At 36.6% G+C, this 72089-nt stretch overlaps 2 protein-coding genes across 2 annotated transcripts; one reads left to right on the forward strand and one right to left on the reverse strand.

Moving 5' to 3' along the window:
* Positions 1–8149: 8149 nt before the first annotated feature.
* LOC129282968 (34 kDa spicule matrix protein) lies at positions 8150–9578 on the forward strand. The gene has a single exon (XM_064114991.1). The coding sequence runs from the start codon at positions 8165–8167 to the stop codon at positions 9116–9118; it is 954 nt and encodes a 317-aa protein (XP_063971061.1). The 5' UTR covers positions 8150–8164; the 3' UTR covers positions 9119–9578.
* A 22995-nt stretch (positions 9579–32573) lies between these two features.
* LOC129282967 (allene oxide synthase-lipoxygenase protein-like) lies at positions 32574–44604 on the reverse strand. Its single transcript, XM_064114761.1, has 12 exons — positions 44093–44604; positions 43587–43631; positions 42328–42456; positions 41990–42087; positions 39633–39771; positions 39328–39368; positions 37147–37398; positions 36558–36817; positions 35981–36105; positions 34860–35033; positions 34109–34272; positions 32574–33024 (listed from the first exon to the last, which is right to left on the reverse strand). Exons 1-12 carry the CDS (start codon positions 44504–44506, stop codon positions 32910–32912), a joined length of 1956 nt encoding a protein of 651 aa, XP_063970831.1. The 5' UTR covers positions 44507–44604; the 3' UTR covers positions 32574–32909.
* Positions 44605–72089: the final 27485 nt, after the last annotated feature.

Consider the following 72089-nt stretch of genomic DNA (forward strand, 5'->3'; position numbering starts at 1 on the left):
ATACATATCATACCATTCCTGAGTTATACCGGTAATTGTATTTTTATGGATTTGTATACTGTTCTGTTGGAAATGAGATAAAATAAAATCTGAAACTGAAAACTTGAGTAACATCCACAGAATAACCCCATTGGATAATAATGGGGTATAACCATGATAACTGAAGGCACTAAAACTAATTTGATGGCCGAACGCCATCAGTTTGACCATATAGTTAACACATAGTAGCATCCCAACATTGCTAAACCAGCAATGCATGCCGCACTGAGGTACTGCCATTTTCTTGTTGCCCCATTTGCCATTTATAACAGTGCATGATTTAACCCTATATGCACAAATACAATTCAATCGCAGACAATCGATCAATTAAATCCAACCACAGCATTTAGTTAGTTACCTCACACTTAATTCCAACAAATACATAATTATACCATTCCTGAGTTATAATGGATTTTGTAAATTGTTCTGTTGAAATGAGATAAAATAAAAACTGAAAGCTTGCGTAACACCCATAGAATAACCCCATATAACCCATGGAGTATAATCATGATAATTGAAGGCTCTAAAACTAATTTGAATATGAAACCTTCCCGATCAGGACTATTCGGTTAGAGCTACACTCCTCAATTAAATATGCTGTTAAACTAAAAACCAGTTAACATAAACTGGAATTTTACCCGGGATGAATAATTTCGATAATGTTTTCACATATCAACGTAAAACATGAGTGCCTTTTTATTGTTTAATCATCCTCACCACATCCATGAAATAATTATTTATTTCAAAAATTAAATAACATCCGAACGAGTAGTCCTTCAAACGATAATGAATAAAATTTGAAGTGCCCTATACATTGATACATTCATATATGCTTATCCTGAATAATATGTTCCATTCTTGTTGGCAAAAGCATACGTACAAAGGGCTTTCTTCATATGTTCCACATGTTCAAGTTCCAATCCCATCCAAGTGAACAATATGGGGGACCTCATAAAAAGTCTGAAACTGAAATCATGTCGAATTCATCCTCATATTATATGAACTCATCATTCAAGACAGCCCACTGTATCATGATGTTTCAAATATGATCTTTCCCTGTTGCTTGAAGGCTAAAATGTTTGTTCACCAGTTTTTTGACTGAAGAAAAACCTCTATTCCTTGAATACGTGTTAAAACCACCTTGTCGGTAAATTAGTTCTATGAAGATGAAGACGTTGACCACTGCTCCAATTAGTGTCATTGCTGGCAGCAATACCCAGTCAGTTCTATTTATTATAAGAGCGTATTAACGCCCCAAACGACATCCTTTACTATGGACTCTAAGCTAACTGGTCAGGAAATAGATCCAACCAAAGAGGAACTCTTTGGCAGCCAGACTTGGAGCGTTCTAGATCATACTATACAGTAGTAGGTCTAATTGTCATCAGACTTTCCTGTCAGCCTACAGTGCCTCGCAGTAGCCCACTTGAATCCCTTTCATCCAAGGATCCGGCACTGCAAAAGAAAAGAAGAAAAAAGCCTGGGCAGAACACCAAATTCTATATCCAGAAACATTTCTTCATCTACTGCAAACACACAAGCACTAGTGAAAATCCTATTAAATAATTTGGAAGATTACAATCCTCACCAGTATTGGGGGGGGGGGGGGGGGGGCTCAATTGAACCCCCTAAATGCCTATGGGGTTGTACCATTTATTCAGAAACAACTTGTAAAATATATATATCCTTCGCCCTCTTTATCGTAGCCTGCAATATACGCGTACTTAAATTTTGAGCTTTATACGAAACGAGCAGCTTCCCGAAACATCTGAAACCGCCTTCACAGAGTAATCATTAGTCCCGCTCCTTATGTTTCATTTATAACTGCTATTTTCCAATTCCTTACATTATAACCCCAACCAGCGATGCAATATCATCTGCATATATGTGCGTGTTGCAACTTCGACAATATTTCAAAACCAGATTCAATAAGCTTCAAATAATCTGTTTAAGTTTAGACTATAACTTCTCTTATCATTTGTATTATTTATTATTCTTATTTAAGTATTCGGTTTTACCTCTAGACCACTGCAGAAATAATCAAGCCAAATTACTGCATCCAGCCCATTAGATACATTTTCATAATCAACGGGCCACCGACACGAATATTTCACACGCTGTCCAATTCCAAGAAGAAGATATACTTTTTGGAACCTGGTTTCTGATTGAGCAATCGGTAAATTTCGTTTGATTGGCCAGTATACCTATATGGCTTATTGCATTATTAAGGCATCCGTATATTGTGTCCCCCGAAGCAACCAAGGGGAAATGACAGTATGGTACAAGATTTCAGACACTTTCCAACACAGGCCCATGCAACACAGGCCCATGTCAATCGACTACATCAATTTCCCCTGAATGCCTTCAAGGAATTAGCTCATAATTATAAGCTCATCATCATTATTTATTATTTTATTTGCCGCCTTGATCATGTATACCGGTACCAAATCTATAATATATTATCATTATTTTGAATGATACTATCGATATTATCTCAGTTCAAATCATTGACCAGTCAAATAGGCCTATTTATATTGAACCATGAGGTGTAAGGTTCAATTCTGAAGCGCTTTGAGCGGTAGCGCTATATAAAAACAAGTAATTCAATTCCAATAGGGCCTAAGCATTTATATTCTTTCATTTCCACAAGATATAAACCATACAAAATCATAAAAATCAAGGTATCTTTTTAGGAGGCCCATACTATTATAACAACTGCTCGTTGAACCCCTTGACTTCAATCTAAACTATAAATTGGGGATTCCAAGCTAATTCGAAATTACATCCGATTTGTGCATGGTAAGTTTACTTTTACATGTACCATGTTTCCTCGAAACTTCGAGCTCACAGTTTTACCAAGCATCGGCATTTAATTCATGCAAAGTGAATTCCCAAAACCAACCTCCTTTCAAGGCGTACATGTTTAAACAGAACTGCTTGGTGCAAGTGGAGGTATTTATATTTATAATGATTATCAAAGTGTATTATTACAAAATGCTAATCACATAATCATAATGATAAGCATCATCTGCTACTTTCCAAAATAATGACTGATTCAACAATAACATTTGAAAGCTGAGTAGAATCTATAATTATTACCACTACCGGTCTATCCACATAATTTTGCGACGAAGAACACAGCTCTCGCTGGCCCATAATCCAGAGAATGTCATAAAGGTCAAATACTACTTTTATAGGCCTAACTGAACCATCTGATAATAGGGTCTATCCCCAAACAGACATGTAAAACAGCGTCTACTGTAAGTAGCTCTAACGTTAGGCCGAGCCTAGTTTCACTCTGTGGTGTCGCCATGCACTGCTGCAGTGCAGTAGACTACTTGTAAATTTATAACAAAATGAAATTTCCCACTCAATTATTTATCAATAATACCGAAAAGTTTGAACTTTTCGCCAATCACTAGTAGACCCTCTATTATTCTCACAATTTTTCAAAAAAACGGTGGCTCAAAATTAATCATGGTATTAAATAGATCTTAGCCTAGACCATAACTAGGCCTTAAAATAAGCTATTAGTGTTACTGTTAGCACCAATATAGACTACAATTTCCTTTTGATTTTCCATCGTATATACATATTATCGATACTACTTTTTATTTTAGAACCGCAATGTTGGCATTCACTGGGCCAAATCCAAACCACCGGCTTCGAAATTGTATTAACCATAGGCCTAGATCTAGTCATGCAGATGCACTAGGGCCTACGCCTAAGCTACGGTAACCAACGTTAAAATTGTTGAACTCATTCTCAAAACCTCCAATCTCCATCATGACACACCTGGTTCAGACACCAAAACAAGTAGCCTAGCCCTAGTCAAGTAGGACCAGGTCTAGGCCAGGCTAGGCCTGTGCTTGAATTTTGAAGCTGACCCCTCCCTTTTCCATCATGATCGTAATTAAAACACTTGGACCAAGTTTAAAATTAATTCCAGGCCAAGTCCAAGTTATGTCTAGCCTAGGATCTATGGCTTGACATTTGACCTACATGTAAATCCCCAATTGCGTTAGCAAGCCAAATGGCAAATGCACCCCCCCCCCCTGTTTGCCTAACTACATTAACTAGGCCCTAGCCTAGGCATTTGACTTGCCTAGCACAAACCTGGTAATGGGATCTTCGCGTGCTAACGTAAAAACCGGGGGGGGGGTATTGAAGGGCCATGAAATTGAAAGATATTTGTGTCAGACTCAGAGCGTAACTAATCGACTTCTGACCAATAAATAAGAACATGATTTTTTATTTTATTCTTTATTTATTTTTTTAAATCTCAGACTAGGATCTAGGCAGGCCTACCTGCGCTAGTCTAAAGAAAGCTCCACAAGTTTAAAAGTTACAAATCACCCCGATACTAGTACTACTTGTACTACTAGCACTGTACTCTGTAGCAGGCCTCGATCATTCAACAAGCCTAACTAACAATAGGTTTAAGTTAGGCCTAGGCCCTGGCCTAGGCCTACTACTACTAGTACATGTACTAACACTAATCCAGACTGAGTCTAGCCTAGAATAGATCTAGATCTATTCCTGCTTCCGTACTCACCGGATAGGCTAGGTCTTGCAGAGACTTGAACTTGTAAATTATCTGGTACCGACCCCGTTCCGTCTGCTAATCCAGACCGTTGCCTCGGCTCAGCCTCAGCCAGCCCACATGCTTCACATCATACCCGGGTAGTAGTAGTAGGACCTCTGACTACCGTAACATTCAATACACATAATCATGATGAATCCCAGTCGACCGTATGTCGTTGAACGGAATTCCATCTAGCAGCTCGAGTCAATTTCTCATCGTTGCTGAAACCAAAAAGTTCTAGGACCCAGCCGATCTGCTAGTGTTATAGCGACAACACGTATCGTAGCCGTAGCTCCTCGTACCGTCGTATAAAACTCGGTTCAAAGCAGACGGTTAATAAAAAGACGTTAGGCCAGGCAAGAAATAGAGAATCCTCAAGTAATTCGGACAGCATTTACAGCTGCATTAAGCAAAATTAAGATGATTCCCGATCGATGATGGTTTCAACAAAAATTCTTGTAGATCTCGTATTACTTTATAGATTACGACGTCTCCAAAAACGCAAGGTCGTAAGAAAAATTACAAGCGAATATTTTGGACGTTCATCTCCGTTGAAAGCCAAGACTAAAATGAAGGATTTTTCGCGCCTTCACCTAGGCGCGCGCGCCAAAATATCGCGCTCCTTGCGCCCAGTATAAATTATTGTCATTGGGCGCATAAACAATACCGTCTGGCGCGCCATTGTGACGTATCACCTCGTCAACCGCGCCATTCCAAATTACAAACACCTTCATGACCTGGCTTTGTTCGCCGACCTATAAATCATTTTAAATCGCCGAGTCGTCTTTAAAATACATTAAGTGTAAACACGGTATGTATTGGTGAAATCATGCTTAGAGGACGCGCGGTACTGCGTATCTAGCAAGCGGATAGCGAAATACGTGCGCGTCGGCATATTCTAACAAGGCAAGGATTTTGGGGGAGATCCTAGTGGCCAAGATGGGGGTGCACGCAGTCTTCGGCCGTCGGCCTCGTGATCGCGCAGAAAATTGCTACGCACTTTGACTGGGACATAATAAAAAAAAAAGAGTCATTATTTCATAAAAATTGCTTCTAATTAATTATGATAATATACGCGTAAATGATATACAAAATTATACTTTTTGCTCTAACTCCCTAAATGGCAGGCCTCCTCCGAATGTCCTAATTTTTGTGTAGAAACTCTTTATAAGCATATCAACTTAAAAATGTGTTATATCAGATTAATATCGTATACTTTATATTATTTTGGTTATTTCTTAATATGTATTCGTTTCTCGAGTTTTGTTCTTTCATTGTTTTATCGAAGATATTTGTGGGCGATCACAAACAGCATAGCATCAAGTAAACGCAAAAATGTCCATACGTTTGCGGCAAAGACAATTTGTATTGAATTTATACACAAATTCAGGGGGGCGGGGTGAGAATTTTTCATGACATGCGATTTCAATATTATGTGTGTCCTTGGAACGGCGTACCCGGGCATCACAAATTATGTGTTAAAAGGTGCGGGAGACTCAAAACAAAGTCACAAGTCGTCGCAGCGAGTAGTTGCGAAAATATCGCTCGAAATGTCAAGCCCCCCCCCCCCCCCCTCCACCGGCATAGTAGGGATGAAGCAAAAATAAAGAAAATATTCATCAAAGAATTTAAGAGCAATGAACTATTAGAGGTTTTAATGTGTAACTTAATATCATGCGGGCAGCTCCCAATTATATCAGGTAAAATAAATTTTATAACTTAACAAATTTTACTGGAACATGATGAACAAAATATCTTTTCTTATAATTGGGTTTACGAGATAATGTGCTTGATTATATATCTCCCGACAAAATAATATTGCTTGCATTTTTTCTTCATTAAATTGCCTTTTTTTATAAGACACCTATGGAGGAGCTGCCCACCTGTGAGGTCACAAAATCTAAACTTTAACATTCTGTCATAACTTTTAATTAACGGATTTCGTCCCCCAAATCACCAACGTTCGTCAATTTTTCTGCTTTTCCTAAACCCAAATTCTCATCAGGCAGAACTTCGTTTCTTTATCATTCCAAGCACCGCTCCATGAGAAGAAATATAGATATGTCAAAAAAGCGAATTCATAGGCATTAGGAGGAGGGCGCTAATGAGCTTTAATGTCGTCAGAAGTCGATACAATAAATTCATTGATTAGAGATTTGTGTAAATGTAGCATATTATCAGATATTTTGAAGGTCTTGCAAGTTTAGCCATTAAGAATGTGCACAAAGACAAGCTTACTGGAAGTGTGACCTTAAAAAGTAGATAAATAAAATCGATTAATCGTGTGTGCGTTCCCCTAACACTCTTAAAGGTCGAATCCACCTTAGTAAAATGTTGATTTGAATCAATAGAGAAAAATCAGACAAGCATAACGCTGAACATTTCATCAAAATCGGATGTAGATAAGAAAGTTGACATTTTAAAGTTTCACTTATTTTTCACAAAATAGTTATATGCACAATTTAGTCACATGCAAATGAGAGAATTGATGAGGTCCCTCACTCACTATTTTTTTATTTTTTATTATACAATATTTCATTTTTTACATTTTTTTGGCAATAAGGACCAACTTGACTTAACCATAAAATGTTAATCAATGATAATTTCACATGTTCAGGGAGAAATAAAACTTTTTTTCACCGGACAATTAGGAGAAAATTTGAATATTTCTTATAGGAAAATACAAAGAAATATTGAGTGATGTCATCAGTTCCCTCAATTGCATACGGACCGGGATGTGACTATAACTATTTTGTGAAATTAAGCCAAACTTAAAAATGTCATAACTTTCTTATTTTAAATCCGATTTTGATTACATTTTCAGTGTTATGCTTGTTTAATTTTTCTCGTTTTATTCAAATCTACTTTTTCTTGGGGTGGACTTGTCCTTTAATAACCCCTAGTATAAATCGATTAGTGGTTTTACTTACCAAGGATTATCATGTAGAAACAGCAACCACTACAAAAATATTTGAATGACAGTCTGCAACTCGCTAACATAATTTGTCAAGATCTGCATGAATAAGATTCCCTTTTTGAAAGCCGCTACTTTGGGCGGTCAGTCGGTGATATTTCAATAAACTAATTCAATATATACATCAGCATGGTCAAAATAAAATGGCGATTGGATAACAGCAAATAGAAATGTTGCACTTCATATAGGCCTATAGCATTTATTGGTTTGGGGGCAAGAAAATCAGGAAAATGCCTAAGTATGAGAGTAGCAACCATGATGACATCTCTGACCTTATCAAAGGTAACAATAGAATTTAATTTCCTATCCTAGTAAAGTTTTGTGCATTATATGTTTCATAACAAAAGTTGATGTGATTCCTTATTATTGGATAAGGCATCCCCACAATGACGGTGCAATGTAATATGCATTAATGCGGCTTGTACCAGTCATTTGAAATATTTCCATGTTAGCGAAAATAAATTCCTTATTACGTGATAAATTGCAGTCAATCATTGATATTAAGGAACCATAATATGTGTCAATACTGTTATGTTCATGACTTTTATTCATATTAAAAAAAAATAATGCAATCATATTCCTTATCTTTATTCAGATACTTCAACATTCGCGTCCCTTACCGTATGGCATCTGAGTTTTGTGAAATGGTTACTCCTTGTGGAAACGGTCCCTCTAGAATGGGTGCTCTAGCTTCAATATCGTCCCCTATCGAGAACCATGAAGTCTACCGAATGGTGGCAAGCTTCTCGCAAGACAACCAGATGGAAAACGAAGTCTGGCTTGGATGGAACACTCAAAACCCTAGATTCTGGGAAGATGGTACCCCAGCTTATCCAAATGGATTCGCTGCTTTCACCAGTCAGGGAGTTATACCTCCTGGCCGTCGTGGTAGACCTGGTATGCCTACAAGTGGATGGCCCGTTAACCCTGCAAACCCATGGACACCACCTCCAGGTAGGGCTCCCGTCATGAAGCGTCAGCACGTAACCCCGCAACAACCAGGTCAACGACCAAATCTTGGACCAGAGTGGGACCTAGTGGAGGCAACTGCCATGCGTGCTTTTGTCTGTGAGGTAGCTGCAGGCCAAAACATCCCCCCTGGTCAACAACCTGGCTTCGGTGGGCAACAACCTGGCTTCGGCGGACGACAACCTGGCTTCGGTGGGCAACAACCTGGCTTCGGCGGGCAACAACCTGGCTTCGGCGGGCGACAACCTGGCTTCGGCGGGCGACAACCTGGCTTCGGCGGGCGACAACCTGGCTTCGGCGGGCAACAACCTGGCTTTGGGGGACAACAACCTGGCTTCGGCGGGCAACAACCTGGCTTCGGCGGGCAACAGCCTGGCTTTGGGGGGCAACAACCTGGCTTTGGCGGGCAACAGCCTGGCTTTGGGGGACAACAACCGGGTTTTGGTGGGGGACCACAACGACCTGGCATGGGGGGACAGCCAAACAGTCCAAACCCGAGGTTCAACAGACCCCGTATGCTCCAGGAAGCTGAAACTGATGTTACAGCATAAGACTCGAACTCAGATTGAACTTACTACTCTCACATTGTTATTTTTAATTTCTCTTCAACTATGTGTTTATATTCCTACATCATAAACCGGATTTTGATGACTCTGTGAACACCAAATTGTTTTAGGGTGCCCTCAACGCAATGTTCCATGTTCAATCTGCGAAAGCACTTCATGGTATTTTTTGCAACCGTGTTAAAGGAGCGATGTGGTTTGTGCAGGTACGCTATCGGAGAACAGTTACAGAATACAAGCCTAGAAGGATAACATACGTTTGAACAATCTGTTTGAATTATTAATACTAAAGGGTCTATGCCTTAGCCGGTCTATTCATTTTGTGGCATAGGCCTATTTAAATTTGTTTTCTTTTTTGAAAAGGACATTGGATATGATTGTAAAGATTTAAATTTTGAATCACGATGAAGTTAATAAAATTAATATGTAATATATCATAGTAAAACAATTTCGATTCGTTTTCTTCTTACCCCTAAATGTTGATTGGAATAGACCCTAGGCATTGACATCATTGCACTGCCATCTTAGAGGCAGAAGCCATTGCCTCGCTTGCGTTGGTCATCTCATGAACCCATTAGACATATAAGAGATGGACATTCAACGCGATTCACTCTTTTATTGAACGATCGAGATCCACCGCCAAATGAATATGAGCATCCTAATTAAAATATACAGGTGTTCTGACAATTGCGATTACCCAGCGGCCGCCAGATGGTACAACGGTCTTTCTCGAAAATCGCTGTTCTGAAAAAAGTGACTTTAAAGTTTAGAGGTTAAAGATTTTTTATGAGACGGAAATAATGCACTTTTTGCAATGGGAAAATAAGAAGCACCATTAACACTAATAACTGAAGAATTTTGAGCTTATTTGGCAGTTTGGAGTTTTAATTATGAAATAAATGACACTTTTGTGTGGATAGACTGTTTAACCACGGCACGGCACACTCATGCATAAGATGGTAAAATGGTTTATCTTCTAGATAGACCATTTTACCATCTTACCTCAAATAAGCACAACATTCTTCATCGATTTTCGAGATAGACCGTTTTACCATCTGAAAGGCCGTGCGACGTGGCGGTTAACTGGTCTAACTCGAAGAAAGACCATTTTACCATCTGAAAGCGATGATTCAAAAATCTCAATTAAGAATGTTAGAAGGTTCATGTAAAAGATAGCTCGTTTTACCTCCAAACGATATTACCGACAATGGGCTAACTCAAAGATAGTCAATTTTACCATCAAATCTGAAGGAAAAAAAAAAAGTACCAAGATAGCGGAAATTATCTCTAAATCAAGACATGATGGGATTTTCTCGATAGAACCATTGGAAAGAGCGCCCTCACATTACCAGGAAAGTGAATTTACCTCAAAAAGTAAAATTTTCGAGTTTGACCGTTTTACCATCTGCGATTCCCCAGGCATATCTGATTATTAACAATGGGACAGATTCCCTCTTCTTGTTTTTGTTGGCTGGTGTCCTACATCAGAATATGCCTTTTAATCAGCATGCTGCAGATTTGTCAACATGTTTCAGATTTGGAGCAGCACCGTAAATTGAGAAGTAGACGATTTTGTGATATAAATTATGATATCGGAGCGTTTTCGCATTTACTACGGAGCCGCTCTGTACAACGCACCAATTCATTTGGACATGCAAATCAAATCACAATGGAGAGCCGAGAGGATTTTGTCGAAAGTTTGTGGACCAGGGACAGCAGCGTAGTGTCAAAGTAGGACAACGACATATTCATAATTGTTCGTCCGGTGCAAATCTTCGGATGATCTGCTATCCCGGTCCACCAACTTTGGACAAAAGCTTCTAAGCTTTCCATTGTGATTTGACTTGCATTTTCAAAGCAGTAAATGCGGGAACTCTCTATTATTATCACACACATAATGACCTCGATAACAATGAGAGATACACGATCTCTACACTGTAAAAAATGAAGTGCTAATTTAGCACTTCCAGTGCTTATATAGTGACTGCACTACGAGTGCTGATTTTTTTAGTTCAAATTTAAACTAGAAAATCAGCACTCGTAGTGTAGTCACTATACAAGCACTTTAAGTGCTAAAATAGCAATTCAATTTTTACAGTGTACATGCTATGTGCTATGTATCTCGGGAATATTGTGGAAACTTGAAAACAAAGGAATTATAAAAAAATAAACAATCAATCTTAAACCATGCATACATTTTCCCAAATAAAGCACATGGAGCTAAGATAACCAAAGGTAAACTAGAATTGCAAATCGAATTTCCAGGCTTTAAGTGATTTATCATCTCCTGCGCATACAGTTTGTGTCTGATCACGAACTGCTTCTTTCATCTCACGGCCTAACTGACGGCGGAACACAGTAGGATCAACGTAGATAAATATTTGAAGAGAATGTTATTCAGAGCACAATGACAGTCATATGTTAATGAATTCATTTAATAATCGATGAGTGTCCATCTCTAATAGGTCTATGGTAATTTGCATCTCTGACAACACTCCATGTAGCCATATTAGATCCTCCGAAGAAGGGCGTAATGAAGTCATATCCATGAGATCGATTCAAGACGAAGGGGCTTATGATTGATGATGATAATACAAGCTTTTTGTTTTTTTATCTATTTATTTATTCATAAACAACAAAATCAATTCACTCTGTAACAAAAGTACAACAAATCTATATTTGATTTGATTTGATTTTATTCACCAACGATAACAACATATTTACAGATGTTTACATATTACATTATTATGTCATGCATATAAATATTACAGAAATGAAACATACATGTATATGTTAAGAGCTGATAAAAGGGACCAGAAAATAGCACAAGTGCTAGTCGAGCCTGGCCCCTACACATATTAGTAATATAGGCGAATATTGAACTTTAAAGTATGTTTTTTTTTTTAAACACAACAACTACAAAAAAACAAAATAAAATTATGAGTGTAACATTTTATGTTATATACAGAGCAATATGATAAGTTATTGATTTAATAAATGATTTTGTAATGAATTCCTGAAATCGTTTCTGGATACTTTTAGTTTGATGGCTAATGGTACATGATTCCAGTAATCACTTCCTAAGAAAGATAGAGAGAATTGTCCTTGAGTAGTCCGTAATTTTGGTAAATGTACTTGTCGACCTTCTTTTTGTCTTGTTGGGTATCTATGCTCTATTACATCGCAATAATCTACTAAAGAGTGAGGTAAGTTGTTATTACCCAGGTCATACATGAAGGTACATATAGATAAATTGTGCATTTCAAATACATTAAGGATCTTTAAATTCTGAAATAATACACGTGTATGAGCTCGCCACTCACTGAATGTGATGGCACGTACTGCCATTTTTTGGGTGTAAAATATACAATTTAAGCTACTCTTGTAAGTACTCCCCCACACCTCGATTCCATAAGTTATGTGTGGCTCTATGAATGCCTTGTATAATAATACTAATGTATATTTTGGTACAAAATGTCGCAACCGAAATATAATTCCTACTCTTTTACGTATACATGAATTAACTATTCTAATATGGTTCTTCCAAGTTAGATGTTTATCTATTGTTATACCTACAAAAGTTGCTTCATTAACCTCTTCAATCTCCTCTCCGGCTATTTCCAATTTACCAGCTAGTCTAATATTTTTCCTTCTGCTACCAATCAACATGAATTTCGTTTTCATAGAGTTGATAGTAAGCTTGTTTGCAACACACCATTCTTGTATTTTATTTATGTTAATATTGACTTCATTTACATCAATTTCATCTTGTCCAGCTGGGAAGGTATGAAATAGATTAGAATCGTCTGCAAATAATCTGAAATTGAAATAATTAGAAACAGATGGTAGATCGTTTATATACAGTAAAAATAATGTTGGTCCTAGAACCGAACCTTGAGGAACACCGCATGTGATTTCCATTTTCTTAGAGACTGTCTCTTCATATTGAACAAACTGATATCTTCCTCTAAGATAGTCTTCGAACCATTTAAGTGGGAGACCGCGTATTCCATAGTGAGAGAGTTTGTTGATTAAGACATTATGATTGATCGTATCAAATGCTTTTTTGAAGTCAATGAATATCCCAAGTGTAGCTTTACTCTCATCAATTGCTTTTAAGAGAGTGTTGGACAAATTTATTAATGACAACTTAGTACTGTACTTCTTACGAAAACCATACTGGTGGTGGTAAAAAGCATTGTTTGTTTCTAAAAACTGTACTAATCGCCCGTTTGCTACTTTTTCGAAAACCTTTCCGAGCACTGGCAAAACAGATATTGGTCTATAGTTTCCAGGTTCATCTTTTGGTCCCTTTTTGTGGATAGGCGTAACTTTTGCTATTTTCATTTCATCTGGTACCCTCCCACATTCTAAAGATAAATTAAAGATATATGCCAGGACACCTGAAATGTAAACAGCACTATCTCTTAACAATCGTGCTGGTAAATTATCATGACCACAAGCTTTCTTTTCATCTAGAGTTACAAGATGATTAAAAACCTCATCCTCAGTCACAGGTTTCCAAAATAAAGAATTGTTAACTCTTGCCCCTAAGTAACGTCTATGTGACACGTTTTCATTTGGCAAAGTATCTGCTAGATTCGGACCAATATTTACAAAGTAGTTATTGAATTCATTGACAATATCATTTATAGATGTAATGAGGTTATTGTCTCCATTGACCTTTTTGATAAGCCTGTCTACTTCAACAACCCTTGAATTTTTTTTCTTTCCAACCAATAATTCATTAATGATTTCCCATGTCTTACTCGTGTTACATCGGTTTTCATATAGTAAATTGGTGTAATAAGTACGTTTTGCATTCTTTAAAATCGTAGTGAGCAAGTTTCTATATTTTTTATATTTCTTCACAATATCTTCATTGTAGTTTGTCTTTAGGACTTTTGCATATAACTTCTGTTTAACACGTATTGATTTAATTATTCCTGTAGTTATCCAGACCTTCTTTTTAATATCTTTCTTTTTTCCAATTTGTTTAGTTTTCATAGGTGCATGTTTGTTACATATATATGAGAAAGACTTGCAAAACGTAGAGTATGCAATATTTACATCATGGCAGTTTAATACCTCTTCCCAGTTGAAGACAGAAAGGTCTTCTTTAAACTGTTCAATATTGAATTTTCTGTAGCATCGATAGGTAATTTTCTTTTGATTTGAACATAACTTGGCCATGTTCTTGAATACTACAAACACTGGAAAATGGTCAGAGATATCAGTATGTATGACCCCTGAATGAGTTTCAACAGTGGTTATCCCGTCAAACCATGGATTCTGGAGGAAAATTACCAATTGAAAGCACATACCAGTAGGCCTGCGGGGATGGTATCACAATTAATCATAATAAGTTAACAAATCAGTGTCAATACAGAGTGTTGGCCATTACCATGGTTACATCAAAACGAAATAAGATTCAAAATGTACCGTTTAATTTTATACAATAAGCATACATGAATAAAAACACCATTACACCAACATCTTATCTACCCTTCTATCCGTGGGCTAAAAACACATCAAATAATCAATCAATAGGACCTACACTAAGCCAATTCGAAAAAGGGGGAAATACTAACGGCCTTTGATGCACCCCTGTATGCTAAAAGGGCTAAAACATGTAAAAAAGTCAAACTCGTGTAGCAGCATCAATATCGTCAACCCACACCACCAAACAGTCGGTTAAAGCATGGCATAAAATGAAAGCTAGGAACATTGCTATTATTATAAAATACATCCATAAACACAATAATTGTGGACACTTTAGATTTTATAAAAAACTAAAAAACAATGTAATAGAAGATAAATTCTTAAGCACAATCATTGTGGACACTTCAGATTTTAAAAGCTTATGCATCAATAGATACATTAAATTCAAATACCGAAAAATGTCACATGCAACATACTTTCTTCCAAAAAGGAGAAATATAATGCAAATAAATTACAACACTCTCTTGCATACTGAAGACAACTAATCCAATCATAGTAAGTACAAAAACAATCTAAAAATATAATTTCCAAATGTGAGAACATGTAAAGATATGGAGGCCCACAAAATCTGCTAACCAAAAGGCAGCCTGGGAACATAATATCAAACACTATACATAATGTTTATTTGTTGTTTTATTGTATTATGTTTTTTGTTGTTATATGCCACACTTTGCTTATTCCTTATAATTTCAATCTTTTATATTGTAAAAACTTTTTGTAATTCGGCTCTGTGCTGTGATGGAAGTTTTGTATCTGAATAAACCATTTTGAATTGAATTGAATTGAATTGAATAATCCAAACAAATACTAGTAGCCATACAATGGGCCAGATACAGAAAATAAACACTGAAATATGTGTAGTAGAAAAACATGAACGTGTACAAATTTTTTTCCATGAGTAAAAAATAGGTGAAAGTATGATGGGCCACCATCCAGCCTCCATCATATCCATAGTACGGTTATGGAACACGCAATGTCCAAAGCGAAAGGTAAACATACATGCAACCGTGAAAATGAAGTGCAGATAACTTAAAGGACAAGTCCATCCCAACAAAAAGTTGATTTGAATAAAAAGAGAAAAATCCAACAAGCATAACACTGAAAATTTCATCAAAATCGGATGTAAAATAAGAAAGTTATGACATTTTAAAGTTGCGCTTCATTTAACAAAACAGTTATATGCACATTTCGGTTGGTATGCAAATGAGGGAACTGATGACATCACTCACTCACTATTTCTTTTGTATTTTATATGAATTACGAAATATTCTAATTTTCTCCCCATTGTCCTGTGAAACAAAGTTTTATTTCTCCCTGAACATGTGGAATTACCATTGTTTAACATTTTATGGTTCAGTCAAGTTTGTCCTTATTGTCAAATCTGTAAAAAATTAAATATTGTATAATTCAAACAATAAAAAACAAAAGAAATAGTGAGTGAGTGACATCATCGACTCACTCATTTGCATGTAACTGACTCGTTCATCTAACTATTTTGTGAAAAATAAGTGAAACTTCAAAATGTCATAACTTTCTTATTTTACATCCGATTTTGATGAAATTTTCAGCATTATGCTTGTCTGATTTTTCTCTATTGATTCAAATCAACATTTTTCTGGGGTGGACTTGACCTTTAACCACCATAATGGATAGAGGAAGATGTACTGATGGATTGTCAGAATATTACCAACCTAAAATAGCTAATAAAAAGGGCTCCCACTATACATCCTGACACTGATATCTCAACATTAAATCAAAACCAGTGTAACATGAATATATGTGAATTAAAAATGAAAAGTAACTATAGATATGGGATTACCAATTCATCACTGATCACCAGGGAACAGTTCCAGAAAGGGAGTCACGGGGGCCTGATTAGGCACAACGAATGAGCTAGCCACAGATCTATGTGGCGTACTGTGAGGACATAAACCTCATCTGACTCTATTGATTGTCTATTGCACCAGTGAGGGTCTCCCTGAATCGCTGACTCTGACTTCGAGTCATCAAAGCAACCGAGATGTAAATTAGGAACTACAGAGGAACGACCCACGGCATATGATGAATATTCAACATCTTCAGTTGGAATACAGCTGCCTGGAACATGATCACAACCAGGGTCATGATCGCAGGTGTCACTACAAGTCTGGAAATTGGTGTAGCCGAGAATGCTAGCGGCCTTGCGAGCTCGAGTAATCATGCGCCTATCATGGTCAGGCAAGAATGGACAGTCACCATTATGGTGGCAGTAGCCATGGTAGCCATGCCGACTAGCATTAAGACAGAGTTGTCACACAACTTGGTTAACGTTAGGCCTATGATGAACTAAGGCGGGCCTAGGACTAGTCTGAATCGATCTAGATGTTATGCTATGATCAGCAGCCTGGAAAACATTCAGGACTTGACATAATACAGATAGTATGGTACATCACACTTGTGGTCATCATTCAAGTCATAATAAGCAGGCTATCATAAATTCCTTCACTAGACCTACTACCGATATCATTATCTATTGCTTCATCGATCGTACACGGCTCGATCGACCAGTGTTAGGCTTATGTGGACACGTAAACTCTAATCTGATTTTGAGCCCGAGGATACGATTGGCTACGAAGATCTAGATCTCGAAATGAATTCCGTCTGGAATCATCCAACTCATAACTACTCTGAAAATCACCCTGAAAACTGTCATAATCTTCTGGTTGATTCTCATCATGATAATCATCTTCTGGTTCATTCTCTTCATCATAATCATCTTCTGGTTCATTCTCCTCATCATAATCATCTTGTTCTGGTTCATTCTCGTCATCATAGTCATATTCTGGTTTATTCTCATCACCATAACCATCGTCTGGTTTATTATCCACTTCATAACCATCGTCTGGTTCATTATCCACTTCATAACCATCGTCTGGTTCATTCTCCACTTCATAATCATCGTCAGGTTCATTCTCATGATCAAAATTACGACCACTATGACTGGCCCTGTCACAGACAGATTCAACATTATCAATCACTACATTTATTAATTTTACCATGATTTCTTGATTTACTGACTGTTATTTATTCATTTACTGAGTGTGTAATTACTTGATTTACTGACTGCATTACTAGTAATGTCATAAAACTCAGATAGAAAAGGACAAGAACCAACTTGACTGGGGCGGCCTCGCTCTCGGGCCTGGGGACGAGGTCTTGACCTCGGTGAGGGAACAGCCATTCAAAGGACTGTATGTGGGACTATACGGCACTGAACTAGGTAGTAAAAAAGTGTTACACCTATCACGACATATTCTTGCCGACCAGCTGGTTGCTCGGATAGCATGAATCCCATCGTGCAGGCAAGGTTCAAATCCCAGCTGCTACCACGACATTTAGCAACAAAGGAGATGGGAAACCAGTTACAGTATGAACAATTTATTACATCAACTTTAGGGCAAACCTCATGGTTTCACGGGCCTATAATTACAACTGGCAGGCAAAAGATATTAATTCGAGCCAACCCATTCTCAATTTTTAACTTTGATATTGCTGATTGACAAAAGTGAATGCCTATGATTGACAATCTAACACTGATTCTGGGGAGGTTACCTACTGAACTTCCTTTTTCCAAATTGGAAATATCACTACTTTGGAACTATGTGGAGCGTTGTGGCCCAGTGGATTAGTTTCCGGACTTTGAAACAGAGGGTCGTGGGTTCGAATCCCAGCCATGGCGTAATTTCCTTCAGCAAGAAACTGATCCACAATGTGCTGCACTCAACCCAGGTGAGGTAAATGGGTACCGGTAGGAAGTAAATCCTTAAAGGGGAATCCAGCCTTGGCCATAAAATGTTGTGTTGGGAAGAAGAAAAATAAATTAAACAGAATGGTGAAAGTTTGAAAGAAATCGGACAAGCAATAAGAAAGTTATAGCTGCTTTAAAATTGAGATCACTAATACTATGTAGATTTCAAATTGGCAACTGGGTAGGTAAATTATGACAAGGGGCAAGGATAACTTTCCCATAGGCCATGTACTTTATTATCAGGGATTTGTGGTTTTCTCCTAAGTACCCATTCCCCTGGGGCAGTAATCTGAATATAACCCAGGTAGTATATTGTTTTATGTCCTCATGAAAGAAAAATATAATTTGAAATAAAACTTTTGGGAAAAATGACATTTTAGCCAGAATATGTATTGGAGTACGTGGAAGAGTAGTCCTTGCCTTACATCACTATGACATCACACATGCGGCCAATTTGAAGTCTCCATGGGTATAGTGATTACCAATATTTACAACTTTTAAAAATTCATAACTTTCTTGTTGCTTGTCCAATATTGTTCAAACTTTCACCTATCACCTTGTCTGATTTTTCTTTTCCTCACAAAAACAGGTTTTTCTTTGGGTTGGATTCCCCTTTAAGAAGCTGTGTGCACTGTGAACGCCTAGCTTAGCCGGGTAATATAGGAGCGCCTTGAGCACCTAACAAGGTGGATATGTGCGCAATATAAATACCCTATATTATTATTATTATTAACTATATTTTTACTGGAGGAAGAATTAGGGCCATTTTACTCTATCAAGTGATGAATTTGTTCCTGTCAGGTGTAGTCTTCATAAATACCGATTTATTTTTAAAATGAGCCGGTCGAAGTACCCTTTTCTGGTCAGATATGGAATGTCAGACATTATATCTTGTCTACTGGTAGTAAACATTCAACCCTCGATTTTCCTCCTTATTTTGTTATGATTTTTTTTACACACGAGTCTATGGGAAATGAATTAGGCCTGTGAAACCTATAACTTAGAGTAGACTATAGCCTATTACAAGGGGAATTTCCTAGTGGATGAAATATCTGCCCAAACTCTTCAGTAGCAAATTATTTTCATTAGTATACATGTTTCAATCATCAAGAGGTCAAAAAACTGAACTTACTGGCTATATGCAAGGCTATATAGGGGGTATATCAGGTAACGAATTGTGATTAGTACCGGGGATTAGTAGCTCTGTGTTTGTATACCTAGGCTAGGCTGTGTAGGCTAACGTTAGTCTCTGCGTTGCATGTTTTCGTGTGTTTTCGTATACCAACGAGCGCTGCTGTATTCATGTATAGCACCCATTACAGGATATACTAAACATTAGATAGGCCTTTGTCAAGATCAAACCTGGGTTTTTGTTTACCTAAAGATTTGGTCACCCCAAATCACATAAACAACCTCACATACCCCAAGCATCCTCTTTTAAAGTGAAGAGAGCTATGATGTAGTCAAATTACACATAAGTAATTGCACTGCACAATAATCATTCCGGTTTAAAGTTGTTTATTACAACTCTATCATTTCGCTCCAAATGCGATTCATTTCCATGGAAATTTCAACATTGAATATAACATAAGTTCACATATAAATTATATTGACTTTCAAAAGATCTTTAAAAAAACGAGTTTGATTTTATCAAGTAAAGCTTTCGATACCATTGACCATGGTATTTTACTTCATAAGTTGTATAATTACGGGATAAGGGGCATTGCTTGGTCATGGATTAAGAGTTATCTTTCCAATAGGCAACAATACGTTTTTATCAATGATGTTAAATCTCCTGTATCGTTTATCAATTGCGGCGTCCCGCAGGGCTCTATTCTGGGACCTTTCTTGTTATTTTTAATATACACTAATGATATAGTAAATTCATCTTCCATTCTTTCTTTCATCTTATTCGCCGATGATACTAATATTTTGTTATCTCACAAGAACTTACCAGAATTAATAAATATAATGAATTTAGAATTAAATAAAGTTTCATCATGGTTTAAATGTAATAAGTTATCTCTTAACATAAGTAAAACTCATATTATGCATTTTCAATCATCTCATAGAAATGAAAATTTTACACAAGATATAAAAATTGATAATGTGCCTTTAGATAAAAAAAAGAATACGTAAAATTCCTTGGTATAGACAAGCATTTATCATGGACTCCGCACAGAAGCAACGTGTCTTCCTCTGTAGCTAAAGGAATTGGAATACTATGTAGACTAAAAAAAATCTTACCAGATAAATCTCTTGTTATGATATATAATACATTGATTTTACCATATATTCACTACTGTAACCTCATTTGTCAATGACTGAAGAGTGGTGGATTCAAGAGGGAGGGTGGGTAGAGAAAAGCATAGTAACACAGGTAACAATACAGCGTTGGACAAACGTTGGATCAACGTTGGGAAATTTTTTCCCAACTTTGCCTCAACGTTGGCAGGCAAAGTTGCATCATCGATAGAAGTACACGCGCATACATCGTCAGACCAACATCATTTCCAACGTCAGTTCAACGTTGTCCAGCAACAATGTTCCAACGTTGTCTGGCAACGTTGATCCAATGTTGGCTAAATAGTCAAATACAATTATTCGTGTTATTATCATCATGTAGGTGTATCAGGGATATTAATATTCGTTTTTACTGGTTTCCAGTAGGCATATATGTTTATACTTGACCAGTTGATTTTTAACTGGACCAGTAAAAATCAACTGGAGACCAGTTCCAACAATTGCATTCCAGTTGAAGCAAAGTAGTAATACCAGTTAAATTGTTTTTCATCAAACTGGTGTTACTGGTCCAATAAATAATGACTTTATTTCAAGTCAGATCATTTGACGAATTATGGAAAATGAATCTTGCAATTTAGAGAAAGTTATTATCGTTATTATTGTTATCATTATTCTTCTTATAATTATCATGATTATTATTATTATGATTATTATGATCATTGTTGTTATCATTCTTAATACTGCTATCATTGTTATTGATATTGTAATTATTATTATTAATATTGTCATGATTATCAAGTATTAACATTATCATTAAAATAATTATTTCCTTTAATTATGATTAAGATCAAAGCAAGATATATTCCTCTGATATAGTCAACTGGTCTAAAGTAATTCATTGTTTGAAATTGAACTGGTCAAGACCAGTAATACCAGTAATTCTGATGATGCTGATCACGTGGTTTACCTCATTTGCATATCCTATTTAAAAAAGAAAAATCAGGATATAGAATGGAATATCCTTGCAATGGCACTCATTGTTGTTTAAAAACTTTCCAAATAAGTGTGTGAACTAATTCACAATGAAAATGTGTAATTTCATATATCACATTTAAAATAACAGCTGAAAGATTAATTTACTAACCATCTTTTCTATCACATTTCACTGACCATGATATATAACAGACCACAGTTCGAGGACCAATCAGACCAGTAGAAAATACCAGTAAAGACCAGCTTGAATTGGATACCAGTATGAAGACCAGTGAGACCAGTAACAACCACCAGAAACAAACCAGTATAAAATTCCAGTAATTCAAGACCAGTTTAATTTTTAACTGGACCTGTAAAATTTTAACTGGACCAGTATGACCAGTTAGACTTCTGGGTATCTCGCCTAGCCAGCTACAAAGGACGAGGGCGTTTCTGGAAATTCTGTAGTCTTGAACTGCATTTGTTTTTTTGCTTTTCTCCTTTATTTTCTATATTGATTGACACATTTGCAGCCCCTTGGTGCAGCCTCTCTATTTTTGTTTTCCCCTTTTAATTCCTCTTTCCCTTCTCTCTCGATTTCTTTTCCCCTTATTGCTGGGAAGATACAAGGGTGACATGAATAGACAAGCTAACTAACTTACTTGATCGACCCCCCTTGGCCCCATTGGAAATTATGCGAGTATAGTTGTCGTCTGTACATCAATTCTCCAATGAACCAGTTTCTAACGTTCTCAACACTGTGTATATTATGCCGGGATATTATGTTGACTGTCAAACAAATATCCAACAAACTATAGTTTCCAGCATCGTGTCAATGTTAACTGTCAACAACTCTCCAATAAACTAGTTTCCAATGTTGTCAACGTTGTGCCATTGTCGGTTGTTCAACAACTCTCGATCGAACTAGTTTCCAACATTGTCAACATTGTGCCATTGTCGACTGTCCAACAAATCTCCAACAAAATAGTTTTCAACGTTGTTCCGTTGTCGGTTGTTCAGCAACTCTCCATCGAACTTGTTTCCAACATAGTCAAAGCTGTGCCTTTGTTTGCTGTTCAACAATACCCTATCAAACACGTTTCCAACGTTGTGACATTGTTGGCTGTCTAACAAATCTCCAACACACTAGTTTCCAATGTTATGCCATTGTCTGTTGTTCAACAACTTTCCATCGAACTAGTTTCCAACGTTGCCAATGTTGTGTCATCGTCGACTATCCAACTGATCTCCAACCTACCAGTTTTCTTACGTTGTGCCAGTGTCAGTTCTTCAACAACTTTCCATCGAACTAGTTTCCAGTTTTGTCAACGTTGTGCCATTGTTGGTTGTTCAACAACTTTCCATCGAACTAGTTTCCAACGTTGCCAACCTTGTGTCATCGCCGACTATCCAACTAATCTCCAACCTACTAGTTTCCAACGTTTTGCCATTGTCGACCGTCCAACAAATCTCCAACAAACTAGTTTACAACTTTGTCAACATTGTGCCATTGTCGGTTGATCAACAACTTTCCATTGAACTAGTTTCCAACGTTGCCAACGTTGTGTAATTGTTGGCTGTTCAGCAACTATCCAATTAAACATGTTTCCATCGTTGTGCCATTGTCAATTGTCCAACAAATCTCCAACACAATAGTTTCCAACGTTATGTCATTGTCGACTATCCAACTAATCTCAAACTTACTAATTTCTAACGTTGTGCCATTGTCGACCGTTCAACAAATCTCCAACAAACTAGTTTACAACTTTGTCAACGTTGTGCCATTGTCGGTTGTTCAACAACTTTCCATCGAACTAGTTTCCAACGTTTCCAACGTTGTGTCATTGTTGATTGTCCATCATCTTTCCATCAAACAACATGTAGTTTCCAACGTCGATTCAACGTAAATCCATCAAGTTTTTCCAACGTCCAACGACTTTCAAGTTTCCAACGTAGAGCCAACGTCGGCTTGTTACCTGGGAAGTATGTCGGGGGGGGGGGGTGTGGCTGAGATTGAGTGCTACTGCTATCTTGTTCTAACTTTTACTTATTTCTTGCCCACATCCCTTTAGAATACAAGCCATATTTCTACCCCCCCCCCCTCCACTCTCTCTCTCTCTCTCTCTCTCTTACACCCCTTGTCATAGGAAGATGTGAATGTATAGTATGCTTGTATGTTAATTCTCATTTCTTTTTATTGTTATCTCATTTAACTCATGTAAATCTGGTATTTATATTGTGGGCAGTTCTTGTATCCAGATATGCACACTATGCATATCTACACTTTTGCATTATAGGATTTTGGGCCCTACATTGCATCCATTGTTGAACTACATATAGGCAGGTAGAATGTGTATGAATCCATAGGGCACTAGACATATAGGTGTAACATTAAAATTGGTCATTACATAACACATATGTATATTTCACGCATTTATTTGTGATAAAGTGAGTGGACAGATGTTAAAGAAAAGCCAGGAAAGTAACCTTCATGTGTCATATAATAGAGGTTTCACGGGCATAATTACAACTGGCGGGCAAAAGATACTCATTCGAGCTAGCCCATTCTCAATTTGATATTGCAGATTGACAAAAATGAATTAATATGACTGACAATCTAGCACTGATTCTAGGGAGGGTACCTACTGAACTTCCTTTTTCCAAAGTGGAAAGATATATCACTACTTTGGAACTATTTTTTTACTGGCGGAAGAATTAGGGCCATTTTGCTCTCTCAAGCGATGAATTTGATCCTGTCAGGTGTCTTCATAAATACCGATTTATTTTTTAAATGAGCCGGTCGAGGTACCCTTTTCTGGTCAGATATGGAATGTCAGACATATGTCCTGTCGACTAGTAGTAAACATTCAACTCTCGAATTTTCTCCTTATTTTTTATGATTTTTTTTTAAGTGCCACTTTAACACGCGAGTCTATGGGAAATGAATTAGGCCTGTGAAACCTCATTTACAGTGCGCGGCCATCGTAAGGTTGTTGTTGTTGTTGTTGAATATGATGGCGCTCTTCAATCTCTCCAGATTATACGCGCCAGTCACTTTCGTAAGTAGGACGTCGTCGGCAAAGGAGATCCATACGACGTTAAACCATTGGTGACGATTATATGACATATTAATATAGATTAGTCACCCATCCACCTATTATATTAGTAGGTCCTACAAGATTAAACATCTTCGAGGAATAATACTTCAATACAAATAGAGAAATTAAACATCGCGCGTGCTAAATGATTGTTCGTGAAAAAGGGCACACCAGCTAACCAATCGGCTACTAGTTATATATTTATAGAATTTCTTAAAATATTCGTCAAATAACAATTCAAATGTGATATCACATACAATTACACGTCCTTCTTATTCTTTTGTCTTGTCTTTTCTTAGATTCTTATTAATAAAATTTTTTAATCCTTCTTGTGTTTGAAAGGAAAAAAAAAAAAAAAAAAAGGACACACACCTAACTGTAAAAACGGTTAGTGGCATATATAAAACATAGTAGTTCCCGTGTATAATCGGGATTAATTAACAATTGTTTAAGATTCGGGTCATTCATCTTAAGTTTATTAAACATAATGCGTCTCTCCTTTACATATTTTGAACAAAATAAAACATAATGTTCAATAGTCTCAAATTCTTTGCACACCTCACAGAGGCCGGAAGAGTGCTGTTTAATTTGAAACATATAATAGTTTAATTTGCACTTACCTACTGTGATTTGATGAAGGAGGCATTCCTCTTTCCGAGAAAAACCTTTTCTATATGACTGCTTAAAAACATTATCATGAATAGCATATAAAAATCTACCATTTCTAGACTCATTCCAATCTGCTTGCCAGACACTTTTATAAAATGTCATGCGTGAGCATGTGAGTTCATTTATAGTGTTTGGTAAAACGATGTCTACAAAATTTTTCGCGGCTCCTTTCTTGGCAGCTTTATCGACGATCTCATTGCCGTTAACATCACAATGCGAGGGAATCCATTCAAAATTAATACAGATATCTTTCATACTGAGTTTATGAATTTTAAATAAAATTTCATTAACAATGGTGTATTTTATGAAATATGAATCAATCACATTCAGTGCTGACAAAGAGTCGCAAAAAATTACAACTGAACATGGTTTATCAAAGGATTCTAACCACTCAAGTGCCATTAAAATGGCCAGGAGTTCCGCTCTCATGATACTTACATCGGATAACCTGAAATACTTTTTTATTTTATATTGAGGAACATAAAATGCTGCCCCCGTTCTAAAATTTTCCTGTTTGGATCCATCAGTATATATATGTAAATAACCATTCCACACAATTCCAATTCTTTCTAGAACGATAGCTTTCATCTCGGCCGTTAGCATATCCTTTTTTCTAATTATACGATGAGCACAAAACGACACAGGAGGGCGGGACAAACGCCATTCCGGGATTCTTGTTAATAAGTTGTCTTGCTTCTCTACAAGTACCTCATCACTACAGGCTCGAATTTTGAAAGGTCTTTCCCCTTCCTTCCATTCGTGTCTGTTCGTATGTTCAATGAAAATTTCTCTACTTGGATGGCATAAAGTGCTAAACAACAAATAATATCTAAATTTATCATTAAACAGTTTTCTCCGAAGATACAACGGTAATTCACCAGTCAAAACTTGTAGAGACTCTAATGATACATTGTATATCGTTCCTGTAATGATTTTCAAAGCTCTATATTGTATAGAGTCAAGCTTTTTCTTATGAGATGTACATGCAGAATCATACATTTCACTTCCATAGTCTAAAACAGATAAAATAAGACCTTTGTATATCATCATCAAAATTTCATACCTATTCCCCCAGGACGTACCCGAAACGCAACGTAATAAATTTAATCTTTTCTTACATTTATCAATAATCACATTAATGTGGCTAGACCAAGTTAGTTTTGAGTCTAACCACATACCAAGAAATTTGAACTGCTCACAATGAGGCAAAACATGCCCATTTATTTTCAAAGTAATATCTTTCTTTTGTTTATTGGTAAAAACTAAAACTACAGACTTTGTGTGAGAAATATTTAATTTCCATCTCCAGCACCAGATTTCGATTTCATGGAGGGCTTCTTGCAGCTTTTGGCGAACCAGATCTAAGTTTGAGCTAGTAAACCAAATCGCGATATCATCTGCATAACATGATAGCTTTACTCCACTTTCTTTAATCTTTAAGTCATTTAACATCAACGTAAAAATGACAGGACTTAATGAGCTCCCTTGCGGGATTCCGTGCTCTAATACATACGTGTCTGACATACTATTGTTAACTTTCACGTTACAATATCTATTTCTTAAGAAAGCTCTAATAAAGAAAAATAATTTTCCACTAATATCTAACAATGACAATTTTTTTCAAGAGACCTCCTTTCCATAACGAATCATACGCCTTTTCCAGGTCTAGAAAAACTGCCACGGTATATTTTTTCTCCTTCAATGCTAAATGAACATCTGTTTCAATCCTGACTAAATGATCTTTGACACTACGATATTTGCGGAATCCTGATTGAAGTGGGTTTAACTTCTTCTTATTATCTAAAAACCAATTCAGACGGTAAGGGCCGATTAAGGCATCCGCCCTCGCAGAGGGCGACATGTACATGTATTGATCGATAGCCCCCACTACAATGGGGGTAGGCCTACCATGGTCCAGTGGTCTACGGCTCCTGGCTATACATGAAAAGTCCGGGGTTCGATCCTATGCCCGTGAGCAAGGTATTTTATAGTCGACAGTGCTCATTTATCCTGCATTCAAATATAGAAGGAAATGTTATATGCATTGTTGGTAACTAGATGTGCACTTATAAAAAAAGCCACCCCAGCTTTCTCTCTCTCTCTCTATTTACTTTCGCACTTTACTTTCATTTTAATTCATTTTTCTTTAACCTTCCCTCTTGTTGTCTCTCTTCACCACTGTACCTATTCTCCTCTCTGTTCATTTTCTCTAGGCACTATCTCCTCTTTTTCATTCATTTATTTATCTATTTTTATTTATTTTTGTCTTGCGGTCTTGTCAATTAACTACACTTAGACCTCCTCTTATTATCTCTCTGCACTTTATCCTCACTTCTCATTTTTATTTTGTTGTATTGCCCCCTTTCTCCTCCCAGCCCATCCACTCATCCCCCTTTCTCCTTGTCTCTCTCACCCCCGCCCCTCTCTCTCTCTCTACTCCATTTCCACTCTCTCCGTGCCCTTCATATCTTTTCTGTCGGAAAATCCTCAATCATGAACGTGTTCAACACATTTATTTACTAAGCCATTTTCGTAATTATTGCCAATGAAAAGTTTAATTATTACAGAAGTGTACATTATTACAAAAAACATAAACTAGGAATATTAACGTCTGCAAACTCTTTTAATAACCAATAATTTTCCCACCTTCCAGCCTAATATCCGACTTTAATATCGCAACAAATATATTGAATCTTGAATATATATATATAATATAACATATTGAATATTAAAGCACAATTCAACTTTATAAACTAAATAAATGGAGCGCCTCTGGCAGGTCTCGCCTGCATTACGCGATACAATATAACAGCAGTGCTGATTTTGAAAACGACTACAGAATAACCATTCACAAAAACACAATTCATATGATAATTTGACCTAAATGACATTTAATAATAATAATAATAATATTAATAATAATTAGACTTATATATATATATTTGTAGTTAAATTGACGTGATCCCTTATCTAATCACAAATATTCATAAACAAAAACTAAAGGGCCCCTATTGAATGCCATTTCTTAATCTGTCAATTATGGATTTTCAAATTTAATGATAAAAATGGGCATTTATATGGTGCCGTCTATCTAGAAATATTTTATTCCGAGGCGCACAAGAAAAAGAAAGAATGAGATGGTCTGGATAAGTGTCAAAGTGCCTATAACTACTGTTAAAAATGACAAGACTTCAGTTTAGATTTGAAAGTCTCCAGATATAAAATAATTCTTAAATTCAATTGTAAATTATTCCAGAAAGAAGATGATGCCCGAGGTGTGTCTGCCCCAAATGTACCCTTCTAGTCCAGGATAGAAGGGGTCGAACCTTGTTTTTTTATATATACAATGTTTTTTTATGGTTTCTTGTCAATTCGAGGGTGCTGATTCCGAATCTGAATGATGCCACTCGTGTAACCTTGAGCATTTTCTGCAAATTGGCAAAATCCAATATGGCCGCCAAAATATTCAAATTACCCATGAAAATCATAAAATTGTCCACACATTGGCTTTAAAGTACATGCAATGGTGCTGCCGGAGTGAAATAATATCTGAAAAAATGATTTTTGTCAAAATATTTATTTTCTTGATATCAAAATGGCCGCCATCATAGACCCCTGTACAATATGAATGGGGAAAATTAATTTTACAAAATTGAGCACTGAAATGCAAGTAATTATGATCTATGAGTGAAGCAATGTCTGTAAACATGATTGCTAACGATATATATCATTTGTTATGTCAGTTATGTGATAAATCCTGTATTCTGATATTCAAAATGGCCTTCAAAAGCCCTAACACTATTATGTACAATGTGAATGGTGACACAAAAAAATCACAAGAGTGAGCACTAAAATGCATTTTGTTGAGATAAACGAGTGGAATACTGACTAAAAACATTATTGTTAACGAAATTTATTATTTAACATGCCATGTATGTGATAAACCCTGTATTTTGATATTTAATATGACCGTCAAAGGCCCTAAAATTATGATCTACGATGTGAGAGAGGACAAAAACAATCACAAGGTGAGCACTAAAACTTATTTTTTTGTGGTAAATTAGTGGAATACTGTCTTCAAATATAATTTGCAACGAAATATATTATTCGGGTTTCATATTTGTGTTAAATATTGTATTTTGACTTTCAAAATGGCCGCCAAAAGACATTGACTGTATTATGTACAATCGATCTGGGAAACCAATTTTCACATGAGTCAGCACCATAACATGCATATAATTGTGATTTAAGAGTAAAATATTGTCTGAAAACATAATTCCTAACAAGATATATCATTCATTCTGCCAGGTAGGTGATAAATAATGTATTTTGAAAGTAAAAATGGCCGCTACAGGCCCTAACGGTAGGCCTATTATGTACTTTGTGAATGGGAACATATAATTTTAACAGAATTTGGCTTTGCTTGACTAAATGGCGTTGCATGTATGAGTGAAATATCGTCTGAAAATATGATTTTGTAACCAAATAGATCATTTCTTATGTTATTTAGGTGATAAATGCTATATTTAAATTTCAAAATGGCTGCAATATGTTTCTTTGTGGAAATTATATTTCTCCATTCAAATTTACATATTAAGATAAGGGACTATGGCGGCCATTTTTTCATTTTTAAAAGGCTGCATTCATCACCTTTATGACACAAGCTATGATATATTTCGTTAGAAATCATTGGGTTTAGACAATACTTAACCCTTACATCAAAATTAAGCCATTTTCATAGTAAAAATTTTGTCAAAATTATCTGTCCCCAGTTACAATGTACATACTACTTTGGGCTATGGCAGCAATTTTGAATTTCAAAGTAAGGCCTTTATTACCTTCTCAACCATTATGTGATGTATTTAGTCAGAAATCATGTTCAAGACCAAATTTTACCTATACATCACATAGTTACGTGCGTTTTTGGTTCTCATTCTGGTGATGATTAGTTTCCCTATACGCATGTTACAGAATTTGTAGGGGCTTGTGCGGCCGTTTTGAAAGTCAAAATACAGTATTTATCACCTATGGGAGAGGAAATGTTATATTTCATTTAAAAAATCACGTTTTCAAACAATATTTTCCTTATACAACAGAATTATATGGATTTCATAGTCAGGCAAATCCTAATTCTTTCAAAAGTATTTGTCCCCATTTACATTGTAGATAATAATGTAAGGGCCCATAGGGGCCATTTTGAATTTTACAATACAGCATTTATCTCATGCATGAAAAATGAAATGATATGTTTCGCCAGAAATCATGTGTTTAGACAATATTTCACTCGTATAGATTACAATTACATTCATTTTATTGTTTTTACTCTTGTGAAAATTAGTTTCTTCATTCGCTTTGTTCATAATACAGATAGGGCCTATGGCAGCCATTTTGAATGTCAACATGCAGCATAATTACCGAAATTGCAAGGGAAATGATATGTTTCGTTAGAAATCCTTGTTGTCAGACAGTGTTACACCAATATTTCGCAGTTATTGGCATTTTAAAGTCAAACAAATTCAAAGGTTGTGAAAATTATTTGTCCCCTTTTATATATTGTACACAGTATAAGGGGTCTATGACAGCCATTTTGAATATCATAATACAGCATTTATCACATTAGATAGTATACAAATGACATAGTTTTGTTAATAGTCATGTTTTCAGACAGTAGTCCACTCGCAGGTCACAATCACATGCAATAATAGTGCTCTTGTTTGAAAAAATATTTTCCCCATTCATATTCTACATAATAAAGTATACAGGGGTTATGGCGGCCATTTTGAATATCAATAAAATAAATATTTTGTCAAATATCGCTTTTCCAATTGGTATTTCACTTCTGCACAACAACTACATGCATTTTATAGCTAATGTGTTGGCAATTTTATGATTTTCATGGGTAATTTGCATATTTTGGCGGCCATATTGGATTTTGCCAATTTGCGGAAAATGCTCAAGGTTACAAGAGTGGCATCATTCAGATTCGGAATCAGCACCCTCGAATTGACAAGAAACCATCAAAAAACATTGTATATCTAAAAAAACAAGGTTCGACCCCTTGTCTATGGGGCCTATCCTGGACTACACGTGTTTTGGGAGTCTGCTGGTGTGATGATCTCAGGCTACGAGCTGGTGTATAAGGCATGACAAGGTCTTGTAAATATTTTGGTGCCAAACCAAACATCCATCGTTATGGAAGATAAAATTATTTTTTGTTTGCTACTAGATTGAAATCATCTTACTCAAAAAGAATTACAATCAAAAGTACATTTGGTAGAAGTGACCTAAGATTGCCAAAACTCAAATGAGAAAAGAATTTTAAGATCAATAACCAATTCAAATTGAAACAAAATATGTTTACATAAAAATATACAGATTGCAAACTTTCACCATTCACCAATACAATGTTACAAAACTTACATGCAAGAATATGTTATGTTCATTTAAGTTAATAAACATGAACTAAATAACAAATGATGTTCCACCAATTGGGGACAATAAATGGGGACATTTATACACAATTTTATAACAAAGTAACCATCGGATACATGTAACCTCACTAATGACACCATAAATATATACATGAAAATGATTTGTTTTATTGTGTAAATTTCACAATAACAGACGCTCATATAGTGTCGCAAATTCTCGCACCCTCAAAGGCGCAAAAATGAATTTTTAAAGAGGGTTGATAAACGTTCAACCTGTCAATATTCGCTAACCATCAAACATACCAATCTTTATTCTTAGAAAGTGTGACAGATCACTGAATATTTTGAAATATTCATTCTTATGAAAAATTGAATTTGGATGTTTACATGCATTAAGGTATCAAGCGCTTTGGAAATATATTCTTTTTTTTTTACAGAATCAGTGGTTTGATGTTTTAAAGATGCAAATGAAGATAAACAGCTAAAATTGTCAGCCAACTCCATTCTTGAGGGAAAAACAATGGTTGTATAAGAGATACAAATATTCGATCAAAATAAATGCTCATGCAAATTCGCTCCAAAAATCAATTAAAACGTATTTTATCTCATATCCTTCACGTTATATCTGTTTTACGCAATTTAATAACATCAATGTAGTATAGTAATGAATTGGAATACCGAAATTCACTTTGAGGGAAAATTATCAAAACTCAACATACGCTTTAAATATTACCCTCCGAATTAAAATGTAGCAAAATTCTGATATTTGAAATGAAATCGAAACAGAAAATTTAACTATACTACTTTCGTTATATATCAAGAGACTTGTAGTCGGGTAGTGGTCCAAAAGCATTGAACTGGGCGTTGTGGCGTACCTGTAATCCATACTACATGGGGGGTAGGACTTGGTGCAGAGGTTCGAGCAAAGGTGACGTCTTCGGATGGTGACGTTTAAGGTCGGTCCCAAGGCGTATTATGATCATACATGATTAATAATTACATGTAAACAGGTAAAACTCAATAACACTATCACCCACCAATTCACCCAATCCTTTTGAAGGAAACTCAATCACTATCTATATTGAAATAGAATTGGGCACATTACTGGGAAGAAGCCATTCATACTTATTATATCTGTTTTTATTCTCACTCTGTATAATGTGCTCGATTGCCTTCAGATCTGCACGCAGCCTATTGAAGAAAGAGATTTAAAAAAATAAAGTAAGATTGGTATAGAAAGTGTGTGTTATTATTACTATCATCAGCATCATCATCAATATTACAATCATTTGTAATATTATTATTACAAATGAAAAATACTAGAACTGTATAAAGTGGCATGAGGGCTTTACGATAAAAATAATGATAACGATGGTCCCTCTGGATGGTTATGGTGATAAAGATGTTGTTGATAATGATGACGTGATGATGATGATGATGATGATGATGATCATGATAATGATGATGATGGTGATGATGATGATGATGATGACGTGATGATGATGTTGCTGATGATCATGATAATGATGATGATGGTGATGATGATGATGATGACGTGATGATGATGATGTTGCTGATGATCATGATAATGATGATGATGATGATGATGATGTTGCTGATGATGATCATAATGATGATGATGATGATGATGGCATTCTTCGCTCCCTAAAATTGACAACATTGAACTCTTCATATCATCTCTCTATCAATGTCTTTTAACAGAAAAATACGCAATATAAATGCTGTATATCGTAATTATGATGATGATGATGATGATGGCAATAATGATGTTAATAATGTGGCTGATGATGGAAGTGATGACGATGACGATGATGACGCTGATGATCATGAAAATGGTGATGATGGCATTCTTCGCTCCCTTAAAATTGACAACATTGAACTCTTCACATTTTTTCTCAAAACTCATTTATTTCGGCAGATGCGTAGTAATTAACTTGCTTGGGTCAGCCTGCGCCTATTAATGTCTTTTAATAGAAAAAATATCAATGCTGTATATCGTAATTATGATGGTGGTGGTGATGATGATGATGGCACTGAATATGTTAATAATGTGGGTGATGATGGTAGTGAGGATGATGATGACGTTATCATTATAATGATGGTGATGGCAAAGTTGATATTGAAGAAAATGATGATAGTGATGGTGGTTGTTGTGGTAATGGTATATGTGGTAACGGCAGTGATGATTAATTATGGTCATTAGCAATAATAATTCTTGTGAGAGGACACCAACCCGCCATGATTTCAAACTTACCCTTCTAGTGCCTTGACACTGTTTGGATCGAAGAGGTATTGCACCTCGAAATCCCCCAATGGTTTGGTATCATGCATGCTCAACAGCCTGGTGACACTCATTGTCTTGAGAATTCTCTTTTTGTTTGGCAATTTGGCTATGATATCCTTCTCTGTTAAAGGCGTCTAATGGAACAAAATCACAGGTATTCGATTTTCTTGTAATCATAATTGCAAAATGCTGTTTTAAGTGTTTACAATGAAATGTAGCATCATTACTATTGTTCAGCCTGAGGGGGGGGGGGGTGCAGCACTATTTATTTTCAAGAAATAATGCAGAAAATTCCAATGCCTAAATTAAGTGTTGTGTGTTACAGTCTATTTGTGAATAATAAATGCCAGGTCGTGTTACATCTGTTTTGTGGCAGTGCCTGTGTCTTTTTGTTGAAGGGGTGGGTGTCTTTCCATTTAATTTATCGGATATGCCTACCTGAGAGATACAGAACAGAAGTAAATTTTTCTCAACAATGAATCATTGTGGTTGTAATTTAAAATAGACAATAACCTAATGAGACTCGGAATAGCATGTTGTCCAATTCATGGATGTGGAGGTTTAATATACTGATCATAATCATATGAAGGCTATAAAAAAAAGGGGAAGATTTTTGTTTTCAATTATAGTGCCTATATTTCTCTATTCGTTTTTTCGCCAATTTAGATTTTATTGTGGTGACATCTGACCCCCCCCCCCCCTTGATAAAAATCACTGTTACCTTGTCCTGTGGTGGTTGACCATTTATCCATCCTGGATAGGCCGGTGGGAATGCATAGTTGTCATACTGGCCAAAGTTGACCGCAGCGTGAGTAGCGCTGAAGATGAAAATGAAGTTGGTCACTACGTCAGAGATCTCTTTCGCTGTTTCGAAATGACCGTCGTGTGGGAGTCCCTAAAAAGTGAGTATTGCACGTGACTATTAACGTTAAGCAGAAACGAACCAGCCACCTTTATAAACAGCGCCACCTCATGTCCTAAATTACTCATATCTGGTCAACATAATCTAACATTCGGAGCTGTAGAGTTTTGTAACATAGGCCCACTTAAATGATAACAAACTCATTTTCGTACCACACTTATTACGTTACCAAGCATTTTTGTTTTTAAAGTGAAAAAAAAAGATAGACTTCTGCCCCCTTGTACGTCGTTGTATTTTCTCCATCTGCTCCTCGCCCTACTTTTCTTCTCCTCCTCCGTCTGTTCCACTTCTATTTTATCGGAATTCTTCTTCTTCTTCGTCATCGTCCTATACTTCTTGTTATTCTAGGCATGCTTATTTTGTAGTGACTGTAATTTTTTAAGCATTGATTGTAGTATCTCCATCTCTTTTAGAGGCTCTTGATTTAATCCCTTTACCTCGAATCATACCAGGTGGGTGTTTCATAAAGCTGTTCGCAAGTTAAGAGCGACTGTAAGAACGACTGGTGATCCTTTCTTAAATGGTAAATGGTATATTCATTGGCGATGGTTTAGCGCGTAAGAAAGGTTCACCAGTCGTTCTTAAAGTCACAACAGCTTTATGAAACGACCCCTGGTGGCATCCCAGTATTTGTCAAATACGTATCACTATTATTGTTATATTCTGCTTACTTCTTATTTGCATAATGCTTGCTGTTTTACATGCATTACCCGTTATGTCTATATAGCATTGGTTAAAATACGAATAAAGTGCATCATTGATGTAACCTTTTATTTGTAAAATGTTGATTGTAAATAAAGTTTTACTTTGAAAGGCCAAAGTCTTCTTCATCATCGTCATCCTCTTCTTCTTCTTCTTTTTATTCCTTCTCATGTTTCCTTTTAACCTTCATCGCAAAACTTTCTTTTTAATGTGCATACCTTTATACCTCCCTTGGTTCCGGCACCATCTCCTGAAGCCACCACGTCATCTTCATCATCCTCACTTGCCATGAATGCTACCCAGTCTTGCAATTCATAGTCATCAACAATTTTCTCCGGAGTATCTGGCGGAAATGATCGAAGAATGACGTAACTTAGTTATCATTTAAATGTATGATTCAACATACAGGAATGGATAATAATAGCTGGATTTATAAAGAGCTTTTTGCCAGAGGATGCAAAGCGATGCTGTTATTACCCCGGCTTTAGCTCGAGCTACCATCACCGGCGCTCAGTGCATGCAAGGAATTAATCCTGCCGGATGTCTACTATTCCTGTAGGAATAAATAAGTACGCAAAAAAGAGGTTGAGGGGGGGGGGGGGTGCAGCACTATTTATTTTCAAGAAATAATGCAGAATAATTACCATCAGACCATAGCACCTGTCTGCCCCCAAAGCGGCAAATAACAACTAATCTTAAATAATGTTTAGCTCTCCGTCATTAGTACATATTTATATAACTGTTGATGTACTGTGGAGAATTGATTAGCGTACCCCAAAAATGTCGCAAACTTACCATAATACTGTTTGACTATCTGTTTAACGTATCTGGATATCGCCCCGTGCAGCCGTAAGGCATCATCGCGATAGTAGTACTTCGGCAGGACTTCGGAATCAGCAACGCCCCTGTCCTCGAGATCTGCCAGAAGGGAGCCCTCTACGTCGAGTCGCCAAGTTGCCTGTCTTCGTTTGATGATCTCGGATAGGCCACCACTTCCGACAAGCATGATATCATTCAGTATGCCATGTGGTGAAAGTAAAGGTCCCAAACCGGCCCTTATGATTAACAAAAAACATATGAGCTACGGAAAATATGCCGAAAAAAAATTGAAAAAGGGGTTAAAGAAGAGGAATGGAGAAAATGACATAATTTTCCTCCTCTTCTTTTTATTTTGATTCCCATTAGTTCTCTTTTTTTTTATTTTCTTTCTTCCCTTCTTCAACTTTACTTCTTTCTCGCCATGTTCTCCAACTAAGACTCTTTCTTGTAATCGAAGTGAAATTTCATAATCAAAGTACACTAAAGCTATATTTAAAACAATCTAATCAAACTTTAACTACATGTATACCGACGTCCGGATACCTAGATCCTTTACGATACTTACTTGTTGATTGCCAGAAGGTAGAGAAAGTGTGGTGCTAGAAGACGGTAGATAGGATGAGATGGTGAAAGACAACGATTGGTTGCTATGACGATGACTTCACCAATCAGGTGAGTGAAACCTAAATGAGAGGAAGCTTCGTGGACAGACGCATCGGCCATGTTGAAGTAGCACTTCGCCATCAGCCAAGTATACTTAGGATCAGTGGGATAAAACACCTTGTTAAACATAAATAGAGAAGAGATAAAGAGCCAAGTTTAGTTTAAGAGAATCAAGTGTAACATTACTATGTGAGTTACATGATTGTAAGTAGTTTTGGTGGTTTGGTGGTGGGGACGGTCAAGGGGCTGCTGGTGATGGTGACGGTGATGCTGGTTGTGCTGGTAAACATGGTAAAGGTGATCGTGTTCATGGTGATTGTGGTGGTGATGGTGAAGTTAGTGGTGGTCATGTTGGTGATAGAAGTGATGGCATGGCTCTGAGTAGCGGGGTGCTGAAGAAACCAACAATATTTTTTTCAGTACCTCTGGAAATCAGCGTGACAAGCGAAAAAAAGCGGTAGTTGCTCCCAAACACCGGGATGCCCCCTCCCCTTTTCACGACAATGAACTGAACAAAACTCCCTATTCTCCCTAACAGTGGCGTAACTACGGGGGGGGGGGGGATGGGGGCACGTGCCCCCCCCCCCCCCCCCCCCCCCCCCATCGGCTGGCAAAAAACGGGGAGAAAGAAAGAGAAACGTAGTGGGAAAGCAGAAATTATTGTTCAATAATGTTATATAATATTGTAATTATGTTATTTTTTCATAACTTTATGAAACACAATTTGCTCAGGGCCTACGTACTCATTGTTACTGGTGCTCGTATTGTCTGTTAAACTAGATATAATAGATTAAATATTTTTTTCGGAACACTAGTATTAAAGTACATTTGAGAGACCTGACGTTGTCAAATCAAGTTGATATACACCACATATACGCCAACTTCGAATTATTATTGTTTTATGTAGTGACATATATATGCTTCTTTTTCATGACTACTGAAAGTGATTGCCCCATTGTAAGGTCTTAATATAAAACAGTTCCTTTCCGTGCTTACGTTCGCATTAGTGGATTGGTGAGATGTGTCTGCTCTTCATGAATACCTAAAATCAGTCCTTAAAATGTCCCTTTTTCTGATCTGAATATAACAAAAATTCAGCTCGCGCTTCGCGCTCGCATCATTTGGTAAGTGAAATACATATAGTCTTAGTGAATTCCTACAAACAAACCTTAGAACGCCCCTCTTCAGATCTGAATTTCCTAAATTTTCAGCTCGCGCTCGCAATAATTGATAAGTGAGATGCGTGTGATAATCATGATTACAATGACTACAAAAAGTGCTTCATGTGTTTAGATGTAATTCTAACAAAATCAGCAAGCACTTGGCGCTCGCATTAGATGACTATGGTGAGATATGTATACTCTTAATGGATTCCTAAAATATAGTCCTTAAAATGTTTCTGTTTGGGTTCAATATATACACAAATTTCAGCTCGCGCTTCGCGCTCATATTGTTTGTTTAGCGAGACAGGTACGTATCATGATAACAGAAATTTGCGTATAATGTCCCTTTTAGGTCTGAATATCAAAAATGTTCAGCTCGCGCTTCGCGCTCGCATTATTTGATAAGTGAGATACATATCCGTTTAATGGCACTGTCCTTAAATGTCTCTATTAGGTCAGTATACCTGGCAACTGAGCGCGCTCACTAAGTGACTCAAATTTTTTGCTGGTGCCTCCCTCCCCCCAAATGCCGTGACACACGGTACGCCACTGCTCCCTAATCGTTTCCAGGTTGTGACAGTGAGTGATGGTGGTCGTGGTAGTGGTTGTGATGGTGATAGTCGGAATGGAAATTCCTTTGCGGATCAAATAATTTTACTTTTCAAATGAATTAAGTCAGAACAAACTTTAAAGATATTCCAGTGGCCGCTACATTCTTCCCAATGTGTTTTTTAAAAACTCCGACATTCGGATGGTTTGTGAGAGTGTAGGAGTTTACTTTATATTCTTATTGACATGATTAATAGTTTCATCTGGACATCGTTAATGCATTTTAGTGGGAGTAATGCTGTCGTCCCGCCAACGAAACGCCGTACCTACCAATGGTATGGTGTGGTGGAGGAGCTGTGGTGTAGTGGTTCTTAGCATCCTTATTGACGAAGAAAAGTGCCAAAGGAGCAACCTGAAGTAAAAAAGAAGAAAAAAAAACTCAATCAGTTTCAGTTTGAGCAGGCCCGAAGAGTCTTCGGGGACAAAACGGGAATATTCAACATTTCAAATAACACATTAAACAGTTTGATAAACATGATAAAAGGTATTTTGAAATGAGATTAAAAAGATAAACTACTCGATGGCCTAAACGCCATGTCGGGCATCGAACATTACTTTCTTAAATCGAGTGACTCAATACCAAAGCACGCACACGCAAAACACATCGATTACTTACCATATTTCCGCCCTCCTTTACAGGCAGATTCTTGAGTATCTCATGATTGACGATGAAGAGTCTCCTCTCCTTGATGACGTCATCGATCGTTGATCCTTCCAGAAATGTGCTTTCCAACATCTTGATGTCAACTTTGAAACTATACAGTGCGTCCCACAAAAAACGAAACCGAGATTTATCGATGATTTATCATAACTTAATCACAAATTACAATAGACAAATGACCTACCATTGTAAAGCTTAGAATCTCTTCTTTCATCTGAAATTACTTAGATTATTTCTCATTCACGCATGACTGAGCAAAAACAATTTGAAGAAGGGAAACCAACAAGTCATTTGGCGGGCTGCATCTGGGTTTCAAAAAGAAAACCACATTTTTATAAAGTTCAATATCTGTTCTTTAATTATCAATTTCTCTTCTTGACCATTTTCTGTAATTGAGGTATCAATCTCAATTACAGAAAATGGTCAAGAAAAAAAAAGTTCTGGTTATTTGAAATAAGGCTTGAATTTCAATAATTTCATAAAATTAAGAGGTTCTACAGGCTAGCGTTCAAACTCACTTGACACTCCGTTTTGTTGACGATCAGCCATGCATTAAGTCTTTTGTTAACCATGCGATTGCTTCTGCGGGAAACCGGTGAAAACACATTTATTTAATGAAATTATGGAAATACAAGCATTGTTTCGAGGGAACATAACTTTTGTACTTCTTGACCATTTTTTGTGATCAAGGTATCAAATAAAAGAGCAGATATTGAACTTTTTAGGCATGTGATTTTCTTTTTGAAATTCAGATACCCCCGCCAAATGAGTTTTTGGTATCCTTTCTTCAAATTGTTTTTGCTCACTCATGCCTGAATAAGGAATAATGGAAGTAATTTCAGATGAAAGAGGAGATTCTGAGCTTTACATTGGTAGGTCATTTGTCTATTGTATTTATGATTAAGTTATGATAAATCACCGCTAAATCTCGGTTTCGTTTTTTGTGGGACGCACTGTATAGCATTTAAAATATTTGACAATAGAATATCACTTTGTTATCTCTAAGGAGCGTTTTTTTTTTATACAAAATGGTTACCTTATAGAGACCGGTATCAAGTCGAAAAATGCAATGAACATAAACACATTCTTTCTTCAGGTTTTTCTAAACACTATAAAAGTTATTAAAACGGTATATTTTTGCGCATAATCACATAACCGTATGTCAGAATGGGCTCCAGAGAATCAGAGTTAAAGATAAAGAAAATGATCTCTTAATTTCTCTCAATTTGTTTAAAGGACAAGTTCACCCCATTAAAAAGTTGATTTGAATAAAAAGATAAAAATCCAACAAGCATAACACTGAACAACTGATCAAAATAGGATGTGAAATAAGAAAGCAGTGACATTTTAGAGTTTGATTTCACAAAACATTTATCCTGGTCGGTGTGCAAATGAGGGGACTGGTGACATCATTCAATCAGCATTTTCTTCTGTCATGTCTTTATTTCCCTATATGAAAGACGAAATATATTAATTTTCTCCTCTCATGTGAAACAACGTTTTAAACCTAACCGGGCATGTAGAAATGCCATTGTTTTATCATTTTATTGTTTAGTCAAGTTGGTCGTTATTGTCAAATATCTTAAAATTGAAATATTGCATAACTCAAGCAAATAGAAATAAAGATAAAGAGTGAGAAACATCATCGATTCTCCCAAGTGCATATTACTGAGTTGTGTATAACTGTTTTGAAAAAAAATAAACAAAACTTTAAAATATCATAAAATCTTATTCAGATCCGATTTAGATAAAATTTTTAGTGTTATGATTGTGTGATTGATTCAAATCAATTTTTTTTTCTTGGATGGTCTTGACCTTTAATGACGGATGGTACACCTTACGTGCTTGATGAATGACTCTGAGTTCAGGTTATTTAAAAAACCGGGATACAGATCGGTAGATCCACCGTCCACCATATTTTATCGAGGATGGAAGGCCAATATAAAGTGTGTCCCATGAAATAACGAAACCAAGAATTATGGATGGTTTATCATAAATTGATCACATCAACAACATACAATATGGCCTATCATTGTAAAGCTTAGAGTGTCCTCTTTTATCTTGTATAACATGTATAAGATACTCATTTAAGCATAAGTGATTAAAAAATAGATACCAAAAAGTTAATTGGCCGAGGTATCTGAGTTTCAAAAAGAAAATCACATGTCCAAAAAAATCATACTCTTTAATTTGATACATTTTTTGAAATTATGCTTGTATTTCCATTATTTTATTAAACAAACGTATATTTTTCGGACGTATAATATAAAGGAATAAAATATTGACAAAATATATCAAGAAAGGTGAATTACTTCTCGGGTATCCGATTGCACAGTCGGATCATAGCAGGATTGCAGCCGGTTAGTCGTTGGTTGGCGAAATGTCGATCTGATTTCCAACGATGAATCCCCTGTCAAACGTAATGCAAAAATGGGTATATTAAAAGAATCACCATCCTAACCCAATCCTCCACATCATCAACATGATGATCATCATCATCATCATCGCCATCATCATCATCATCACCATCATCATCGCCATCATCATTATTATCATCATCATCATCATCACCACCACCACCATTATCATCATTACCATCCCCATAATCATCATAATCATCATCATCGTCACTTTTTCAACAAGACCTTACTTCTGGTATTGGTAGCAGTGGTGGTCTGTAGAGTTTTTCGATGTCCTCAATGGTTTCACATTTCCCTGCTGACAATTCTAACCATGCAGATTTGGCGATCAGTTTGAAGGCTTCTGAATCGATGTCCCACTACAAAATACAGGTAGTTAGTTCCATTGTAGTAGGTAGCTTCTAATAAATATTTATTATATTTTGCTCGTTAATAAAAATCTGCCATCACAAATTCTATAAAGATCTTTGTTTTCTTGTTATACATGGCTCATTAAAGCATGGTTAAAGGTCAAGTCCACTCCAGAAAAATGTTGGTTTGAATGAATAAAAGAAATTCAAACCAGCACAACAGTAAAAATTTCATCAAAATCGGATGAAAAATAAGAAAGTTACTTTAGAATTTCGCTTACTTTTCACAAAACAGTTACATGCACGACGCAGTGATATGCAAATGAGACAGTCGATGATGTCCCTCACCCACTATTCATTTTGTTTTTTATTGTTTGAATTATACAATATTTCAATATTTACAGATTTGAACAAAAGTACCATCTTAACTGAACTATAAAATGTTAAAATTATTGTAATTCAACATGTTCAGGGAAGAATAAAACTTTGCTTCACAGGACAATGAAGAAAAAATTAGAATATTTAATAATTCATGTAATAATATACAAAGGAAATGGTGAGTGGATGATATCAATATTCACCTCATTTACATACCGACCATGATGTACATCTGTTTTGTGAAATTAAGCGAAACTTCAAAATATTCACAATTTTCTTTTTCTACATCCGTTTTTGATGAAATTTTCAGTGCTGTGCTCGTTGGGATTTTCGTTTTTGACGGGATGGACTTGCCCTTTAAATTCAACAAAAATAATCCATAAGAGAAAATAAATGAATTTTAATCCGGGTGTAATGAATCCCACCATAAAGTGTATCTTCAAAAAATTAGCTTATTATACCACTTCCCATTTATATAATAGGTATTGCTTACATGGCTCAGAACCAAGGGGGTTGAGGGAGAAAGAAAATACGTTCTCTGTAGATTATTTTCATATCAACTCCCCAAACGTGCCCCCGTTTGAAACCAATATTGCCCTTCCATTTTTAATTGAAGAGGACAAATAGGGTTTGATCAGTGGACCGTTGCATTTCAAAAGAATTTAAAAAAAACACCCTACCCCCTCATTTATGAAACTCTGTATCCAAACCTGCTGAAAATCGTTAATGCGATGGTGAAATTGGGAGGAAGAATTCCTTACCTGGTAACGATATGAGAACGCTTCACTGTAGGGGAGACGGCGAACCTAAAACACAAGATGAAAAAAATGAAGTGAAATTAATTATCAATTTCGGGAAAATTTACGTTAATATGTGCCCGTTATGTAACCAAAATGCGATCCATGGCCCTGGGAAGTGGGCGAATTTCTCTGGACCAAATTTTGCAGTAAAACCTTTTCCTCCTTGTTTTGCTTGTCACATATACATCAGCACCTCCAGTAAAAAAAAAATCGTTCCCAAAGTCCTGTTGCAATCCTAACAATAATATAAAAAGTTTTTATTATCTACCTTTAAAAAAAAACAGGGGTTACTTACCCCCCCCCCCTTCCTTCTCCTCTCTTCTCGCTGTCAACATCCCGATATATACCCCCCCCCCAGTTTTGTGGTAGGTGTCAGGAATGTACAGGATCGCACAAAGGCATAAAACAAGATTGGTCTTACCATGGACCTACTAATGGTCTTACCATGGACCTACTAATGGTCTTACCATGATCATTTCCGTTTTTCTGTTCTTATAGCAGCCATAGGAAATTTCTTTTCTCTTCAGCTCTGTTTGTCTTTGTTCAGAGTTAGCATCTTCCTGCGGCAAGGATGTGTCGTACTCCTTCAATTTTAAAGGTGCTCCCACCAAAACACAGCGGTTGATTGGGAACATGTAAACGGCATCGGAGTTGACTTTCGTCAGCTTGACATAGTCACAGAGCCACCTACTGTGTCGCAGCCATTTGTTCTCCCGTTGAAGCTCGATGTACGTTGGCTCACCAAAGCTAGTGTTCTCGATCACGAATTTAAAATCTTTGACTCGATCAATGTTCAGGTCACTGATTCGAACAACGAAATCGTGAGATTTTACATTTTCTTTGCTGTAGAACCGAATAGTTACATCTTCCTCCAGAAGCATTATCCTATCTCTATCACCGGTCTTGATAGTTAGTTTGTATATGGTGCCTTTCGGTGTATCCGTCGGTCGCACATCAAAGTTACGCCGAATCGACTGAAACGAGCTAGCCGTACATGAAAAGAAATGAAACCAAAAAAGAAAGTTTATTCTTAATGGTGCAAATAATATTTGTTTGTATCGTTTTGGTTTTGTTTTAATTCATTGGGGTCCAGGATATCGTCATTTACTACGTACACATTTTCAGACCCGTTTATGACCATGATCTGAGAGATATTGAAGGGGAGACTTATTAACCCAATTTAATATTTATATTTTAAAAATATTTGTCAGTAAGATATTTACAAATCCTTTTTTTTCCATTTTGATGAAATGGCGGAAACATTTTCTAAAATGTTGAATTGAGATGAGGGTCAACTCCAAGGATGACGCAGGAAAAAATTGCTAGCTTTAGCTTTTGTCTTTATTTTAGACTTTGTCTGAAGCGGTCTGGAAAAAAAAAGATCCTACAAACTGTCTGCCATCTTTTTGATAGTCTGTATTTACAGGAATGTCGTCTGCGTTGACATTTTTTATAATTAAATCAATTATTGGTTATTAAATTATTGATTTATTCAGTCATTCATTTGTCTAATGAGATTATGGAATAAATTCAACTTGTATACACATGATAATCAATCATTAATGTGCATTTATTAGCCAAACTTGGATGTTGTATCGCCTTGTATTTTCAGACCGCTTCAGACAAAGTCTAAATAAAGACGAAAGCTACAGCTAAGAATGGATTCCTGCTCCATCCTTTGAGTTGAACCTTATCTCAATATGTTACGTACTCTCAAAAGCGTTTTGTAAACGCCAACTTGGCATTACAATACACCCATGCAATTCAGTGGAATTTGTTCGCTTGCCAAACATTGTAAAATGTACTATTTACATACTATCATGGCGAATTTGGTATCAAATGGAAGAGCGTATTAAAAAGTTCTTTCACATGATTGGGATGGCGCTTGGATTAAAGTATAATTCAGGTAAAATTTTCTTTGAAGAGAAAAAAGTAATATTCGTGCCAAATGTATTCTATTTTTTGTTATATTTTCAAACATCGTTTCATTGAAATATATAAATGTCAAATCTATGATTTATATTACATTTTCTATCATTATATGTCACCACTGAACAAAAAAGTGTAATATGAAACGTTTGTGTTGAGAAGTAACTAAGACAAATATGAAATGTTTTTGTCAAGTTTTCATTTTTAATTTTTCTAAAATATGAAGATTTTTCACCAAATATGACACCTAAAAAAGATACCAGATGACCCCCTCCCATGTATTTAAAGGATGTTTTAATTCGTTTATGATAAAAGTTAAAATCATATTTGAAAGTCATTGGAATCACATATTCAAAAATGGACTTATTATAACTAAACTCCCATGATGCAGTGGATTTAACATTTGCAATAAGCTAAATGTATATAGGGATTTGTCACCGCCAAATTCTTGTAAGAATATAGTGTATAGGTTGGGCGCGAATGCAGAACGGTGACCGCCCGACTGAGAAATTTTGCAAAATTAGGCCAATTTGAGCACTTTGACTGCATTTAAAGATCAATCCACACATTAACAGAAATATTAACCATTTGATGATTTTAAAATTCTATCTTGAAAAGTAGAGGGGGGTGATTGTACGTGCCATCCACCCTCTCCGAAAAGTGGGGGGATGTATCCCCCCCCCCCCCGGGAACTACGCCCGTGGCCATTTCTCTGCCAAAAATCATGATATGGCAACAAAAAATTACGAGATGGAAGAAAAATGACATTAACTACTTGATTGTAGAGCTAAACTTCACCGAATGTATATACTTCCTTTCATATGAACAAGTTATGCTAATTCATTCATAAAATCACATATTCTGCTCTAATTCATTAGTTAAAGCTTGTGGAGTGCTATTTTTTGCTGTACATATTCTTCATGGGCATTTCTAACAATTTTTCATTACAAAACAACCGATACCAAAAGCCTTTTTTCGTATTTTCTCGCTTCTTTAAATTTAATCACGTATTTTAGAAATTTAGGGGTTGACATGTTCTTCTAAATGTGTAAAAAATCAAATTATAGCAATTTTTAATTTGTGTTTATTCAACCGTAAAATTTAGCCAAAAAACTTCTATCGTCTTTTAGAAAGTACCTTTTACAAGCCTTCTGACTATTTTTTATGATGAGAATGTGGAATTCGTTCCAATAATAAATGGAATCAAAATCATGATATTTGGCTTGTGACTTTTGGAAAGTGACAATTTTGCCCTCTTGCGGTGCTCACTGAAGCATGACATAAAATATGCTGATGACCAGTCATACATGCATGAAAGCGGGATTTAATCTCACATGTTGGAAAGGCATGCATGGTGTCGCATGAAAGAATTTTGCACACGAAAAGCAAAAGCAAAGCCCGTACGTAACACAAAGCTTAGCAATGATTGTAGAACAATTTTCTACGTTTTATTCTATTGACTATAATGTACTACCAATCTTAAAAATCGAGTGTATGATTAATAAGGACGTTCCACAGTTATGTTTGTGCGCATCATGATCTGCGCATATTTTACACTTGCGCGCTGACGTCACAATGGATGAACTGGTGATTAATCAGCTGTAGGTAATGTGAGCTGATTTTTCTCCTTATCTGCACTAACTGCAGATCCGATGTGTTATTTTATGAAGCTAATAAACTGGAATTGTTCCATGGACCATTTTTTTTATTCCTCTACAATTTCAAAATAGAATTTTAAAATAGTTTCACTATTAGTAGTGCTGCAAAGTATAATGAATATGACCCCGAGTTTAAATAAATGGAAGAGTGGTTCGGAATTTTTCCTCACATAGATACAAAGATTTTGGCACGATTTCGGGTGTTTTAAGAAGCAAATTTGCTCTCATAAGAGTGCTGATAGTTTGAAAACAAACACATGAACCCACATTTTGTTATGTTTTCAAGGTATACCTTCCTCTACAACTTTGCAAAGTTTGGTGAAAATGGCATAGGTTCTAAATAAAGTGCAGCATTTCTTTACTTCTCAAGTTTGTTATTGAAATTTGACATTTTTGAGGTTGAGTATCTTTCCCGCAATTTCTAAGAACTTTTGTGTTATTAGACTTAAATGACCAAACAATTGACAGCAATATAGAAAGATAAGCCATCATACGGATACAATTATTAATCATATTGCAAAATTTCATGAAATTTTCATGGATTTTGACTGAGTGATAGAGCTTTAAACTCATTGTTGTGATCTCGTAAGGTCTAAAAATGCTAAATTCTTTTGGATGCACAATTCTTAAGAACATCTTCCATTTTGGGTTAACTTTGGAGCTATATAGCAAAAAATCAAGCACATGGACCCATGTTAATTTTTGCATATTTCAAATTTTCAGGTGCTATATTATCAACGTTCAAAGTATAATGAAAATGATTTGGATTTTGAATGTTTGGGAGCAAGACTACGGAACCATTCGCATTTTAGACGGTATTAACAGTCTTTTGCTTGTTTTCGGCGCATTTTTGGCTGTTTCAAGCCAACTCGCAACACTTTGAACACGGATAATTTGAAAACGAGCAAATAGACCCCATAGTTCAAATTTCTTGACTTCTTCAGAATATATTCATCTACAAATCTAGAGAGTTAACTATGATGAAAATGACATGGATTGTGAATGTTTGGGAGCAGGACTAAGGAATATTCGTATTTTAGACATTTTGACGGTATTAGACTTTTGCCCGTTTTAGGCGCATTATAGACTGTTTCAAGCCAACTCGCAACACTTTAGACACTAATAGTTTGATAACGAGCACATAGACCCCATGTTTTTGACATTTTAACGTCATCAAAATCTATTCCTCTGCAAATCTAGAGAGTAAGATGAAAATGACATGGATTTTGAATGTTTGGGGGCGAAAAATTAGACAATTTTCATTTTAGACGGTATTATCATACTTTTTGCTTGTTTCCGGAGCACTTTAGGAGGATTTCAAAATTTTCAAGCCAACTTGCAACACTTTGGACGCTGATAGCTTAAAAACGAGCACATAGACCCCATATTTTTGTTATTTTAATGCCTTTAGAATATATTCCTCTACAAATCTAGAGAGTATGATGAAAATGACATGGATTTTGAATGTTTGGGGGCAAAACTACGGAACCATTCGCATTTTAGACGGTATTATTAGACTTTTGCACGTTTTCGGCGCATTTTAGGTGGATTTCAATATTTTCAAGCCAACTCGCAACACTTTGAACACTGATAGTTTAAAAACGAGCACATGGACCCCATATTTTTAATATTTTGATGCCTTTAGAATATATTCTTCTACAAATCTAAAGAGTATGATGAAAATGACATGGATTTTGAATGTTTGGGGGCAAAACTACGGAACCAGTCGCATTTTAGACGGTATTATTGGACTTTTGCACGTTTTGGTCACATTTTCGGCGATTTTCATGCCAACTCGCATCACTCTGGACACTCATAGTTAAAAACGAGCACATGGACCCCATATTTAAACTTCCCTACACCTTTGATATGCATTCCTCTACAATTTAACCGAATTTGATGAAAATTACATGGATTTTGAAAAAAAGTGCAGCTTACAAAATACCTTTTTTAATTTTTTAGTAGATTCACTTCTTTGAAGATTTTTTTTTCTCGAGATTTTGCACCATTCTTTCAAAATAAGGGCGCTGCTGACTCCAAATTAATATAGTTTCACCAATTAAAAGACTTTATCTTACTTTGGTATATACACTTTGTTATATATCTTGAAAATTTGATGAAGTTTGATGCGGTATCCACTGAATAAAGATGATTTAAACTCATTTGGTGAATTCGTGAGGTCTAAGAGAGGCATGATTCTCTTGATTGCCTAAGATTGCATATCATTCAAATACGGCGACTTTGAAGACCAGTAAAAAGAAAGCACATGAACCTATATCATTTTTTGCTTTTTCATAATGCATAGATACCAAAGTAACTCTCTGCAAACTTTGGTGAAAATGACATGGACTTCATTTTAACTGTGGAACGTCCTTAAACGTTAACTTTTGTATTACCGGACCCTAAAACGCGTCCCCGAGGTTTTCGAAAACTCGGTGATCCCGACCTTTCGTTGGAGAACGCGAACGCCTTTTTGCGACGGTAGTTAATTTTGGAAGAGACTTTTGGGCCCGTCGTCATGGTCGTAAAACTCTGTCCTGCAATGCAAATTGTGTGACATGAGATTTTTTTTCGTTTCGCATCTGGAACGGAAACATTCAATCTGCGTTTCGTGTGCAAAATTCTGGTTGCTACTATTTTTTTTTTTAAATCATATTTTATTTCTTCCTCATATCATGTAAAAAATAAATATAAACATGACATCATTAACATAATTGTTTCAAGTTTACGCATAAACCTTTTAACATAGTGAGAAAAGGAATATATATGAATTTCAAATTTAAACTTATAATAACGAAAGGGATTAATACAGAACAGAATCCGGGTACAACATAGCTGAATTACGGAAATACACTATGGTAACAGCGATATATCCGATTTAGGACGACTTTCCAAAGCCACATTTGGTTCCTCCCAGAGCTCGAGAGGCCGCCCGGGGGGCCCACTGTTACATACATCTTGATATAATCAATAAAACAAGGAAACTTTATATGTATAATAATCAAGATAACCATGTATCATGTCGCAAACGGAGGAAGCTGCTAAAAAGCGAAGCTTGTAGAATGCAGCCTCATATTACATATTCATATGAACAATTTAAACAGAACACAAATACAACATAGTAGAACTTTGAGCATAAATCCAGTTGAATGTATAGCTTTAAAAAAAAAAAAATAGAAAATGAAAAAAAGCGAGATCAATAGTCTCCAGATTCTTGCCCTGACACTCACAGCGAACATAACGGATCAACAGGAAAACGAAAAAAAAATCATAAGTAACGGTTAGTAATGCTGGGTAAAACATATTCAGACTATCTTATTCAAGACAGTCTGAATTAATGTCAGTCAAAATTGTATTTGGTCTTTCCTCTTTAACTATTCTCATTCCCTTAAAAAAAAACTCGCATAAGAGCTCGTCAATACCCAAGTGGCACCCAGAGAACATACCTCATGTTTAGTTTGGTTTGTAGTCGAGTCCAAACGAAATCCTTGCCAGAACAGAATATAGCAGACCATAGATTGATTAGATTGAATGCAATGATATTGGCAATCTTCCGAAATAATGAAAATAACAAAATATGAGATACTCATATATATCACTTTGGGAAACTTGAACGACTGGCTTTTCGAAGGAGTACTGGGCGTGTCAGAGGACGAGAGAGGGACTTAGTCTGGAAGCGCAGACTCATATTTGATACTTTAACCAACTATACCATGCCTAGAGTTAAGACTAGACACCAAACTCTCTCTATGTCTGTGTCAAGTAGACATAGAGTAAAGCCAGCAACAGTACACATTGAATCTAGTCTAACTACTCCAGACTTATCATTATGCACTATACATGCTTTGCGAATTATGAAAACCAAGGGCATGTGCATGCAGACTACTAGGGACTGGGCATTGACCAATTAGAACAAGCACGAGCTCCGGAAGTAAGGGCTCAGATCCAATATTACCATATAGAGTAACATTGCCAACAGCCAATCAAAGTCAAGGATTGCATCGAAATTAGTCCTATTGTATAGAAAATACCAAGGTAGTTCGTGATGTTTCTGAACCCTAAATGACTTTTGGGGAACACGGGGTGAAATAACCAAAATAGAAATTAGAAAGATCACGGAATTACAGGCCTGCAATAGTTTTAACGTTTATTAGCAAAGATGCGTACGGTGCCTTTAAAGTGCCATCGACATGACGACTTGGTGATATACTTTATCTTGCCATGTCGACATGGCGAGATACGTTATCTTACCAAGTTGACTTATAACACGTTTTATGTCAACATAGCGAGATATTTTATCTTACCAAGTCGACTTATAAAACATTATATGTCGACATGAAAAGATATGAAGTGTCCGAGGACCGGAGAGAGTCCAAATATCTCGCCAACTTATTATAAGTCGACGATTAGCAAGAGATGGGTACGGAGCCTTTAAAGTGCCATCGACTTGACGACTTGGCGATATACTTTATCTTTCTATGTCGACACAATAGGCTTAAAATGTTAATTTAGGGAGAAAAAACGTTTATAAAAAGTTAAATTGTTTATCTTGTATTTCCATTTACCATAAATGTCTCCCAAAAGATGTTAGTTAGGGTTTTTTTCGCCGTTTTCCATCAACACAGCTTGAAAATCATCATTTCTGCGCAAACCGATTTCTGCAAGCTTTAAAAAATGGACAGTACTTACTCAGGCGTGAGATTCTATCAAAAAAAAAACTTTCATCTGATAGATGAGACCAAAGCCTAAGAATATATGTGAATAAATATCCCCATGTTACTTTTCGCTGTACGTTTTGGTGTATTTGTTTGTAGGTTATTATGATGCTTATACATGTTATACATGTATAAATTTTATGTTGTCTGAAAATATTCGTCCTGTATTTATTTTTTATATAGAAATCTACAAAACTTGAGCAAGCAATTTAGACATTTCAAAATATTCAAGTGTATTAAAAAATTCGAGTGGGTGTCGGTAAATTGCGAGTAAATAATTACCAAAGAATAGATGTTTCCTTCCATTTCACGATATCTCACTTCGCTGAGACGGATTTGAGACTACTTTGAAACGGTTTTAAGACGGTTTTGAAATTCGGTGACGCCTCCGCGACGGAAACCAAGTATCGAAGACAGGCGCGTATTCAGGATTTTGCACCCCGGGGGCCCGACCTGATTTTGGCGTCCCTGTGTACTTTTCGAAAAATGGCGCCCCCATCCCCGCCATGCAAACACAGTCTTGGTGCCTTAATTGCATGTTGAATTATCTTATTTCATAATCACATGAACCAAAGGCAGTTGAATGCCACTTATTGTTGTTCAATGAAGTGTTCATGGAAAAAAAAACATTTATATAATAAAATACCCCCATTTAAAATGGCCTCTACTAGAATAAAGGGGACTTTATTCTTGGTATTTTTATTTATATGTCATATGTTGCATATTTATTATATATGATATGTTTTTACAAGAATTGGGAATAAATGAAATGATATAACGTAAAAAGAATAGATGCGAGCGCGAACGCGAACGCGAGCTGTTAAGTTTTGATCTATAATGAACTTAAAAAGGATAATTTTCAAGGCGCCCCTGTGAAACATGAGTTTGGCACCCCAGATGAAACATAAATCTGGCGCCCCCCCCCCCCCTAAGTTTAAGGCCAGTTTGGCGCCCCCTTATTTCAGGTCAATCTAGCACCTCACCCCCCCCCCCCCCCAAGTGAATGAGTTGGCACCCCAGGTCAAACATGAATTTGCCCCCTCCTTAGTTTAAGGTCAATTGGCACCCCCAGCCGAACGTCAATTTGGCGCCCCCCCCCTCCCCGATTTAAGTTCAGTTTGGCACCTTCTCGTTACAGGTCATTTTTGTGCCCCTAGTCGAACAAGAATTTGGCGCCCCCGCGCCCCCCCCCCCCCCCCCCCCCCCCGACGACTATAATTTGGCGCGCAAAAAAATGAAAACTATCCCCTGATTAAAAAAAAAGTTGGGGGAAGTGCTAAAATATCCCATTTTCCCTAAAATTTACCCCTTTTCCTGAGAAATAGGGAACGAGCATATACGTGTATAGTTGGAGGGGGGAGGGGACGGGGACTATATGTGCGTTAAGTACTGTTGCGTATTTACTGACTATGCGTCTATCGGCCCAAAGAACTATAGCATGCGGTCCTTTGTCTTGTTTGTGAGTAGTTTTCAGGGGCTATTGCCTAGGGCTATTCATTGTAAAGGGTCATACCATTTGACCTAATTATTATTATTTCAAATAATATAATTATTATTAGACCCCGCAGACTATCGGACCCGCGGACTAACGGACCCGCGGACTATTGACCCGCGGACCATCGGGATGTCCCCAATAAGGTTCCCCAATAATTTACCTATTAAATAACTATTTTATATGCATTACTTTTTTGTACATGCAAAGATCTAGAATAGATTGTTTTAAAGTTTAAAGAGATATGTCTGATCAGACTATCTCTAAATGTGCTCAAGACCTGGGATAACTTTCATGAATACTTCTAGGTAAAAAAATCGAATACATTGATGATTAACATCACTTAATGTTCACTGGCGTAAATCCCGGGGGGATGGGGGGGATATATCCCCCCACTTTTCGAAGAGGGGGGGATGGCCTGTACAAACATCCCCCCCCCCCCCACTTTTTACGAAAGAAATGAAAAAAAAATCACAAGAGATAATTGTTTTATTGGTGAAAATTCTTCCAAAAATACCGCTTAGGCCTAACAAATAAAATAATATTATTGAATCATAAAATGCAAATAAAGAGCCAGTTCACCATTTCCAAACGAAATACTTCCAATAAGGCCAATTCATCAATGTTGGGGTCTTTGGGAAGGGATTAAGATGGAATGTAAAAATTTGTTGAATGTAATCTCTAATAAACCATTAAACCATCATGGGGTAAAAAAGATAATAATATTGGAGGGGTATTTGCCATATGGACATACAGTGGCGTAACTACGGGGGACATGGGGGGGCACATCCCCCCCCCATCGGCTGACCAAAAAAAAAACGGGGAAAGGGGGAAAAGGAGAAAAGAGGGAGAAAGGAAGAGAAACGTAGTGGGAAAGAAGAAAATATTATTCATTATAATGTTATATTATATTATAATTATGTTAAGTTACATTAGGGCCTACATAAGAAACATTTTTATCATAACTTTATGAAACATAATTTGCCCAGGGCCTACGTCTCAATTGTTCCTGGTGCTCGCATTGTCTGTTTAACGAGATATATAATCCTGTTGTACCAAAACATCCCGTTTTCAAGTCAATATAAACCAAATATATTTCCTAGCACTTGAGTTATCATTGTTTTATGTAGTGACATATGCTTTTTTTTTCATGACTCAAAAGTGATTGCCCCATGTTAAGGTCTTCGTATATATGAAACATTTCCTGTCCGTGATTACGTTCGCATTTTTCATGGATTGGTGAGATATGTCTACTCTTCATGAATTCCTAAAATCAGTCCTTAAAATGTCCCTTCTTCTGATCTGAATATCAAAAATTTTCAGCTCGCGCTTCGCGCTCGCATCATTTGGTTAATGAAATACGTATGGTCCTGGTTAATTCCTCCAAAGAAAACTTAGAATGCCCCACTTCAGGTCTGAATTATCTATCATGATTACACAAATTTGATTATAATGTCCCTTTTTAGGTGTGAATATAAAAAAATTTCAGCTCGCGCTTCGCGCTCCCATTATTTGATGAGTGAGATACATATCCGTTTAATGACATTGTCCTTAAAATGTCTCTATTAGGTCACTCACTCAGTCATTCAAAAATTTTGCTGGTGCCCCCCCCCCCCCAATGCCGTGACCCACGGTACGCCACTGTGGACATATCAATGACAATTCCTTGCATATCTAAAAACATGATTGCAAAAAAATGCCAAAATATTTCAGTCATCCCCCCCACCCATCAACACGGATTTACGCCAGTGTTAATGTTAGACAATCTATCATTAAGTGATGTTGATTATCAATGTATTTATTTTGTACCTGGAAGTATTCATGAAAGTTAGTCATGAAATCTTTGAAAGTGATTAACTTGCAATATTTCATCCCATCTTCATGGAATCGAGTCAAATACAAAGTTAATTGCAAACTTACTCATCAGTTATTTGTTTGTTTGCTTCTCCGATGATATTGTGACTCAAATGTGCATACACATACTAGGAAAGGGATAGTTGCTAATGCTGGGGCTGTTAAACTATCACTGCACTTGTTTATGAAGTCAAAGGAAGGGAATTTTTGTCAAGGGTAGGCATACCGTTTTGTTTCCAATACTCGTTATAAAGGGTAGGGTTTCACACGTCAGAAACTTGTTTAGGGTGCTTTTCGAAACCCCGTGGTCACGCGTGGTATCCACTCGTAAATGGACGTGCCCCCTCCCCCCACCCCCCCCCCCCCTCTGGGAGGCGATACAAGTCAATGAAACTAACAATTTCGGTCATGTTTCATGATATAGAAAATAAGACCTGAGAGTTGGAGATGATGTCTGGGTATGGAGGAGGTTAGCTAAACATTCATAACTCGCAGGTCTTCCTCCCCAAACCTCCCGACTTCATCCAGCTCAAAGAAAATTAATTAAACTTGAGGTCCCACGACCCCCCCCCCAAAAAAAAAAAATGAAACGGAGAGAAAAGGAAAGGGAGAGAGTGGTAGATGGAATAATGTAAACATGTATTCAAAAATTAATTTCATTACAAACAGACCAAATTTTTTTGTAGATAGTTTGTTTACTAAGCTACGTTTTCCTACTCACTTTTTGGGGGCACATACGCCACAGTGTTTACTAATCGATTTTGAAAATGAACTTCAATATCTGTTCGACCAAATAAGGCTATTTCCTTATTACTTTAAATTAACGGATGAACCGGAAACAAGTTTCTTTTTATATCAATATAAATCTCTTTCATTTTAATGCCATGACGTCTGCACATGCCCCCGACACATGCCTAGACGAGAATCTCTTTGAAAAATTCAGGTCTGTTTGCCATTGATTTTTTATGGATTGATTTTTTTATCAGAGTTTAAAGATATTTTCAATGCTTTCATTTCACGTCATTTATTATCGCGCCTATAGGGTCCTAACATTATGGATTTTTCTTCTTTTTTTCTATTCTGTGTGTATGTGGTTCGTTTACCGCGTTATCACAGTACAAAAAAGATGGACAATGAAAATTTTCACATTGATATACTTTAATAAAGAAATCCCTGAAATCGAAACTGAAAGCAGTTAAGCAGGTTTTATAGTTATGATGAGTTCAGGCATGCACACGCCGTTTTGTTTCCAATACCTGTTATCAAGCGTAGGGTTTCACACGCCAATAGTGCATTTTAGAGTATTCCGACTCATATAGAAGAAATATGCTTGGCTTAATGCACCTCTGAACAAGATTTAAAATGCCTCAGGTACAGATCCAAATATCGAAAATTGACGGTAAATCACATCTTGTCTACTTCTGGGTTCAACATATGTCATAGAGAAATGTAATTTACACCACATTTGTCAGGGTCAGGAAAAGATAATAGGATATATCGAAAAAAAATCCAAGATTTTGAAGCATTGTTGCCAATTTGTGGATCCCAATAAAAAGTACAACAGGACTTTTCAAATACATAACTTTCTTATTTTTTAACTGATTTTGGTGAAACTTGTTTTGAATTACTCTTCTTATTTACTCTTTCTAATAAGAATGACTCTGTCCTTGGATTTTGGCTTCCTTTAAGTCTCCCAAACATAACAACTTGCTTTTTCAAGTTCACACGTTTTTTCTTCAAGGCACCCCAATCTGTCACGCTTGTAATTCCTTTTTCCTTTGGCATTAGAAAGATGATAGATTGTAAATGCTTCACTACTCAAAGTGGAATCGCAAACTTGGTATAATTTATTTCGTCCCCTCAAGTTTAATATTCTTCCTTCTGTGACCTCTGTTCTATGTTTATGTATTATATCATCATACCTGTTAATTTATATGGATGTACTTTGTTGTTGCTATCTTTATTCATGTTACTGGTATTCCATCATCGGCTTCTTGAAAGCAGTTTTGTGATGAATGCGAATCACGAACCATGTGTTCGACTTTAAAGGAGAATGAAACTCTTGGAGCAAGTTCGCTTTTGTGAAAGCAGAAAAATCAAAGAATAAGATCAACAAAAGTTTGAGTAAAATAGGACTAGCAATAGAAGAGTTATGATCATTTGAATGTCGAGATCACTAATGCTATGGAGATCCTCCAATTGGCAATGCGACCAAGATCTATGATGTCACAGATGAACAACTCTCCCCTTTTGGACACTGAAAATATACCCCAAAACATCTCTTTTTGCTCATTCTAATCATATGACAAACGATTCATCAATGATATAATGTTGTGAAACATCTGTACTTGTCCTTTCATAAAGAGAACACATCACCTTGTGATAGACTCTATAAAAGTGAGAATATAAGTGAAATAAGTACTAAAGTAATGAGGGAGTTGTACGTGTGTGACATCACAGATCTTGGTCGCATTGCCAATGGGAGGATCTACATGGCATTAGTGATCTCAATATTCAAAGGCTCATAACTTTCTTATTATTCATTCAATCTTCCTCAAACTTTCAACAATATGTTTCTTTGATTTTTCTCTTTGATATGGATTCAGCTGGTTTCAAGGGTTTCATTTTCCTTTAACTAACTAGATTTAAACATAAAAGAGCGGAATTTCGTTGATAGAAATTGAATTGCCTTTGAATTCATTTGTACCCATTTAGCGGTAACACTCCTATTCATCTTGTTTGAAACGGGAATATAACGGGAATAACAAAATTAAAGAAACCTAAATAAATCGAAACAGGATCCCCATGGACCATTAAAAAATAGGAATTTAAGGAATTCTTTATTTCAAAATAAGGGACCCGGACGTGTTTGTCATATTTTTTTTAAATGTGAGCTTTCTTTCAAACATTTATCAGCATGCTCTTCTCATTTATCTGTATTGATACCCATTTGAAGTCAGAACAGGGGCGGATCCAGGATTTTACAAGGGGATGGGCATTTTGTACACAAAAAAATAACAAGCCCCCCCCCAAAAAAAAAAAAAAAAAAAAAAATCATTCACAATTAATGGTAATTCATGTCAGTAAAAATGACAAGCAAAAAATATCCTCTCTTGCGTATTACACTAATCATTTTCAACGGTTCTCAATAGGAGACACGGGCCGGATATGCCCCATCCTGGATCAGTCACTGTGCCAGAATAACCTCTTTTTTGAAACCCCCTTTTTACCGTCACTGATACTTAAGATATAACCATATGTTCAGTATTTTGCGTGCTAACATTTCGTAAACTATGTACTTGTCTGTGGAAAACTTGGTTAGGGACGCACCATTAGATATCCAGGGGGGCTGGAAGATTACCCCCCCCCCCCCTCCAAAAAATTGACTTGCTAAATGACCAAAAAATAAAAACTTGACTCACCATCAGAGTAAAAAAAAAAATGGTCCACTGACATATCAGGGCGATTCCACACTAGAACTTCAAAAATATCATAAATTTCAACATGCTTTCAATAAGTCATAAGTAGTGTAATCTTTTGGTTACAGCCCGATAGACCGCGGGTCCGATAGACCGCGGGTCCGATAGTCCGCGGGTCCGATAGACCGCGGGTCCGATAGTCCGCGGGTCCGATAGACCGCGGGTCCGATAGACCGCGGGTCCGATAGACCGCGGGTCCGATAGTCCGCGGTGTGTGTAAAATTATGTTCAGGATATAGTGAGATCCAATGTCATCAAGAGGTCAAAAGGCCAATGATACGAGTCCATGGGGTTCTATAACGATGACCCAACGGACAATCGCCCCCTGACATCTACTTCAAGGAAAATATTATCCCCATATTTTTATCGTCAGGGATTGTTACCCCCCCCCCCCCCCCCCGGAAATTTACCCTCTCGACGCCATACGGAGCCTCTAAAATGCCATCGACTTGACGACATGGCGAGATACTTTACCTTGCCCTGTCGACTAAATAAGCTTATTATGTCCACATGGCGCGATACGTTATCCTGCCAAGTCAGTCCACTTATAAAAAGTTATATGTCAACATGGCGAAATATTTTATCTTGCCAAGTCGACTTAAATAAGTTACATGTCAACATGGCGATATATCGGGACTTGTAGGCCTACACTTCATATCTCGCCATGTGGACATATCGACTTGACAAGATAGAATATATAGCTATGTCGAAATAATAAGCGTATTAATTACAATTAGGCGGTGGAAGCGGGGGGGGGGGACCTTTCCCCCATAAATTTGAGGTGGGGGACGGTCCCCCCTAGATTTTTAGTTGAGAACCCTTTTTTTGGTTGTCAATTTGTTTTCTACGTCCCCCCCCCCTAAATTGAGGTGGACCCCCACTAAAATATTTTTGTCCCCCCCCCTAATTTTGGTTGATAACCTTTTTTTTTTCTTGTCAAAAAAATTTGGTGGTCCCTCCTATAAATTTTGGTTGATTTGCTTGTCAAATTTTTTACCTGTGTCCATCCCAAAATTTCAGGTGGACCCCCCTAAATTTTTTTCTTCCGCCGCCAATGATTATTTAAGACATGGCAAGATAAAGTACCACGCCATGTCGTCACGTTGATGGCATTTTCAAGGCTCCGTACTAGGGGTAATTATCCGGGGTAATTGTCTGGAGGGTAAATTTCCGGGGGGGGGGTTACAGTCCCCGGCGGTAAAAATATGGGGATAATATTTTCCTTGAAGTAGTTTTCAGGGGGTGATTGCCCTAATTGGGTTATTGTTATAGAACCCAGGCGCGGATCCAGGATTTCGTGGGGAGGGAGGGGGGGGGGGGAATTCGACCCTTTTTTTGGCACCCATGTGTACTTTTCGAAAAATGGCGCCCACTCCCTCCCGGTCAGGCTAACTTAAGTGCCTTAAATGGATTTTGAATTATCTTATAATCACATTTAAAAAAAACAAAGACCACTTTTTCATCTGTTCTTGAAAAAAAAAAATCCATGAATATATAATGTAATATAAATAGGAGCGCGAAGCACGAGCGATTTTTTTTTTTTGGGGGGGGGTTCAATTTGGTTTAACTTGTAACCAGAGTAGGCCCTACTAGAATATTGTGTGAACGGGAGCTGTAGTTTCTGTACTGTACGTTGTTTTAGAATACTAAATAACCTCTTGGGAATAATGCAATCTCGAAGCAATCGACAAATTCTCCTCATCAGCGGCGTATTTATTCAGCATGGGTGCACAGGGGGGGGGGGGGTGGCGACGGCACCAAGTTAAAAAAAATAAATGAAGTGGGAGATGGGTAGACGTTAAAAAAATCTGAGATTTCATTCTTAAAAACACATTGAGGTATCTCACAAGGACTAAATAAATTATGAGTACACGAAGCTCGATCTGATTTTTTTTAAATAGATTTTTCATGTATTATATCCTGAAAGCCTAAGTCAGGGGCGGACCCAGCTTACGCCAATAGGGGGAGGGGTCATTTTTTCACCCATATTTTCCCCGATCGGCCGCTCAAAGTTGATTTTTTTTTTGGTTTCTTTGAAGGGGTTGTCCCAGTGCCGTAATGAGCCAACAATTTCGAGGGGGCTCGATATGGTGTATCGCATGAAATTAATAAGAAGTTGCCAGTGAGCGAAGCAAGCAAGCAAATATTATGACATTTTTATTACAAAAATACAAGGTTGTGATAGATTTTGACATAATATTTGGAAAATAATATTATATTTCATCCTAATCCCTTTCCTTTTCTCTCTATTTTTGCTTAGTCTTGATTCTCTTTTTTTTTGGGGGGGGGTGGGCAAAACGCCCATGTCCTAACAGTCATTTCCTAGCTTAATTTACTTTATAAGCAACATAAATGTGTAATAATCTCTTAAGCCCTATGTAATCTAAAAATGAAATTTCATGTATTTTGTCCTGAAAATTGAACATTTTTGGCAATGTTTGTGAACCTGAACAGGACGCGTATGTAACTAGATAATTACCACGAGCGCGAAGCGCGAGCAGAAATTTTAAATATTCGTTCTGGCCTGGTCGAAAAGGGACCTGTTAAGGATGTTTTGCAGTTAGCCATTAAGACGATACATATTTCAACGATTAAATAATGCGAGCGCGAAGTGCGAGCTGAACATTTTTGATATTCCAACCTAAAAAGATGAGATTTCAAATCCCCCAATGGGACATTCGATTCATGTTTGTCAATCATGAAAAAGCATGGGTAATTTTTGGTATCTTCCTACAATAATAATGCAAGCGCAAAGCGCGAGCAGAAAATTTTTGATATTCTGATCCGAAACTGGATAATTTTAGCACGTTGTGAATAAGATCAAGCTTTGTATCTCAAAAAACATGCGTGCGCGTGTTTTAGAGTTAGACAGAATCCTGGCAATCTGAATTCATTTCATTTTTCATCATAAAAATCAATAATGCGAGCGCAGAGCCCGAACTGAAAATAATATTTGAAATTCCGATGTGAAAAGGGTCAATTTAAGCACTGTTTACAGCACTGTGTATATAGGGAAATTTGATAGCACTATATAAATGATGCGAGCGCGAAGCGCGAGCTGATATTTTATTATTATTTTGACCTAGGATCGAGACATTTTAGGCCTAAGGACATTTTGTCATCATAAGAATGATGACTATCTTCTATTTCTTTTCCTAAAACTTGTCAATATTTATTTCTGAAAAAGGGACAATTTAGTTTTTATGAATTCATACAAATTTTATTTCATATTTGTGTGAAATTTGTTGACAATGCATGAGGCCTGAAAACCTGATATTTCAAGTATTTTTGTAATCATGAATAGGATTCATTGGTTGATATATTTTTAGCAAATAATGCGAGCGCAAATCGCGATCCGGAATTTTTTAATGGGGGGATTTAAGTAGTTTAATTGTTATAGAATTAATAAATAGGTATACATAACTCACCAATCAAAATGCGAGCGCACAGCGCTAGCTCATAGGCCTTTGTTATTTTTTTTTACAATCGAGACACCTGAAAAGGTATATTTAGAGAATCATATATGAAATACAAAAAACTATAAAACGGACATTTATTTTCCAGAGCACTTAAAAACATAAATTGGTAAATAAAACAAAATAATGAAAGATCGATGTCCGAGCTGAATTATGTTTTGTATATTGATATCAAAACTTGATATTTTAAACTACATATCAGCATATTGAGCAAGATATGTATCTCATCGAACAGGCAATGCGAGCGCGATGCGCGAGCGAAACTTTAATATAGTGACATTAAATATTTTCAAAAATTGTTTTCCAAGTCTTCTCCTTACCTTATTTCATTCACTCGTCTTCCTCCTTTTATGTTTCGTCTTCTTTTTTCTCCTTTCTTTCCCCCTTTTTTATTTCCCCGTTTTTCCCATTTTATTTGCTCTGTCAATAGGGGGGGGGGGGGTTGCCCTCGGGCCGCCTTGATCCGCCTATGTTAGTAGTTGTTATGATGAACACGATGCATATCTGTTAAGAAATTAATGCGACCGCGAAGCGCTAGCTGAAAACTTTTATAATGATGAAATGAAAAATACATTTTCAGTTGTCAGGTTAGAATATCAAATATTTTCAGCTTGTGCTTCTCGTTCGCATAAAAAACTGTAAGGTCGGGATGCGCGTATATAACTGAACAATTTATTTATGCCAGCGCGAAGCGCGAGCTCAATTTTTTTATATACTGACTTAAGAAGGACTAAGGTATAATTCTTATTCTAATTGCTTGTCCTTTTTCTCTTCTTTTTTTTCTGTTTCTTACCCCTTTTTTGCGCCACCATGGGGGGGGGGGGCAAAATCTTTGCCCCCTGGATCGGCCTATGTATGTTGACTTGAAAAACACTAACACTTACATGTGGGATTGATGCAGAGGATGCATACCTCATTAATCAAATATTGCGAGCGCGTAGCGCGAGCTGAATTTGATAATAACCCTTTTTTGTGACCCTCAACAGGGTATCTATCTCGCTAAACAGACTTAAAACTCGAAAACATTGTTTTTGTCTGTTATCGTAAAAACGGGATATTTTAATTTAGCCGCATTAATTTAAGTTTTTTGGGCATGACATATATTTCACTATAAACAGGCAATACGGGCAATGTTGCGCCCCCGGTCGAAAATGAATTTGCATGAAGCCCCCTAAGTTCAAGGTCAATTTGGCGCCCTCGATTGAACATAAACTTGGCGCCCCCATGTGAAATATAACTTTGCCCTCCCTCCCCCTCTCTGAAACATGTATTTGTCGCATTATGGTCAATATTCAAATTAGCGCTCCCCTAGTTCGAACATCAATTTGGCGCCCCCCCCCCCTCCCAGTTCAAACATCAGTTCGGCGCCCCATAGTTCGAACGTCATTTTGGCGCCATCAAATCGACGTCCAGGTCAACATCCCTCTTCCGTTTCCCATCTCCTTTTCTTTCTTTTTTTTTCTTTCTCTTATCCTCATTCCCCTTCCTTCCTTTCTCTTTCTTTCTCTCTTTCTTTCCCCCTCTCCCTCTCCCCTTTTCTTCTTCTCTTCTTTTCCTCCTCTCTCTCTCTTTTTCTTCTCTTTATTTTCCCCTTTTCTTCTCTCATTTCTTGTCTTCCTTTCCCCCTTTTCTTCTCCTTTTCCCCCATCTTTTCTTTCCCCCTTTTCTTCTCCTTTCCCCCATCTTTTCTTTCCCCCTTTTCTTCTCTTTTTTCTGTCTTTTCTTTCCCTCTTCCTCTCTCTTTTCTCGTTTTTCTTCTCTTCCTCCCCCTTACTCTCTCTTTTTTTCTTCTCTTTTCCCATCTTCCTCTCTCTTTAAATATTATTCTCTTCCTTCCTCTTTTTTTCTTCTTCTTTTCCCCCTTTTCCTTACTCCGTTCTTTTCTTTTCTTTCTTTTCCCTCTTCCACTTTTTTATCTTCCCCCCTTTACTTCTCCCTTTTTCTTTCCTTTCCCCCTTTTTTTTCTTTTAATCTTTTTTCTTCTTCTCTCCCTCCCCCTTCCTCTCTCTTTCTTCTCTTCTTTTCCCCTCTTCCTCTCTCTCTCTTTTCTTATCTTTCTTCCCATCTTCCTCTATTCAAATATTCTTCTCTTCCTTCCTCTTTTTTTTTCTTTTTTTCCCTCCTTTTCCTTTCTCCTTTCTTTTCTTCTTTCCCTTTCTCCTTTCTTTTCTTCTCTTCCTTTTCCCTCCTCTCTTTTTTCTCTTCTTTCCCCTTTTCTTCTCCCATTTTCTTTGTCTTTCCTTTCCCCTTTTTCTTCTCTTTTTTTCTTCTCTTCCTTTCTCCTTCTTACTCTCTTTTGTATTCTCTTTTCCCATCTTCCCCCCTCTTTTTTGAGCTGGGGATTGGGGGTGAGGCAGTTCCCCCTCGGCCCCCCCCCCCCCCCCCCATGGATCCGCACCTGATAGAACCCCATGGCCTTGTATCATTTGACCTTTGACCTCTCGATGACATTTGATATATCTGATCATAATTTTACACAAACTGCGGACTATCGGACCCGCGGTCTATCGGACCCGCGGACTATCGGACCCGCGGTCTATCGGACCCGCGGTCTAACGGACCCGCGGTCTATCGGACCCGCGGTCTATCGGGATGTCCCCAATCTTTTACTATGATACCTAAATTTTATGAAAATAATGAGTTTTAACCAAAAGTGAAGTCAGATATAGTTTTTTTTTTGGGGGGGGAACAATGGAATTTTCAATTTTCAATAATTTTGCTAATTAAATAGTCAAGTACGAACACTGCCTGAAACAATTATTGGCAAAGCACGAGAAGATTGAAAATATTGCAGGTGAATGGAATAATGTATCATTGATGGTTCCAAATAATATTTACATTTTCATGATCCATAATAGGAGCAGCCCTGATTTTTCCGAACCTATTTTTGGCAATGTCCCGTACGACACATGAAAATGCTAAAGTTTTTCCTACAATTTTATTTTTGATGATGCAATTTCACAAATCAGTTTCTCTTTCTTTGATCCATGGGTGATCGATTTATCCCATAAAGATCTAATTACTGCCCTTCAATTTTTAATAATTGTCCTATTAATAGTTGTCCCGTACGACACACAATATACAGTGCGTCCCAGAAAAAACGAAACCGAGATTAAGCGATGATTTATCATAACTTAATCACAAATACAATAGACAAATGACCTACCATTGTAAAGCTTAGAATCTCCCCTTTCATCTTAAATTAGTTAGATTATTTTTCATTCACCCATGAGTGAGCAAAAACTATTTGAAGAGGGGATACCAAAAAGTCATTTGGCGGGGGGTATCTGGGTTTCAAAACGAAGACCACATTTCTCAAAAGTTCAATATCTGTTCTTTAATTTGATACCTCAATTACAGAAAATGGTCGAGAAATAAGAAAGTTCTGGTTATTTGAAATAAGGCTTGAATTTCAATAATTTCATAAAATGAAGAGGTTTTACAGGCTAGCGTTCAAACTCTGTCACTCGACACTCCGTTTTGTTGACGATCAGCCATGCATGAAGTCTTTTGTTAACCATGCGATAGCTTCTGTGGGAAACCGGTGAAAACACGTTTATTTAATGAAATTATGGAAATACAAGCATTGTTTCGAGGGAACGTAACTTTTTTACTTCTTGACTATTTTTTGTGATTAAGGTATCAAATAAAAGAGCAGATATTGAACTTTTTAGGCATGTGATTTTCTTTTTGAAATTCAGATACCCCCCGCCAAAAGAGTTTTTGGTATCCTTTGTTCAAATTGTTTTTGCTCACTCATGCGTGAATGAGGAATACTCTAAGTAATATCAGATGAAAGAGGAGATTCTAAGCTTTACATTGATAGGTCATTTGTCTATTTTATTTGTGATTAAGTTATGAAAAATCATTGCTTAATCTCGGTTTCGTTTTTTCTGGGACGCACTGTATAATGCATTTAATTGCAGGATTTGGATTCAGAAACTATAAATAGTAGACCTAGTTTACTTCAAGTAATTGATTTGACATAAAGTGAACTGAAAAAGTATTTTTTTAATCTCCATAGAACATGAAATAGATCATTCTAACCATTTTAATTGATTTCATGTAGGCGTATTCTTTTGTGAATCTGTGAATCTCTTCAGCTACATGTACACTCTTAAAATATTGGGCAACATACTGTCCACACAACAATTAAATCCAACTCTGGGTAGTTTTCACCCAAAGCACACATTATTGATTTAAAACTACCTAGAATTGGATAAAGTTTTAACCAATTGTTGTGTGGACAGTATGTTGGCCAACATTTTTAAGAGTAATTATATATATATATATATAAAATACAAGGTGAATGATATATATATACAGTGCGTCTCAAAAAAAACTATACACTTTTGAAATGGCTGCCAAACAAAAAATATGTCACTTTGGGGAAAAATACCTATATGTATGGAAAGCCAATAAAGTAAACTTTCAAATGACACCAAAAAGTTGGAAAACTATTCAAGCTTGAGTGAGCACTACCCACTTAAACAAAGGGTATGAAAATTAGGGTGGGCAGGAATTAGCCTTCCAATTTCTTTCAGTTTTTGAGAGGCGAGTCCTTTGGAACTTGCAAAGTGGAGGGTGTTGTGATAAATTAATGATCAATTTAAATTGTTAGAGCAAATTTCATGAATTACTTAATTGAAATTTCATGCATGAGTGAGTGTCAGTTGTAATCTATAGCGCAGCATTTTAACTTTTTATCCTGTGGATCTCAGCAGTTTGTTCATTAAAGTAAGGAGAATAGGCGATAGGGGTGAGATAGGACTTAAGTGGGTGAAGTAAGCTACTGGGTAAAAGGTCAACAGATTGTTTAGCCTCCCTTAGATCGAGACTGAATGCTATCAAATGTACGCATAAAGTCCAGAGCGGACTGTCAATTTGATGAATTTTGAGAATTCGGTCATCAACTTTTACCATTTGATCAACAATTTGTTAGTAAATCAACTCAATCAATGTGATCAATTAAACATTCAGCTTTTTCAATAAATTATCAATCAATTATTCAGCTTTTTCAATGAATTCATAAATCATCATAATTAGTAAATTTCTTAGAATCATTCAATGGAAAATAAAAGACCCATCAACCATCAGTCACTTGGCATTTAAGTTTTGAATAACATGATCGAGGAGAAAGAAAGAGGGGGTGAAAGGGAGGGAATTTGTAAGAGAACACAAAGAAGAAGAATTCCCTTTTAACTGTTTAAACCAGTCTTACCCTAGCTGACCCCCTTGCATGCAAAAGGTACCATCACATTACTCTGACTCTCACAAGCACATTGCTAAGATCCACATAATAAACTTAAAATGCTACACTAAAATTAAAATTCCTGTTTACTAATGCACTGCATTTCAATTTAGTAACTCATGAAATTAGCATAAGAAACCAAAAACTGATCTCAATTCATCAATAATTTAGCATGACATCTTTAACATGGCAAGTTCCAAAGGACTCACCTCTAAACAAAACTGGAAGGCTAATTCCTGCTCACCCTAGCAAAGGCTAGTCTCTCAGGATGGGACGAAGGGGGTAGAGAGAGAGAGAGAGAGGGGGGGGGGGGGGTGGCTAAGTGTTCTGTTGGCCTTTGTCCCATCAACCTACTTCCCCCACCTAAGTCCTATCTCATCCCTATTCTGACTCCCATTAATACATTGCTGAGATCCACGTGAAAAGGTCAAAATGATGCACTAAAAATGTACTTCATGTCACTCATGCATTAAATTTAAATTTGATAATTCTTGAAATCAGCTCTAAGAACCTAAATTAATAATGATTGATCATTAATTTATCACAACACCCTCAACTTTGCAAGTTCAAGGGGACTCGCCTCTTAAAAACTGAAAGAAATTGGAAGGCTAATTCCTGCCCACCCTAATTTTCATACCCTTTGTTTAAGTGGGTAGTGCTCACTCAAGCATGAATAGTTTTCCGACTTTTTGGTGTCATTTGAAAGTTTACTTTATTGGCTTTCCATATTTTTAGGTATTTTTTCCCAAGGTGACATATTTTTTGTTTGGCAGCCATTTCAAAAGTGTATAGTTTTTTTAAACGCACTGTAAATTATATATATACAAGGTGAATAATATATATATGTATATATATATATATTATATATATATATATATATATATGCCCTTGAACAGACGTGTTTTTTACGACTGTTTCAGAAACGGATTTTGAATTCTCTTTTTTGTTCACATCATGGGCACTGACAAAGAGCCTTTACCTTTCATTTTTTAGAGCTATGCTCCCTTTAAAATCTACGATTTTATTTCCACCGCATTTACTTAACCTTTTGTGATTACTTTATATATATATATATATATATATATATATATATATATATATATATATATATATATATATATATATATATATATAAATATAAACGTTGCACTCTTTCGAACGAGTTGGTGTCACTTTTGAAAAGTTGATAATGTACTTTTAATTTGTATGTATGTCATTGTTAATTGACCGCACAAGAGTTCACCAGAATGAAGAGAGAGGGAGTGGGGAGCGAGCGTTATCAAAATAAATAATAGTCTGGTTTAATATTGTTATCACGTTAAAATTTTGATGTTGGAATAATTCGCACCATTTTTTTTTGCAATTGGAGTGTTATCAGTACGGCTGTATTCAGTCTTATTATTGTTGATGTTATCATTGATATAACTATTTTATTGTAACTATGATGATGATGATGATGATGAATATCATGATTATTATTGCTATTATTGCTATTATTATTATTTTTAATGCTGTTTTTTTTAATTATCAATATCCAATCAGAAAAGGGAAGTGGTATGAATATTGGTTTGGACAAGAAATAAGAAGTGCCCCAGGCATATGGCGTTTACAATTCTCCCTTTCAGATAAACATTATCTTTGTCATGCGAATCCATGTCACGTAGTATTACATTTGAGTAAATATTTCTGGCTTCCATTAAAAAAAAAACGATGCACTTTATCGAAAGAGTTGGTGTCACTTTTGAAAAGGTGATAATGTACTTTTTATTTGACTCCATGTCTTTTTACCCGGTAAGATGAAGCTTTAGAGTGACGAGGACCTCTCTCAGAAGAGAGAATTCACAGTGATACATTGAATTGTTAAATGGATGAGATTGACGTATGATATTTCAGGGATGAGGTGGGGTAGGTATTACTTTATCTTACGATGCAATTAGAGATTTGGTCACAATAACGTTGATTTATTTTGTTTCTCTAATTCTCTTGGAGAGACTTGTGGAGATGAAAATGGAAAGTTCAACGATTATGTTTACATGATTGTTGAATGTCGCCATCTGCGGCGAATATCTTCCCTTTTGACCAGTGCAGTTCTGTGAGGCAAAAGCTTGATGAAATTGCTGAAAATAACTTTATTTGAACAGATAAAGAAAAATTAAACAAACAAAACACTGAAAAAATCAAAATCGGACAAGGAAAAAAAGTTATGACATTTTAAAGATTTGCATTATTTCGGTGAAACAGTTCGGGCATGTCTTCATGAATATTCAATGAGCAAACGGATAGTATCATATCCCCACTTGTTTTATGTTTTATAACATGAAATCATGTTAAGTCATTTATTTCCTCCAAGAAATTACAAAATTGGATTGACATTGGATATTCAATGCTGCAACTTATTTAATAAGAAAGGAGACATATCATCCACACGGTTCTAGGACATTTAACCCCCCGGACAACTACCCCCGGACAATTACCCCCTGAGGACAATTACCCCCCGAGGACAATTGCCCCCCGGACAATTGCCCCCCGGACAATTACCCCCGGACAATTACCCCCGGACAATTACCTCCCGGACAACTTCCCCCCGGTCAATCACCCCCGGACAAAAAATTATCACAAATGCTGAATATCTCTGATTCCAACTGATCTGATTTTTTTTTTTTTGGGGGGGGTGTTAATTTCAGGAAAGAAATCAGGAAAATAGATAAAACGTAAAAAAGACACCTTTATAGGTAGAAATATTGAAAGTCGATAATGCAACTATCAACACTAACACTGTCAAGTAGGACCTATAAACCTGTTATTTTATTATAATTCAACTAACAAGAAGCTAAGAATTATGAAACAATTAGTGCACATTCCAGATTAAGATGTGGCTTTATAACTTAATACAGTAAGCTAAAAAACTTTATGCAAAGATACTACACACAAGAACACCTTGTAATTTTACCATTTAGGCCCTAAATGGTAAAATTACAAGGTGTTTTTGTGTGTATTATTCTTGGGTGAAAGCAATTAAACATTAAAGAAGGAAATTAAGTACCAAAATTACTAAATTGTAAACAATATGACATAATCAAATACAGTGTTTTTTTCTATACAAATTGGCAATCATGATAGTATACAATTCGTTTAAGGTGCATTCTAAGGACGGTTTGTAAGCATTTATAAAGAAGTAGGCCTATGCAAATCAAATAATGCGACCGAGCAGCGTGGGCTGAAAAATATTAATATTTAGACTATAAAACGGACATTAAACAGAGCACTTGAAAAAATCAGTTTGTAAATCAAACAAAATAATGAAAACTCGATGTCCGAGCTGAAATATGCTTTGTATATCGACTTCAAAACTTGATATTATAAGCTACATATTAGCCTATATTTAGCAAGATATGTATCTCATCGAACAGGCTATGCGAGCGCAAAGCGCGAGCGAAAAATTTAATATAGTGACATGAAATATATTTTTTAATCATTTTCCAAGACTTCCCCTGACCTTTTTTTTTTTCATTCGTCTCCCTCCTCTTATTTTACTTCTTCTTTTTCCTCCTTTCTTCCCCCTACTTTTTCTTTTTTCTTTCTTTCCCCTTTTTTTCATTTTTTTGCTCCGTCAATAGGGGGGGGGGGGCTGGATCCGCCTATGGATGGAGCTCACTTTTACAGCTTTCTTACGGCGTTCGTTTGATTCCAAGATATAAAATGCCTTGAGTACTTCTAACGTCAAACGTACGGCCGACGTATAACTCTGTGCACTCCCTTTGTCTAGGGGGTTATTGTCCTCGGGGGGGGGGGGGGAGGGTAATTGTTCCCGGTGGTAATTGTCCTCGGGGTTAATTGTTCAGGGATGATTGTCTGGTGGTAATTGTCCTCGGGGGTAATTGTCCAGGGGGTAATTTTCCAGGGGGGTAATTGTCCAGGGGGTAATTGTCCGGGGGTAATTGTCCTCGGGGATAATTGTCCTCGGGGGTAATTGTCCAGGGGGGTAATATTTCCAGGGGGTAATTGTTCTCGGGGGGTAATTGTCCTCGGGGGGTAATCGTCCTCAGGGGGTAATTGTCCAGGGGGTAATTATCCCCATGGACAATTACCAACTGAGACAATTGTCCAGGGGGTAATTGTTCTCGGGGGGTAATTGTCATCGGGGGGTAATTGTCCTCAGGGGGTAATTGTCCGGGGGTAGTTGTCCGGGGGTAATTTTCCGGGGGGTAGTTGTCCTGATCCCCATCCACACATGTATGAAAACATGACACAATTATAATTTTAAGTAATAACATAAAAAAACAAAAGTGGGGATGTGACATCAGCTCACCTAATGAATATTCATGACGACGTGCATATATTACTGTTTTCACAAAATATTGCCAAACTTTAAAATTAAATAACTTGTCAACAGATTTTAATGACCTTTTCAGCATTTTACGAAGTGAATTTTACTCTCTTCATTAAAATATTTACATATTTCGTATATTTTCTTCATTTTCTTTCCACCTTTATCAATGTTCTCATTCTATTCTGCAGTGTCATTGTGATCATCAAGATGATGGTGATGATGATAATGATGATGGCAATGATGATGATGAAGAAGAAGAAGAAGATGATGATAATGATGA

This window comes from Lytechinus pictus, unplaced genomic scaffold, assembly GCF_037042905.1.
Source record: "Lytechinus pictus isolate F3 Inbred unplaced genomic scaffold, Lp3.0 scaffold_20, whole genome shotgun sequence".
NCBI lineage: Eukaryota > Metazoa > Echinodermata > Echinoidea > Temnopleuroida > Toxopneustidae > Lytechinus > Lytechinus pictus.

Excerpts from the sequence above, each read along its gene's own strand:
- LOC129282968 (XM_064114991.1), top strand. The coding sequence starts at position 8,165 with ATGCAATCATATTCCTTATCTTTATTCAGATACTTCAACATTCGCGTC.
- LOC129282967 (XM_064114761.1), bottom strand. The coding sequence starts at position 44,506 with ATGCTTCTGGAGGAAGATGTAACTATTCGGTTCTACAGCAAAGAAAAT. Across the intron at positions 43,632-44,092 it reads GAAAAACGGAAATGATCATG|GTTCGCCGTCTCCCCTACAG; the intron begins GTAAGACCATTA and ends CTTGTGTTTTAG. Across the intron at positions 33,025-34,108 it reads AGTGTCAAGGCACTAGAAGG|GCTGCGTGCAGATCTGAAGG; the intron begins GTAAGTTTGAAA and ends TTTCTTCAATAG.